We start from the raw sequence: 72,089 nt of genomic DNA, 5'->3' as shown, positions 1-72,089 counted from the left end.
AACCCACTTCTACCCCGAGAAAATTTCTCACATTTCCCTCCACCACAATTGCACCGTTTTCCACCACCATGGGCTTTGAAAAAGTCGGTGCTCCCTTGGGCATTCTTCTCACAGTTTCCCTCCACCATGTCCTTTACACAATGGTGTGCTCCCTTCAGCACCCTTTGTATACCCTGCAAACACGCATCTTTTCCATCACCATGTGCTTTACAAAACAAGGTACTACCTTGAGCACCCTTTGAACAATTCTGGTACTTGCAACACCTACCGCACCCATGAGATATACAAAGACCTGCACGCCCTTTGGCACTCTTTGTGCATTCTTCCACCTTACATCCCTTACCTCCGCCATGCCAAATACAAAGCCCCGATTTTCCATGTGCTTCTTTAGAGCAACCTCCGGCATACCCACATCGTCGACCTCCACCATGTGAAATGCAACTATCAGTTTTTCCCTCAGCACTTTTAGTGCATCCTATGTGTTGGCACCTCCTTCCGCCACCATGAGCCTTGAAGTAAGCAGTACAATTGATTAACAATTCAAATAAAAAATCACAAATCAACAAAAACCCTAAATTAATTAGAACTCACTATAACCTCCAGATTTTGCATCAATAAGACCACTAAAAGGATCCTCATATCCAATAGGGACCCTAAGAACGTCGTGTAAACCAATAACCATCGTATAAATTACAATCGACATCAACAAATTCATCCACCACGAGAAAAAACAAGGCTAAAATCATAATTACATAGCACACACTGACAATGCTTCGTTAGTCGACGAGGAACCCAAGGATTTCTAGAGGCGGAGGGTGGGAAGCAAAGGATCTGCCATGGAGGTAGGAGTTGAGAAAAATCTGTTGTGGGGAAAGGACAAGAAAAAGGGTATAGAGGAAAAAAAGAAAAGGGGAAAAAAACGTTAACGTCAAACAGAGTTGTGGAAAATGGCCATTAAGGGTATATTGTGCACGTTTACAAAGGCGCAAGGGTATATGGTGAATAACTGAAACTACGAAAGTATTTGGTGAATAAAGTCAAACCTCATTAAATAGACAATCATGAACCAATGATAAAGTTGTAAATAGATTTGGAGGATGAAATTGGCATGGTTCGACAAGACGATGGATCATGGACACCGTGCATTGACATCATTTTAGAAATTTGGGACGATCCAACACGAGCTGACAGGTCGTCACACGCATTAATTACTTTTTAAAAATACTCCCTCCGTATTTAATTAAAAGATACAATTTAACTGTCATGTAGTTTTAGGAGGGTGTGTGAGTTTAATTTATTAAAATAAGATGAAAGTGGGGTATTGAGTTATTATTTTTATTGTAAGAAATTGATAGCGGGTTATTTATTTATTATAGTAAAAAGAGGATGTGAGGAAGTGTGAGGACCACAAGAGGGAGAGAAATATTAATATAATTGAAAGTGGGGACCATGACATGCCAAATAGAAAGTGTATCTTTTAATTAAATATGGCCGATTATGGAAAGTGTGTCTTTTAATTATATTATTCCTTCCGTATTTTAAAAAGAGATACACTTTATTTAAACGGCCGTATTTTAAAAAGAGATACATTTTCCTTTTTTGACTTGTTTTGGTCCCTACTTTCAATTATATTAATTTTTCTCTCTTACTTGTGGTCCTACACTTATTCACATCATCCTTTCACTAATCAATAATTCACCCACTACCCCACTTTTATCTTATTTTAATAAATTCAACTTACTCTCCTAAAACTATGTGCCGGTCAAAGTGTATCTCTTTTAATGAGGGGGTCGAAAAAGCACGAGGCTAATGCATGACCTCGTCCCTCGTGGGTGTGACGCTTCTTTTTGTCAAATCAAGTGTAATTGGATTTCCTGTGATTTTACACCCAATTGACTAGTAATATAGGAGTCGCCATTCAGTTTTTAACGACAATGAGAAAAACTTACAAAACCCGGTTATCGTGACATAAAAGGAGTGCAATTATGTTTGACCACTATGGTCGTAGGTTCCCTTGTGATCCCTGGTGGTGGGGATCGCTCAACGTACACCCGCAGGGTAGAGATTGAGGGTTCGGGGGACTGTAACTACCGAGAGGAGTACTCGCTCTTCGATAACTCCAGAGGCAGGATATCCTTACTAGCTCAGCATAAATAATTGAAGGGACATGCGTTAACTATTAAACTAATCTGAGTTGATTTTAATAATATGCAACATATAGTACTAGATCGAGCGCGATTATCTGATTTAGATTGTTTTAAGGGACCTAGCATGATAATCCAATTTCCCAAAAATAACATATTTATTAAGCGTGATCGAACAATCAGATTTTAGTTAGTTTAACAGTTCATAAAAGGGCGAAGAAAGCAATTAAAGCATGGAAAAGGGACACATTACGACGCACCCTTGAGAGGTGCGTCACGGTTCTCAGAAAACTAACCACTTTGACTTTGCTATTTCTCCTTTTATTTAACGAATCTCAAATTATGGGACGGGATACGTTCTGTTCGATTTATGGATCGATTGCGACAGAACGCGTGATCAGTTTTGCAGCGTGAGGCTTAGGCTTAGGGGTTTAGAGTCAATACTCAGAATATAATTGTGTATTGTTGTTGTTCTTTTCACGTCGAACTTAAGGGTCTATTTATAGGAAAGAGTTCGTGGAAAGATAGAATTGCAGAACTCTAATCCACGAGGAATTAGGAAAAAACACGTACCAGGTATTTTCAGCGCCCAGGCCTGGGCGCCGATGATTTCGGCGCCTAGAGCCAGGCGTTGAAAATAGGGTCTGGGCTGTTTTTCTTAGTCAGATTCGGATTCCTAGAATCCGGAGTATTTGAGATTTAATTGAGTCCTTTAGTGCGTATTAACCTTGTGACGGGATGCGTCTGGGCCCGTTACGAACTCTAGGCTCGTTAGGATTTTAATTAATACGTGACTCTTACTTTCGAATCATATTAGGAATAGGATTCTCTCGCAATTTCTATCTCATTTAGGATTTATGTTGGAGTGCAACACCTAATTCTGACAGGTTTCTATCTTTTATGACTTGCCACTTTTAACAACTACCTATTACGGCAGTTACTATTTTTAGCAGGTTTCCATAAATAGCAGGTTTCTATAAATAGCAGGTTTCGGGTGAAATGAAAAGGGGATTTGAGATTCATTATTTTATAGGAGATGCGTTGTAAAGTGGAGATTTACGTTTTCATCATCGAACCTTTCCCTTTCGGGAATGGGGACAAAAGTAGGTGTCTACAGTTAGCCCCCACTTTGACTGAGTCTCGGGATGAGACGATGGTCAAAGTACTGGACGGAGTGCGCCACACAAGCCATGGTGTATGTGATCTGTTTTGCAAGGGTCTCACGAGCCCCCGAGTGATAACATTTTACTTAAGGGTCATCACTTGAAATGTCGACATATCCCTCACGTGTCATTGGGATTTATCAACGGATAGTATAGAAACTTCCTCACTTTGTCATTGAAAGGATCTAAAGAAGTGTAGAAACTCCCTCACTTTGTCATTGGGAGTCGCTACAGATGTTTTCGAAATCAAAGCTATAAAGTGTAATTGGGCCTGGCCAAGCCCAACCACGAGGTAAAAATGTTTTTTTTTAAGATTCTCATTTTCAAGGCTAGTTAAACGAGAAAACCCCCTTGTTTTTATGGGACGTAAAATGAAGGAAAATCCAGCACATCGTTCTTTTTTGGAAAAACGGAAAACCAATCACATCGTTCTTTTTTGGAAAAACGGAAAACCAATCACATCGATCTTTTTTTGGAAAAACGGAAAACCAATCCTTTAATTTTTGGAAAAAGGGAAAACCAATTTCATCGTTCTTTTTTGGAAAAACGGAAAACCAATCCTTTAATTTTTGGAAAAAGGGAAAACCGATCCTTTAATTTTTGGAAAAAGTGAAAACCGATCCTTTAATTTTTGGAAAAAGGGAAAACCGATAAAGGTTATCGCTGCAGCGACTAAGGACCTGCGCGGTTAGTGACGCAGACCCCGCCGGCTAAAGATGGCGAGCCTGTCCGCTAAGGGTGGACACCCCGTCCGATAGAAGTGGACGAATCTATTTTTGAAATTTGAAGATAAGGACCTACGCGGTTTGTGACGCAGACCCCGCCGGCTAAAGATGGCGAGCCTATTTTGAATTTGAAGACTTCATTTTTCGAAAACTGAGGACCTGCGCGGCTAGTGACGCAGACCCTGCCCGTTGAAGGTGGGCGAGCCCATTTTGAATTTCTTTCTTTCTTTTCATTTTGCCTATGTAGAAGGGCTTTTGTGATTGCAACCTGTTGGTGGGTCGCAATATTTCCTGATTAGGTGTGTCCTATAAGTGGGCCCACACTGAGTATATTTCTGTTAGCGATATTTTTAAAATACCGTTTTTTTTTCTTTTCTTTTTTGAGATTATCCACACACGGGACTTGTGTATAGCGCAGCCCGGGAATGTGATTTTGATCGCGCGCTCTCTGTTAGAGTATACTTTTCGCGAGCCCCCAAGCACTCGGGCTTTGGTGGTCATTTTTTGCATACTTCACAACGTTTTTTAATCATGTTTGGGGTCGAGCTCGTATGTGCGAGCGACCTTTCATAGTGATGTGCTACTTTGGCGAAGTCATGGGGTGCGACTTCAGTCTTCGGGCGACGAAGTTTAATATTATTCGGTTCAGCTTGGCCCGATTTAACCCTTTGACAGAAAGACATTTTTTATTTGAGAAACCAACGACTTAACAACATTTTTGGTGTTTCGAAGAATGACCTTGATATTTTTTGTTTTGAAAAGTGTACATATATGTTTCTTGAGACAAGTCTAAGTTTCGACCAAGTTTTACCATTCACTTTTGCTATTTGGGAACTTAAAGGTGCTTTTGGGCTTGATCTTAATTGTACATAGGGCCTCGTGTCTAGCAACACGGTTTTATGTCTGTTCCTGTTCTGCGTTTTGTGAAATCTGGGCCTTGGGCTGCATTTTCGGCACCCAAGGCTGGGCGTTAAATATTTCGGCGCCCAGCTTCGGGCGCTGAAAGTCTTTTCCTGGCGAATTTTGACTTTCGGATTTCTTAACGCGTTTCCGAATTGGATCAGGATGTCACTTGATGCGCTCAGCTATATATAGGGGCTAGATACGTCCCTTATTTTCCATCACTCTCAATTTCCTTCTCTCTTTGTTGTGTTTTAATTACTCCCTGCTTTTGTCATGTCAATTCCCACTTTCTCACTCCAACGGGCTGTTAGGCGTTGGCTACGGGCCCTTAATCCTACAGAAAAGGCTTTATTGAAAGAATACCACTTAGAGGCACTTTTAGGCTTACAACAAATTAACATTGACTATAATTTTCTGCACGCAGCCCTAAGCTTTTGGGATTCTGATCATCATGTTTTTGTCTTTCGGGGCAACGAAATATGTCCTTTGCCAGATGAATTTGCTGCGATCCTTGGTTATCCTACTAATGCTACCCCTGCCACTCCTGGCACTATTGAAGAGAGTAAAACAACCATAGGGGCTTTCCTAGGACTAGATGCTAACATGCTTGCTGAAGTTGTTGTAGGTGATGAAGTTAATTTGGCAAAACTTGTAAAACACCATTTTAGGCCTAGTAAGAATATGACCGAACAGAAATTGAATATTCGAGCCCTTGTATTTTGCTTGTTGAATCATTATTTGCTGTCGAATAACAATGGCGAGTTCGGTGACATAAGGTTGATCCCCTTGATTAGCCAGATGGAAAGTTGTTATTCTATTATGCCGTTAGTTATTGCCGAGACTTTGCTGAGTGCGGATGAGCTGAAGAAGGATGCCAAATCTGAACATTTTAAGGGAAGCCCCCTATTACTGCAGGTAATCGATTTTTTCTTGGCACGTATACACGTTTTTTTTTTGCGTACAAATTTTTTATTCGTCCTGCCTTGGGGCTGAGTTTCAGCGCCCAGGGCTGGGCGCTGGAATTTTCGGCGCCTGGTCCTGGGCGTTGAAACTGCGCCCCAGGAACCATTTTCTTTTATTATTATTTTTTGATCGTGCCCGTTTTTGTAGATTTGGCTCGTGGAACGGCTTAGACTCTTGGAAGCTCCTGCCGATCCTAAACATTATCGCCCTATAGCCTTGGGTAATCGAAAATACTTGCACCAACGCCAGGACGAGGCCGAATGGACCTCCTTTTTTACTTATGGCATTTGTTCTATTAAGTGGGTGGTACCATGGTGGGGTTTGACTACTATGACGGGGGGTTCTGATGTATCGGTTTATGTTTCTTTGTTGGGGCTATCTCGTCCCATTTATATTTTCCCTTACCGAGTCATGCGTCAATATGGTTTAAGGCAGACTATCCCCTTTTCTGATACGGTACCACCTAAGGTAGCGGCCTTTTCACAAGCACGGGTTCTAGCGTGGGCTAAGTATTATGATGGTCTCCCGCGTTGGGCCGTAGCTACAAATGGCTTTGTGGGTCTTTCTGAAAACTACAAGTTGTGGATGAGCTCCGATGATAAAGCTGTGAGGACCGAGGCTCGAAATGGGGAGCCGGCTGAGCTTTTGATACCTCGTATTCGTGTTAAGTATGAGGGTCCTGATTCTGCCAAACCTCGTACCTATAGTATTAAGACTGTGAAAGCTCGTCCTGATCGAAAGCGAAAGGAAGTTCCTCCCCGTTCCAGTTTCAGGCCTAAAAAGATGCCTAACATGAAGGGGCCTGCTGTTGTTAAAAGAAATGCAAGCTCTCGCGGAGATCGTCGCCGGAACAATGTATGGGTTAGGAAGGCTCAGCCGCCTGTAGAAACAGTGGCTAGTCTAGTTGATGATAATAATCCTTCTCCCACCATTGTCTGTGCCCTTGAGGCTGAGCGGGCTATAACTGAGGATGTTTCTGAAGCCTTGGCATCTTTGGAGGTTAGTGTCCAGGAGCCGGTTCTTATGGAGATTGATATTGGGGCAGCGCAGAAGACTGTGGGGGTGGATCCTGCGAACATTGCCCTCTACAAGACTTTATTTGATGATCCGGAAGAACTAGAGTAGTGTAGTTCTTGCTAGGGTGTAGGTGCCCTTTATTTATTTCAGTTGTGTTTGTTTTTTCATTCCTTAGCACTTTGTTTTCCTTTTTATTATTTTTCAATAAAGGCGTATTTTATTTTTTCATTTTAATTTCTTGTTTCTCCTCCTTTTTTCATGTTTTTATATGTCTAACACTTTTTGCATAATTTATGTATGTTTGTTTTTTGATTGGACCGAATCCTTGGTAAGGATTGCCTATTATCTTGTCAGAATCAGGTCGCGCGGATTTCTGGCTAGAATAAGTTCTAGGATGCCAGATTTTAATAGATATGCCCTGAGGTGGTAGCATATTACTTAATCGGTCAAACGAGTGAAGTATTATCATTATTTTCGTCTGCCATTTTTTGTTTGCCGTAAGTCGCGTAAAAAAAATGAAATTCGACTACTTTTTGTATGGCTATATTTTTTGGTGAGCCTATTTGGATACATGTTGTACCCCCCAAGTGTTCGTTATTTTTCCGTTATGTGCGGATAAAATGACGAGCACTTCTAAAAAAATTTAGGCAGGCAGAGAGTTTCAACGCCCAGGCTGGGGCGTCAAAGATTTCGGCGCCCAGCCCTGGGCGCTGAAAATGACTTGGGCGGTCAATTTTGACGCTTTGCTTCACGTGTTCTTGCATTTATTTCTTCTTTTTCCTTTTTTAGTGCTTTGATTTTGCTCGTATTTAAAATCAATTTTGAGGCTAATTCGGGGGCTTTTTTGACTGTTAGCGTGAGATGCATTTTTGTCCGGATTAATTTTTTCTATCTGTGACTCGAGACGTCTTTGAAAATGGAGTTAAGGTGTGGAAGATATGAAAATCTTTGTGTAGGCTTTTTGGGTGGATTGAGGTGTGCGTTGTTAGTGAAGGGTATGATGGAATTATGTTTTATGAATCTGTTTTTTTGGTAATATTTGCATTGTTTTGGATTTTGATTTCCTTTGATTTTTTTGGGTTTCATGGATTGACTCTTGTGATAACACCGGTTGACTTTTTAGGTTTTTGGGGATATGAAGGGGATGGTGCGGTTTATTTTGTGGGTTTCGGGAACTGGTTCCCATAGCACTATTTCAAGACCGAATGGGCCTTGTTTGTTGGACCTAGAGTGGGCCGTCTCTTTATTTTTGCAAGTACATTTGGTGTTTACTTAGTGTTAGAATAAAATTTTACGAGAAATATTACGCCTTTATTAATTTGGAAAGTAAGGAAAACACACTGAAACAAACTTGACCTGTATTCTAAGGGGTCTTAGGACCATCTAAAGTCTTTATTATTTTTCTACCAATCTAAAGAACTACTAGGCGCTTTTTACTACGGTGCTCTATGTGGCTCAAGCCTTGGGTTTAGTCTCGTAAAACTTTGGTCCTTCACCGGTACTCATCTTGAATTCTATTCCTTTTGCATTGACCCACTGATATGTCTTCACCCATCCGTTCTCGATCTCTTCTAGTGTTGATGCAGGAGCGATTAACCGGGTTGGATCGAAACCTTCATCTTGTAGAGCTAGGGTAGTCGTCACAATCTCGTCCTCCATAGGCCTCGATTCGTTAAACAATGTCCATAGAGCCTGGTCGTCCAATATTTCAGTTGTTTTAGTCTTGGTGAGGTGGGGTGCCTCATCCAAGGTGTGGCAGTCATGGAAGATTTCAAATCCTAGTTTTAGCAAGCCATCCTGAACGAAGGGTTCAGGGAAATCACAGCATGGGTGTCCTTCTCCTTCCCGAACGAACATCCCGTTAAGGGTTCTTTGATATGGGGAAAGGAGGGTGGTTTGTTTGGCCTTGTTAAGGCGTAGCCTAGACAGGCGGTCAGCAATATCTTCCTCCGTTGGTTCATAGCCTAAGCCAAAGGGAGTAGATTTTTTGGGTAAAGGATGGAATGTGCATTCCTTCTTTCTTATGCCCAATGGGGTTCCAGGGAAATAACCTTGAGCTAACAGCATTCTAGGGATGACTCGAGATGCATGCGGGTCTAGGAATGCTGGATCATAATCTTCGATGAACTGGATTGTTTCTTCCATTTGAAACCCATAAAGGTCGTCTGCAGTTTTGGCCGTTCCATCCATAGTACAACTGACGTTGAGAGGAGGGGCGCGGATTTCTAGTATTACCCCGTTATGGTTAAGTTTAACCATTTGGTGCAAGGTAGAAGCCACACCTCCTAAGTCATGGAGCCAAGGTCGCCCCAAGAGGAGGTTGAAAGTGGGCTTGATGTCAATTATTTGAAACTCCGTGGTGCGTGCCACAGGCCCGGTTTGTATGGTGAGGTTGATTTTTCCCAACACAGGCCTTCGGGAGTTATCATAAGCTCGTACCCCTTGCGTGGAGGTTTGGAAGTCATCATTTCCTAGTCCCAAGCAATGGGCGGTTCGCAATGGGCAGACATTGACCGCCGAACCGTTATCTACGAGCGCTAGGGGGATGTTTTGTCCTTTGCATCCAACCACTAGATAAAGGGCTTTGTTGTGAGCACCCCCCTCTTTGGGCAAGTCTTTGTCAGTGAAAACTATGGCCTTTTCTCCGGCATCTCTCGTGACATGGCTAACCAGTGAGTCAGGTGTGATATATGTAGGTACTGAGATGAGGTCGAGTGAGCAAATAAGCTTTTCGCGATGTTCCTTTGAAGTACACATGAGATCCCAGATGGTAATTTCGGCTTTGGTTTTTTTTAGTTGTTTCAAGACAGGATTTTCAATGACTTCCGCGACGGTCGTGTGCCGTCCATTCTCAGGATTTTGCCTAACTGGGATATCGCCCATAGGAGGTGGGTGAATATCCGGTTGGTATATCCTTCCGGACCGGGTGAGGTTGTCGACCTCGGGCTCCTGAGGGGTGGTGTCAATGAGGGCATACCCGGGCCAAGTTTCAGTAAAGAGGTCCTGGCCCGACACTTGAGATAGGTAAATATCTTCAGCATCATCATTCCACACACCACATACTTCTCTCTCGATTCGATCCATAGGCACCACAGCGGGTGGTGCACCTTGGGGTTTAATGTACACCGTAGGGTCGAAGTTCTCATTTTCTGGTTGGTCGAGAGAGATGTGACAAGAGCCGAGTGGGCTCTTGTTGTTGTTGGGCTTGCCAACGTTAGGGAGAGGTATCACTTCATCCTCTATCATGTCCTGGATCGTATGTTTTAGATTCCAGCAGTTTTCGGTGTCATGCCCATTTCCTTGATGGAATTTGCAGTAAGTACCTTCGACCCAATATTTGTTCTTGACAGGAGGGTCACGGGTGGGGCCTATAGGTCTCAACTTTCCTTGATTGGTTAGCCTTTCAAAGGCTTGTACCAAAGTCGACCCGAGTGGGGCAAACTTTCGGTCTCGGACCCATCTTCTAGGGCTTCTTCGGGCGGGAGTCTCCTCTACGGCATGGACTTCTTGGGCTTGGGATGTGTTGCCCCTGTTGTAGGTATTGCTTTTATATGCGGGTTTACTTTGTATTGTTTTTGCGAGATCATCCTCGATCTTTATTCCCACATCATAAACTCTTTTGAAAGTGTCAAGTCCCAGGTACCTAAGGTGATGTCTGTAGGCCGGGTCCAGGTTGTCAATGAATTTTTGGACCAATTCTGTTTCGGGAGGCCTATTGATTAGCTGGGCCGCCTGATCCCTCCATCTAGAAAAGTAGGTTGTGAAACCCTCATTTTTCTTTTGGAAGAGAACTTCCAGCTCGCGCATGGTGACTTGAAAATCCATGTTCGACGAGTATTGCTTGATGAAGACATTGACAAAGTCTTCCCAAGTGGGGAAGAGCTTAGGGTCCTGGTGATAGTACCATTTGAGCGGCACAGGTTCCAAGGACAAAGGAAAGGCAGGTAAATACATGGACTTGTCCACGCCTTTCAAGTTCATGGCATTCACAAAGCTCAATAGATGATCACGGGGATTGTCCGTGGCTTTAAACTTTGGTAGGTCAGATGAACTAAACTTTTCTGGTAGTTTGCCAGGAAAAGGTTCAGGATCGAGGAGAAGTACTTTCTCCCCTTGGTTTGCTGTAGGACCATTTTTTCAATCCTCTTCTCGTTATCGAGGTCATTTTTGGCTTGTGCAGCCGCTAAGGCTTCGTTTTCCATTTTCAGTTGGCCCATGAGTTGGGTCATTTGAGCCATCTGCTCTTGCAATTCTTCGATGGACATGTTTGAGGGTGCGAATCGAGGTTGGGGAAGCGGAGATCCTTGAAATGAGGGATGACGGACGGAGCTTGGAGTCACTAAACCTGGTGCTGGCGATGTATCTTCGAGGCGCACTAACCGTTGATTTCCTGATCGGCACCAAGTGGCAGGACCAGTCCTATGCATAAGATAAGCTAAAGTTTAGGTCCCAAAGTTTCAAGTGTTACTTATTCTAGACTTCGACTCTCTCTATTGGTTTTTCACTCTTTCTTTTGTTGGTACACTTTTTAGTTTTTTCTTTTGGTCATTCTTTGGATTTTCGAAACACTTGCCCGTGTGACATTCATAATTATTAGCATGTTCGGTTTTTAGTGCCGAGCATTGTCGTCGTAGGAGGCCTAACAACGACGCAAAGAGTTATTAATTTTTTACGAGTCGCTTTTGAAATCGAGTGCTTTTCTTACACCCCCGTAGTAATTCTTTTTACGAACGTTTTTTTTTTGTGCTACGTATTTTCCTTTTGCGCGGGCACCGAGGCTGCTGCGCCTGACCAGAAGGCCAAGAAGCAACTTCAGCGCCCAGCGTAGGGCGTGAGAAATTCTGACGCCCAGCCAGGGGCGTTGAAAATGCGTTACTGGCTGGTTCTCGTTTTCTGTTTGCGTCTACTTTTGTTTACGCGACTTCGATCTTGCGTGCTTGCCTAATAACGTCCTTTACGCGTTGTGCAGCGTTTTGTGGGATTCGTTACAGGCCATCCCGAGCGTCGCTTATTTTTGTGGCGATCGTTCGGGCTTGCGGAACACGTGTTTCGGTATAACTCTTTGGCAAATTGGTTTATGAATGTTTGGGCAATTTTTAAGGTCGTTGGTTTTTCTAGGACGGTTTGTCACACATAATCATATATTTCGCTACACATAACTAACATTCCATCATGCGGCAATAATAATATGTCACGTAGTTTATGATAGGCTTCTATGGGTAGTTATTTGCGCCTGGCTTGGTACCGCTTCTATCGTAGATCCAACACATGCCCCGGTCGAGGTAGTGTCTTCAGCAGACGAATTTCGCTCAAGAGGCCAACCCGCAAGTGCAAGCCAAGGGGGCATGCAGGCGAGAGGGACCTAATGGGCGAGCGATTGGGTTTGGGACGGGTGTACTACTAGCGAAAGTGCCGAGTGGACAACATTCGAAGCGTAAGCACCCCCCGGTTGGCGATGGGTATCCTTAGTCCCAACTCCCAAGATGAAACACCAAGGGAGCCAAGATTCGTTATGCGGTTCTGTCCGTTCACATTAATATGCTGATTTTCAGGTCGTCCCAACTTTATTGGGAAATAAACGCGGGGTAGTATCGTTTCACCCTTCGGCTATTTTGATTACCTACAAGCACGAGTATTTCCTTCACTATCCCCGGCGGAGTCGCCACTGTGAGGGGGTCGAAAAAGCACGAGGCTAATGCGTGACCTCGTCCCTCGTGGGTGTGACGCTTCTTTTTGTCAAATCAAGTGTAATTGGATTTCCTGTGAGTTTACACCCAATTGACTAGTAATATAGGAGTCCCCATTCAGTTTTTAACGACAATGAGAAAAACTGACAAAACCCGGTTATCGTGACATAAAGGGAGTGCAATTATGTTTGACCACAATGGCCGTAGGTTCCCTTGTGATCCCTGGTGGTGGGGATCGCTCAACGTACACCCGCAGGGTAGAGATTGAGGGTTCGGGGGACTGTAACTACCGAGAGGAGTACTCGCTCTTCGATAACTCCAGAGGCAGGATATCCATACTAGCTCAGCATAAATAATTGAAGGGACATGCGTTAACTATTAAACTAATCTGAGTTGATTTTAATAATATGCAACATATAGTACTAGATCGAGCGCGATTATCTGATTTAGATTGTTTTAAGGGACCTAGCATGATAATCCAATTTCCCAAAAATAACATATTTATTAAGCGTGATCGAACAATCAGATTTTAGTTAGTTTAACAGTTCATAAAAGGGCGAAGAAAGCAATTAAATCATGGAAAAGGGACACATTACGACGCACCCTTGAGAGGTGCGTCACGGTTCTCAGAAAACTAACCACTTTGACTTTGCTATTTCTCCTTTTATTTAACGAATCTCAAATTATGGGACGGGATACGTTCTGTTCGATTTATGGATCGATTGCGACAGAACGCGTGATCAGTTTTGCAGCGTGAGGCTTAGGCTTAGGGGTTTAGAGTCAATACTCAGAATATAATTGTGTATTGTTGTTGTTCTTTTCACGTCGAACTTAAGGGTGTTTTTATAGGAAAGAGTTCGTGGAAAGATAGAATTGCAAAACTCTAATCCACGAGGAATTAGGAAAAAACACGTACCAGGTATTTTCAGCGCCCAGGCCTGGGCGCTGATGATTTCGGCGCCCAGAGCCAGGCGTTGAAAATAGGGTCTGGGCTGTTTTTCTTAGTCAGATTCGGATTCCTAGAATCCGGAGTATTTGAGATTTAATTGAGTCCTTTAGTGCGTATTAACCTTGTGACGGGATGCGTCTGGGCCCGTTACGAACTCTAGGCTCGTTAAGATTTTAATTAATACGTGACTCTTACTTTCGAATCATATTAGGAATAGGATTCTCTCGCAATTTCTATCTCATTTAGGATTTATGTTGGAGTGCAACACCTAATTCTGACAGGTTTCTATCTTTTATGACTTGCCACTTTTAACAACTACCTATTACGGAAGTTACTATTTTTAGCAGATTTTGTAGGATCTAAACTTAGATTAAACATCTTATATTGACTGAGTTGAACTTGTAGAAGGATGTTTTCATTTCTAATTTTTTCGAATGACTCATTAATAGAGGTATTTCTATCTAGTAATTCAAAGAACCTGCCTTGGACATCAGATCGAATATTGTTCAGATAATTTATGTGGTCTTTACTGAGTTCCAAGGCTCTATCACTTTGTGCTTTTAATATACTTAGCTTTTTGTAATCATCTAGAGTTTCTAGCAACAGTTCAATCAGTTTTGACTTTGAGAGACACTGAAGAGTGGAGGAACTTACTTCTTCTGATGGAACTTGATCAGTTCCTTCTGTTCTAGCCATAAGGCAAAGATTTGCAGTTTCTTCATTTGGTTGTTCCTCATCGTCTTCTGAGTCTGTTGCTTCGCCCCATGCAGCTATCATGGCCTTCTTGAAGTTTGGTCTGTTGAAGGTAGACTTGTTAAAGCGATCTTTGACCTGTTCCTTCCCTTTTCCTCTGGTCTTGTCGTTCTCCCACAGAGGGCATTCACGAATTTGATGATCAGTTTCTCCACATTTGAAGCAACCTTGCTCAGTTTTGGAACTAGTGATTTTCTTGGCAAAGTTCCTTCCTTTCTGGTTTCCTGGTTTGAAGTTCCTATAGAGCTTTCTCATTCTTCTGACCAGCATGGCAGCCTCTTCTTCATCTGGTTCAGATTCATCGAGTTCCTCAGCCTTTAGAGCAAGTCCTCGACTTCTTGAGCTCTCAGGAACAGCAGCTCCAAGATGCAATTCGTGTGTCATCAAGGAACCAGCAAGTTGTTCAATGTTGAACTTGGTGAAGTCCTTGGTCTCAAACAGTGCAGTGACCTTTGTTCTCCAACGATCATCTTGTGGCATGCTTCTTAGTATTTTTCTTACCTGTTCATCTGTGGGAATGATTCTACCAAGAGAAACTAATTCATTGGTTATGTTAGTAAATCTAGTGAACATTTCTTGAATAGTTTCTTTTGGAAGCATTTCAAATCTTTCATATTTAGACATCAAAAGGTCAATTTTGGAACGCTTAACTTCATTAGTTCCTTCGTGGGTTACTTGAAGTAGTTCCCAAATCTGTTTTGCGTTCTTGCACCCCATGACTCTGTTGTGTTCATGAGGTCCAAGCCCACAATGCAAGATTTTGACAGCCTTGGCATTCATCTCATATTTATCAAAGTCTTCTTTAGAAAATTCAGACATTGGTTTAGGAACTACCTCGTTTTCAGCATTGGTCTTTGTTACCTCGAAGTCTCCAACTTCAATTACACGCCAAACTTGGTAATTTTCAGCTTTGATGAATATCTCCATTCTATTCTTCCAGTATGAGTAGAACTTGCCATTGAACATAGGTGGCCTTTGTGTCGAGTAACCTTCTTCCAGTTTCTCTTGTGAGTTCATACTTTCAGGAACTTGACTCAAACAGGGTTTCCTGTGTTTTAGTGAGTACTGGCTCTGATACCAACTGTTATTCCAGTAGGAACACGCACAAGAGGGGGGGGTGAATTGTAATTAGAACTTTGATAAAGTTTCTTGCGGAACTTAAGAAACAATCAAGGAACTGAGAATAGAGAAGACAATAACAACAATTGTGAAAACTTCTTGACACTAATCAAGAAGAGAATTCTTTTATTATAGTAATGCCTCGATTACAATAATCTCTCCAACACAAGTTCCTCTCAAACTTGTGTTCCTCACAGTAATCTACTCTGATTACAGCTCTTTCACTTCTCTCTCTCAGACTTAAACTCTAAGTCTCAACAAGATAACTCTATCCTTACTAATACCAAATACAATTCGTGTTTGGATAACTCTAGATATTAATGATGCTTTTGTGTATATATGTCACTTAGGAACTTAGGATTAACTAGGACACAAACTGTTTTTAGAAAAATCTTTGACAATGCGTTTTTAGGAAAGCAAGAACTCTTAGAAAGTTTGTGTGTTTTTTTTCAGAAAACTTCTTGGCCTTATATAGAGTTTTGTCCTTAGGGTTTGTTCCCTTCAAAAACTCAACTGCCAACAACTGACACTTTGATTTTCACGTCCCTAGACTTGAGGAACAAGGGGAGACCACTTCCCACACAACTTCCTCAACTGCTGGACGTGTTTAAGACTATGTCAATCACTGAAAAATGTTTATTTATTTTGTTAAAATAAATAGGAGAAGTTTTAGGAAGATAAAAACTGTTTTTATTTAAGTAACAGAATGTGATGAAAATCTTATTCTTATTAAATAGGAAAAGATATTTTATTTAAAAGTGTTTTCCTTAAAACTGTGTGTTGCTTGATATTTTTGACAAAAACACACGAGTAATCCAAGTTCTTCTAGTTCCTTATATACTACTTAGCATATTAATATATTACATATAGTCTAAGCAAGATAAACTACCTAGACATATATGTCTTTCCTTTGGTGAGGCATTCAACTCTGAAGCTTCACTTGTTCCAGCTCAGGAACAATAATGAGTTCCTCTTTTGTTTAAATAGGAACTCGTTGCCATGAGTCTGTAATAGTTCTTGTGGATATTCGGAACTCTTGATATGTAACTGTGTTGCTCCTCTTGTGACTTCAAACTGGAACAAATACAACTTCCAGCTCTGGAACTCCAGTGACTGTTCCAAGTGTACATCAGGAACTTCACCAGCTTATTCAAGTTCCTATCCTAATAGAAACTTGGGCATTTACCTGTTCAAAGTCATTTAGCAACCATAATCAGGAAGTTTGCAATATGTGTGTGTGTCATCAACCAAAACTTAGGAACAACAGACCCCCATTTATAAATTCCTGGATCCGCCCTGCATGAACCATACCCCTGTATCATAAGTAACAAATACTGTATTATTTAGTGCATCTTTCTTATTCGTAATTGTAATATATTAGCATTAAATTATCTTGTTTTGTGACAATTAAATAAGCATGAAATTAAATGATCTTCATGAAAATGATTGCTTCATATATAAGAACTGTATTGCTTTATAGTAAATCTTAGGTTAATGTTGACACTTGTTTTAGTTGTCATAGAGTTACTTTGTCCATTAATAGTTGGTCAATATTATTAATAATTTGTCAAAAACTACCTTATAAAATTTTATGTTATAAGATATTACATTTTCTCGAATTATAAACATTAACTCAAAATTGCGTTATTGACTTTACCATAAGCATTTTACTGTCATTTAATTACTCAATCTCGTGAGATGTCACATGAGATACGCCTAATAAAGTCAACCCCATAATCTTGAATCAATGTTCATAATCCGACCAAAAAAAATTCTTACAACATAAAAATATTATAAGGTAGTCATTTGCAGCAATTTTTTATGAAGCAGTTTCTCACAAACTCAATTTCATAAAGTAGTTTTTTGACGATTTGATTAACAGCAAACACAATTCTTATTTACATAGGGTGTACGATAAATATTGTACACCGGAGTTAAAAGTTGACGTAAAATGCTTAAAAATTACCCTTATATATGTAAAAGTTATCTACTTTTTAGTAATAAAAAATTTCATTTTAATAAAAAAATATTTCTTCAAAATCACTAATAATGTATAAAGTTAATCATTTAACACTTTAAAATGTTTATCTATTACTACTTTTTTAATAACATAAAAGTTAGAGAAAACTGGGTAAAAATTAGAGAAAACTGGGTAAAAATTATGTTGGTGCACAATAAATTTATTGTGCACCTTGTGCATGCAAGACCTTTTGAACAACAAATTATGGTTATATTAAAAGGATTTTGTAATAAAATGGTTTGGGATGAACCATGGCCTTGGCAGGACCCCTATATCCGCCCGGGCATGAAATAAGGACGTGCGTATATAGACTGAGCATAAAGTATTTTCTGGCTTTTAATTTACTCACTAAAACTAATGCTAAAAATAATCACTTATTAGTTCTTTCTCTAATTAGTCCATATCCATATCAAATCACTTTTTAGTTCTTTCTCTAATTAGTCCATATCCATATCAAATTTGATTAGAGACGGAAATAGAGCATCCCTATACAAATGGGTTAAATTTGAAATGCAATTTTGGAAACTACTCTGTATATTAATTATTTGAGATGGAATTTTGGCATGTCATATCCATATACAAGTTAGAGACAAAATTTTAGTGATGAATCTCATGTTTGAAATGCTTATAATGTCCATCTCTAATAATTATATAATTTTATAATGAAAACTATCTACGAGACTAGGACTGAATGTAATTACTTATACTAACCTGGATTATCAGCTGTGAATCGAACAGCGACCCAACCACCGGAAGGCACAGCAACAGTGTTTCGTTCAACAGGGTCAAGAAGATTGTAGTTGGCAGGATCTTTGTTAGGGTTAAAGTTACCAAAACCTTGGCCAACAACATAGACATTGTAGCCATGGAGGTGAAGAGGGTGACTTTCAGCACTAATAATGCTAGTGTCCTGCATAACAAGCTCTAGATTTGTGTTATATGGGATCACAAAAGTCTTAGTACCATTCATCACATTGGTGTTGTTAGGGGGTGTGCCTGTGTAGTTAAACTGTTTTAGAGGGATTTGAGGGAAATCAGTTGAGAAAACACCATTATTTTGTCCAAAGAATTGAAGTAGGATTGAAGTAGAGCAGTTGATGGAAGAGCCATAGAAATGTTGTTCACAGAGGCAGAGAATTTGGTACGGTTATTAGGCCCCTGACATGTTTGGTTGTTAGGGCAAGGAGTGGTTCCAACTTCCAAGTCCTACTGTGAAGAAGAAATGCTTATCAACCTTTTTTGGGACATTAACAGGATATCGAGCATTGTTCAAACACGGGAACTTGCTACTGAAGTTGGCAACAAACGAAGTGTCATTGATGGAAGGAAGCTGAGGGAGATAATTGGATGTAACATTAATGGTGTTGATGTTGTGAATGGATGACCTTTCGTAGTCTAAAATAGCTGATGCGGTGGTGTTGTCAAAGGTGCCACTACCAGTGAAGTAGGGGCTCACCGCCATACATAAGGTAAGTGGAATGACTTGGAATAGGCTTGGTTTTAAGGAGTACATTGGTGGTTTGGCCAGGTGTTATGAGAAGAATGTCAGTTTCAAATGGCTTTACATAAAGAGCATCTGCTTCAACCACTGTCATACTGTGGTTTGCTATACTGAAGAACAAGTCGTCATTGAGTGCAGCATTGATCAAACGCAACAGATATGTTTTTCCTGGCTTCACCTTTAACTTGTATGTATCTGCCAAACCTAATATATAGTAATATAGCCAAATGAAAATCAGTAACTTCTCATAAGAAATTAAAAATGTACGTACGTTCTGCTTTTTATGTAAATAACCAATTAATCCTCTGTAGGCTGTAGCTGTATATATATAGTGCACCTTTAGCTTTGATGCATGAATTGTATAACGGCCCTGGAAATCCATTGAAAGTGTAGGCATCAGACACGTTAGGGCCTCCTCCGCTTTCACGGATAACAGCTTCAGTGTCGTTGTTCCACCATTCTCCTACACATTTGATTAATTAGTATCATATATTTTACTTAATTAATTAAAGATTAAGGGGTAACAAAAAATAAAAGAATTGAATACCAAAGATGATGGTTTTCTGCCCATGAGGCTTCATTTCTCCTAGGGAGGATGATAAGAGGTCCATAAACAGTAGCTCTTAGCCATGAGATATGAGATATGAGATATGAGATATGTGCATGCCAGAAAAGAGTCCCTCTTTGTCCTTTCACTGTGAAGTTGTACACATATTTGTGGTTACTCTGAATTGGACATTGTGTTATGTATGCCGGACCATCTGCCCATTGACTCCCTATCTGTCGGATTCCATGCCTGTATATTATGTTTCATCATTAATTAGGAAATTAGTCAAAATTATTAACTTACATAATTGTAATCAATAATGGTTAATTGTTCAAATTTACCAGTGGATGGAAACGTTACGTTGTTTTGGACATGGTTTACAACTTTGACAACAACTTGATCGCCCTCTCTAGCAACAACTGGAGGCCCAGGGAACTTGCCGTTGACAGTGATGGCGGTCTTTGTCTTGCACAAGTGTGTCACATTTTGCAACTTTATCTACAAATTAACATCGTACCGAGTAATTATAAAACATTTTACCTTTATACTTGCTATAAGGTATTCAATTATGCAATATCAAACATAATAATTAAGATAACTTAATCATATATATAAATGATGATCATGTCAATAACTTAGTCATACATACATCAAACGTATAGTGCCTAGTTACTCCATGACAATGCCAAACGTTGGCAAGGAAAATAAAAATGGATGCAGCAATTGCTGCTGAGATAATACTAAAAGCACTCATCTTCTCGACTGATGATAGATTTATGATACTATTAGTTTTGTAAGGTGTGCTTAAGTGGGAGTTTAGGACAGTTGTTTATATACAAGTAACAAGATTAGGAGTTGGGTTGAGTAAAATTAGGTGTTTGGAATTCTAGATAAGGTCTCTTTCACCATATGTATTGATCGAGTGCTATTCAAGTCAATAATAATAATAATAATAATAATAATAATAAACGTTTAGAGTGAAAAAAGGGGCGATTAGGGTGCGCTAATGGCCGTTTAGGGCATTTTCCACGGCCATCTCCGACGGCTTTTCCGGCACGGCGAAGTTTCGCAGCGGCGCGCAGGGCTCAGGCAAGGTTTATGCTGCGGTTACTGGCGGTTTTTCAGGCGGTTAACACGACGTTTGGGTGCAGTTTCGGTGATATTCTGGTGCAGTTTCTGGTGCGGTGTTTCTGGGTTGTGGTTACAGCGAAGACCGAGGCTGTTTATAAGGCAATTACCGGCGAGTTTGGCAGGCGGTTTTGGGCGTTTCTTGATCAATTCAGGCGAGTTGTTGGTTTCTTAGTCGTTTCAGGCGAGTTTCCGGAGACATTCAAGCTGTTACGTGGAGTGTGTTTGGTGTTTGGGTTCGCTGCTATTACGTGGGTTTCTGAACGGCTGCTTCCTTTGTCCGACGACCTTGGAAGAGCTTCCAGTTGGGTGATCGTCGCATCCTCATTTTTGAATATATATCATATCTCAGATTAGTGAGAATTCGCTGGAGTATTGTGCATTGCGCATTGTGTAGTGCGAATTCGCTGATTGTCTTGTGAATTCAGTATTTTGTGTGTCGTGATTTTGTGGCTGGAGAATTGTGGTTCGTTCCTTTGTGAATTGGGGTTGGTAGGGTGCTGGGGTTCTTGTTATTTGTTCGTTGACAAGCAGGTTGCAGAAGGGTGTAGCTTTCTTTAAAGTCAAAAGTTGTGTTGCGGTGGTGGAGACTAGTTTTCTCGGCGTTGTGTTGAGGTTAGTGGGGCAGTTCACCGGCAGTTTTTGGTGCAGTTTTTGGTGCAGTTTCCGGCAGTTTTTGGTGCAGTTTACCGGCAGTTGTTTTGGTGCATTTCCGTTCGACGTTCGACGGGGAATTTTGGTGAGTTCCGTTTCAGATTCAGTGCGGTTGAAGTGCTTTGATATGGCGGCTTCCGTGGAGAAGTTTCATTGCCCTTTTGTGGGTCTTAGCGGGTGCCAGGATGGAGGTGGGCGTGGTTTGGTGAGGAGTTCTCTGATCACTCACTTACGGGATCGTCATTGTTGCACTGGTGTGCGGGATGTAACCCGTCATTCCCTTACCACCAATTTGCAGGTTTTTACTACGGCTGAGGTGACCTTTCGTCGTATGGGAATTTGGCTATGTGGAGATTGTTTTAGGACGCATACTCATCGTATTAGGTGTCGACATGGCAGTGGTTCTAGTACGGTTTTTGTGGACCCACCTGATTCTGGGGATGGTACTATTCGTTTTACTCTCTACGGTATTCAAAAACCACAAGCTCCTGCTTCCGAGCTGTCTACTTCTGAGGCGCCTCGAGAACATCATTTTTCTTTTGATGTTGCTCTTCTAAACACTTTATGGTCTAAGCGGCTGCGTTCTGTGAAATCCATCCCTCCCAAATGTCGTTTGGGTTTTTCGCGAGTTCTGAAAGGGGCGCTTGATAAGCTGATTTGCAGACCAGATGACATCGCTTGTTGGGTTCAGTTGCTCGTGTTACCTCTTTGTGTCCTCAAGACTTTTTCTCCACGAAGTAATCGTGAGTGTTCCTCCGGTGTTAGGCGGCGACAGCAGGAAGAGAGTATCACCTCTGCTATTCGTTCTTGGGGTGTGTCTGGTGGTTCTGAGCAACTTGTCATAGACACATTGGCTAGCGTGTCTCCCCCTCTATTGGATGTTGACGAAGACCATGATTTAGCAGAGCGTAATATTATGCAATGCAAGAGAAAGATTTCTGACGGTCACTACACTGCTGCCGTTAGGGTTCTTTCTTCCTCAGGTCTTGCCCCTTACAATGATGCTACTCTTGCAGATTTGCAAGCAAAGCATCCTTCCGTTCCGGTCCCTACCTTACCGGATATCCTTGTTGATCATCACCTTACTGCTTCCTCCGCTGTTGTTTTGGAGCAGATTAAGGGCTTTCCGCGTGGTACTTCGTGCGGTAGAGATGGCTTGCGTGCTCAACACCTTTTGGATTGCTTGGGTGGTGCTGCTATAGCTGTTTCTGATGAATTGGTGGATGCTATCACTCAGGTAGTTAATCTCTTTCTTGCTGGAAAGTGTCCTGCTGAGCTTGGAGGATACATTGCAAGTGCTCCTCTTACGCCACTTGTTAAGCCTGGTGGGGGTATTCGGCCTATTGCTGTGGGCACTATTTGGAGGCGCCTTGTTTCTAAGGTCGGGGCTGCTTTGATTGGTCCGCGTTTAGGAAACTACTTTGGAGGTCTTCAGTTTGGAGTTGGAGTTCCAGCAGGTGGTGAGGCCATTCTCCATGCTGTCAATCGGTTGGTTGAGGCTCGTGGGGCCGATGTTGGCCTCTCTATGTTATTGGTGGATTTTCAGAATGCGTTCAATTTAGTTGATCGATCGGCTTTGTTGCGTGAGGTTCGGCTACATTGTCCTTCTCTTTCGCGTTGGGTTGAATTCTGCTACTCTTCTCCAGCGCGGCTGTATTATGGGGAGCATACCTTGTGGTCTTGTCAGGGTGTGCAGCAAGGGGATCCTCTCGGCCCTTTGCTTTTTTCTCTGGTTCTACATCCATTGGTGTGTCGAATAAGAGACTCATTTGATCTATCTCTTCAGGCTTGGTACTTGGACGATGGCACTATCGTTGGTGACACTTTGGTGGTTGGACAGGTCTTGGAGTTGATTTTGGAGGAGGGTCCTCATTTAGGTCTCCATGTTAATGTTGAGAAGACGGAGGTTTTCTGGCCTTCGGAGGACCCACGCCGTCGTCTAGAGGGTGTCTTTCCTACGGATATTGCTCGTCCTGCGCTTGGTGTTAAGTTGCTTGGTGGCCCAGTCAGTTCGGATTCCTCTTTTTGTAAGGAGTTGGTTTCGCAGCGTGTGTCGAAGACTGTTGTATTGATGGATGCTGTAGCCAAGCTTAATGATCCCCAGTGTGAGTTGTTGCTTCTTCGTGCGTGTACTGGAGTTTCTAAACTCTACTTTGCTATGCGCACTTGTCCGCCTCATCTTTTCGAAGCGGCCCAATTATCTTTTGATGTGGCTCTGCGGGCTTCTTTAGAGCGCATCGTGGCTGCTTCGGGACCTGGGTTCGGTGACTGGCAATGGCGCCTTTCCACCTTGCCTTATTCTTATGGAGGATTGGGTGTTTATTCAGCTGGTGATGTTCGGCATTATGCTTTTCTTGCATCCCGTTTGCAGTCTTCTGGTTTGCAGGATTCGCTTCTTCGGCTTTCAGGTGTTGATGGTCCGGGACCGGCCTTTGACGATGCTCTTGGTCTTTTCAATAGGACCGTGGAGACCGACCTTATGCGTAGCCCTAGTGAGATCGCTGCCCCCAGACTCATGAAGAAATTGGCAGACATATATTTCACGAAGGTTACTGCTGATGCGGAATCCGCCTACTCCTTATCTTCGCGTCTTGTTGCCCTATGGAAATCACAGCAGGGGGATCACTCCTCGGCTTGGTTGCGGGCAGTCCCCATCTCGGGGTTAGGCCAGACTATGAACGGTAAGACTTATCGTTCGGTTCTTTGCTATCGGTTGGGTATTCCGTTGTTCTCTTATTCGACGCCGTGTTCCGCTTGCTCTCGGGTTTTCGACGGGGACATTTATGGGGATCATGCCGTGTCTTGTGCTGGGATTGTGGGTATCAAACATCGGCATAATGTTGTTCGTGATACCCTTTTGGATATTTGCTATCGGTCGGGAATTTCTGCTCGCAAGGAGGTTGATGTTGGGCTGACTAGTGAGAGTGATGGAGCTCTTCGTCCTGCAGATATACTGCTTTACTCATGGGATGGCGGTTTGGATGTGTGTGTTGACTTGACTGGGTCTTCCCCTATGACGCAATCTGGGTTGTCAGGCTTCGTTCCGGGTCGGGTTGTGGCGGTTGCAGCGCAGCGGAAGCAGGATAAGTATGGGGCACGTTGTAGAGCTTTGGGTTACGGTTTCTTTCCTTTTTCCTTCTCTTCTTTTGGGGAATTAGAGAAAGGGGCTGTTTCTTTGCTGAAGCGGGTCCAGACGTACTCTAGGGCTCAAGACATTGGGGCACGGGCAGCTGCCCACATTTTCAGCAGGATCGGGTTCGCCATAGCTAGAGGAGTGGGGGCCCAGATTGTATCTCGGCTCCCCTCCAACTTCTTGTAGTTCATTTGATCTTTGTAGCTTGTTAAGCTTGTAACGTTTTATAATAATAATAATAATAATAATAATAATAATATTATGGAGTAATTCATTACAAAGATAATTGACCTAGCTCCTTCCATTTTAAACATGGTATTTTACATGTTTTGGCAATTGCAAATACATCTTAATTAATGTACGACTTATTCAACTTAAACATGAGCTAGGTAAGTGTTTCGGTGTAGCAAGGTTGGACTATGCCAATGCCAGACCTAGTACAACCGTGAACCGGCCATACTCAAGACATAACCCGACACGAGGTCCCCTTGGTGTACTGTGGGCCTTACATGGGTTTGGGTTGTGCAAATTATGATAACACAAACTTTTCATAAAGGCTGATCTACGATAATATACTGTCTGGCGGTCCAAAATAGTAAGGTTATCCGCACATGTTCTGTTCTTTTAGTTACCCTTATTTATGTTATTAGTTTTCTTTATTGTAGTTATAAATTACCTTATTTTCAAGACTATTAGCTCAAATGGTAGATTAGTACTTCCTCTGTCCCGGAATACTTGACCTGTTTTCCTTATCGGGCCGTCCCTTAATACTTGACCTGTTTCTAAAAATGGAAATATTCTAACAATATTATATTATTTCTCACTCCACCCCTATTAACTCACCTACCCCCTACTCCATACAAAAAACAATTAAAAATCCAACCCCTACTCTCCCCCAACCCCACCTCTTAACACACCTCCCGCTAACTACATTAAAATAATACCCCACTATCAACTACTACCTATTAAATTAAATAAGTCAATTCAAGTCCCTTAAACTCTGTGCCGGTCAAACCGGGTCGAGTATTCCGGGACGGAGGGAGTATACAATATTGTATATGGTGGGGGTTGAAGCCCCACATAGTCTACTACGTACCTATATTACACTTGTGTATTGGTGTATTCTCATTGTTTGAGTTGCATTGGTCATAGTTAACTTGTAACAACTAACAACCATATCCACTCTTGATTAGAGGCACTTCATTATTTAAAGGTCACATTTTTCATGTGTTAGGGTCACATTTATCCTTGAGTAAGATAACTTTAGTCCTCGACTAAGGTTCACTTATATCTTTGATTCTTTGGTCGGGTTTACTTTTATCTTCGGGCTAGGTAATTTTTTACCTTGAGTGAGTTTTGTTTTTCACTTTTTACGCGCTAGGTTAGATGAATATATAGTAGATCGGGGGCACATAAAAGTTTTTGTTATTATAATTATGATGTAGCTCAGCTCAAGGACAACTCGTATAGTCGTATATGTGACCATTAATTCGGACTTGTATATTCATTGTTTGAACCTCAATGTTGTAGCAATAACGAAGCAAAAAGAAAAGTGTAAACATCCAATTAAGAGCATTATCAATCAAGGCATTTGTAGGTCATAATATGTGTGAATTTGGTAGGCGTTGAAGGTCTTTGTTACCCAAACAAGCTTCAAGGAGGAGTTAAAAGTTGGAAGACATATCATGACACACCAAGAGAAGGACACTGTATCCGCCTTTCTTTTAAGCAACATAAACGAATGCTCTAGTTTAACATCATCGCTAATTGGGGCTCACGAGGAGAAACAATGTTGTTAAAAGAAGAGCCTTTATTGGACGAGTTATCAAAAATGACCACAATTCTCATTTTAATAACTCTATTCAAATGCTTTTTTCCTCTACACTACAAGAAAGTGTACCATTAACGACGGGAAATCTCGTCGCTAATGTTCGATAATCGTTGATTAATGACGGGATTTCCTGTCGTGAACCCGTCAAAAAGGGGGCCGTCATTAATGGAAAATCTCATCGCTAACCCGTCGTAAAAGACATTTGCGATGGTACGTTGTTCTCGTCTTTGTTTGGTTGTTAGCCCTGTCGCAAAAGGCTTTTGCGACAAGGTTTTGAGGCGCTGTAATTAGGTTCTCATTAAAGATACAAATTCTTGTAGTGCTGCAAAGGAAAGTTTGTGAAACCAAAAAAAATGAAAAAAAATACTTCATTAGTAAATGAAAAATTACTTTTAAACGTCCCACCATTAGATATTTGATTTTCAAAATGGGTTAAAAAATAAGGATCGACTTGCCACTGTAGGGTAAAAAACAATTATGCAAGAGCCTCGATGAAGGCTCGCCAATGATGATGCTTTTAATAATGCTTTTTAAAAAAGTCTTGCTCTATTCAGTGTACAATAAATTTTTTATACGGGTTAACTTTTATCCAGCTTTAGTCACTTAAAAAAATTTCAAAAACTTTTTATATTATGAACTTTTTTTATGGATAAACTTTTCAAAGGGTTACATGATTACCTTTGTACATTATTAGTTATTGGATGGATAATTGTAATAAATAGAAAAAATTTATCACTAAAAATTAAAAAACTTTTATATTACATAGGCCTTAAGTAAGAGTTTGAAAATATACTTTCTATTCATTTTATCAATTCAAAAGTTTTTGCACGCATCCGGTAGTGTAAAATAAATTTATCGTACATCGTGATAACGTTTACACAGTTTCTTGTAACTTTGAACATGTCTTAATTATATTGTATATTATGGAGAAAAAATTGATAGATAAACATTTTAGATGGTGAAATGATTACCTTAATTTATACGGAGTACATTATTAGTGATTTTTACTACAAGAATTTGTATCTTTAACGACAACCTAATTACGACGGGTTAAAAATTCCGTTGCAAAAGCCTTTTGCGACGGGGCTAACAACCAAACAAAGACGGGAACAACCATCGCAAATGTCTTTTACGACGGTTTAACGACGGGATTTTCCATTAACGACGGCCCCTTTTATGATGGGTTCACGACAGGAAATCCCAGCATTAATCAAGGATTATTGACTTTTAGCGATGGGATTTCCCGTCGTTAATGGTACCATTTTTTGTAGTGTAATTTGAAGGAATATTTTTTGTGAAAATGAAATATTATATTACTGAGAAATAGATAACTTTTACATTATACTTTGTATTGGGTAATTTTTAAGCATTTTCTATTAACTTTTAATCTGATTTACAATATTATTGTATATCACCTTTAAATAAGAATTTTGTTATCATTTTTAAACAATTTAATTATCCGGTAAAATGGACTCAGCTAATAGGTAAATAGTTTTTTTTTTTTTGACATTGGCTTAATTTGCATAAATAAAACAAACTATTACAAACTACAACTACAAACTATCAGGGTTATTAAAACCCCTTACATAACCTACACAAAACACTAACAACAAGCTTCTAAAAGCCATAAGGGTAGCATGTTCTTCGCTTGTAGCCTCGTGGTCGTTGTCGTGACTTTGTTTACAACGTCGTATTATGCATAGCGTGCCAAAGCTAATTTCGCTTCTGATTTCCTTATTTGAAATTGAGTCGTAGCTGGGTTGGTAAACCTTGAGAGATTCCCTTGAACACCTGTGAAACTTGGATAGCCAAGAAAGGAAAGGAAGAGAAGTAATGACATGAATTGGTTGCATATAACTTGTGAATTGCTCACAAGCCTCATGAATCACTAAAAGTGATTCGGGAAGCATACTATCAACCTCCGAAAGGAGAGCAACGAAATTATTAATGACTTAATGTTATATTTGGCAACATACTTTAACGGGATGAAGTAGAACTAATAAAAACTGGCCATTAATTAGGTTAGTTGAAATTGAAAAAGTAGGAGCCGGAACTGATAATGTACTGAAATTGAAAATGCATGAGCTGAAACTGACTGGATGAGTTTTTTGGGTAAGCTGGTAGCTTAGAATTAATTGTTTAAGGATACGAAACTTTTAATACGGATTAATAGTTTTAAATAATAAGTTAAAGATACGTTGCATGAAAATTTAAGAATCTTAAATTGAGGGAAATTTTGGTAATATTAATTCAATTTTTGGCCGATTCTCTTTTATTGTTCCACCTACGACATATTTTTTTGATAATCCCACATTTTACTACCCAATGACTTTTATTGGGCCCAACAGGTCATAAACATGTTGTATGCGGTAATATGTCCCTACGTGACAGCATACTTTCTCTCTCCTTCCTCGATATATTCAGTCATCATCATTAATTCATCAGCATCTGGTTGACTTTTTCACCAGTTATCGATCATTTAAGACCAATAAAAGTCGTTCGGTAGTAAAGGTGTGATTATTAAAAAAATATGACGTAGATGAAATTAATAAAAGAAAATCGGTCAAATATTGGATTAATATTACCAAATTTTCCTAAATTCAGATGGTAATCGGCTTAGAATCTAATATACATATATAAAGGAGGCATATTTGCTGAACTATTAGAGCGCCACCTAGGATTACTAATGGTTTCGGCCAATGAAAAATAATATTTCTAATTTATTTTTGAATTAAAAAAATCGAGTGCTACGTAGATAATTAATTAGGTGCCACGTAGATATTTAAATTAATTAATTAATTACTAATATATACAATTCCATCCAAATTCAAACGCTCTAATAATTAAAAAATAAATCTAAATAAAATTCATCCAAAATCAAACACTAATCTAAAATAAAATTCAATCCAAAATCAAACATTAATCCAATATTAGAGCGCCACGTAGGAAATCTAATTGTTTCATCCAATAAAAAATAGGACTTCAAAATTATTTTTGAATTAAAAAGTCGAATGCCACGTGGATAAATAATTAGGTGCCACATAAATATTTTTATTAAATAATTATTAATATTTATTATATACAATTTCATCCAAAATCAAACACTATAATAATTAAAAAATAAATCTAAAATGAAATTCAATCCAAAAAAAATAAAAAATCAAGTTAATCCAATATATAAAATATAGCAGTTGATATATACGTAGGAGTTTTATTTTAACGTAACAATTTAATAGAAACCGTGCATCGCACGGGGCTAAAGTCTAGTATGAAATATATGGCAATGTTAAACATTCATTAAAATTCCTAAATGCATCCGTACGAAAGTTTAGTTAGTAGTTGCACCAACTTATATGCAGCTTGTTTGGCACACTGCTTAAATTACACTTGCTTTGTACTGTACTCAAAGGGCTGGGGATTACGTACTCGTGTTATTTTATATGCATGCATGCATTCACACGGGACGTGAAAAATGACAACTAGTATAATTTAATCAAGTTGTCACAATAAGATCATTAGGTTGCAAGTATATGTATGCCTTTATTTGTCAATTAAGGTAACTTACGGTAACTACCTACAGTGGCGGTTCTAGTAAGGGTTCAGCGGGTTCAACTGAACCCTTACTAGCTAAAATAAAAATCTAATAGGTTTTATAAAAACAGAGCACACTGTCTAATACTCCGTACAAGTAAATGCGAAATTTGACACATACAAAACAGGCGCTGCAGTGGTTATTGCTGTTCTAATCAAACCGAAGTAGGGATGGCAATCACATCCGAATTCGAACCGAGTCCGACCCGATCCGAAGGAATATATCCGATCCGAATCCGAGAAAAAAAGTCCGAATCCGAATCTGATTAAAAATATCCGAATACGAATGGATATGGATCGGATATGGAGTCTGCAGAGACTCCGACCCGAATCCGACCCGAGTCCGAGTGCAAATTCGACCTGAAATTAATTCAAAGTGTATTGTTTTTTCGTAAATAACTTTTTTATATAAGAAAGTTCCCAATATAATCTAATATATTTGATTAAAACGCATATATTTGTAATTTATTTATTTATTAGAAACTCATTAGATTTTGGTAAATGAGAAATATGATTTCTAAATCCGCCTTATATAAAAGTGTATTTCTAATAGTTTAAAATTAAAAAAATACAAGTTCTATGTAAGTAAAGTTAACGCATGATTCGGATTTAGATATGGATATGGATTCGGATTAGGATATGGATGCAATTTTGGAGTCCGAATTTTAAATGGACATGGATATGGATATGGATATGGATACACTAGTAGAAAAATCGTCATGTACTTCCCTTCAAGTGCGGCTCATTTAGTAAATTGGCAGCACTTGAGAGCACTAAAAAAAAATTAAAAAATACATTTTCACAAGTGCGGCTCATTTTAGAAAATTGGCAACACTTGAGTTTAAGTGCGGGCTTTAAACTCAAGTGCGGGCTCTTTCAAAAACGAGCCGCACAAAATATTTCTAAAAAGTTATCCCAATTTTTTTTCATTTCCCGCTTCCAGTCCTTCCCCTTCTCTTGTTCTCTACTTCTCCTTCATTTTGTTTTCATTTTCCACTTCTCCTCCCATTCTCTGGTTCTATACTTCTATGCTCCTTCCCTTTCTTTGGTTTCTAACAAGGCTGTTGTTCCCCCACCGCCGTGGCGCCGTCGAACCTGCCTCCTCACGATCTGGTAATCTCCTTAACCCACTTCATTATTTAGATTGAATTACATTAAAATCCCCAATAGGGCAAACCCTAGCAATTTCAATTGATTTTCTCCCTTCTTTTGTTGTTGTACGACGAGAACTCCACCGCCGAAGTCGTTGTTGACATGGTGGTGCTATTCTTTTGCTGGTTTTGGTTGTCGGTCTCCCTTGCTCCTCTCCTCGTCCTTATCTCTTTGCTCCCCTGAGCCACTGCAACCCTGTCACCCTATCCTCGGCCACCGTTTTCGATCTGTTCCTCTAACGCCGTTTCCCGTTGAGCTTGCTATGAGTGACTGTCAATTTTTCAGCGAGTCACTAAGCACTTTTCTCTAATACCTCTTCTTGATTTTGCTGATTTAGATTGATGTGCATTGTTAGAGTATAAAGTTATTTGTTAGGGAATTATTTAACAGTGGGGATGAGTATGAAAGTCAAGTGTTGAAAAAAAATTGGACAGAAATTCCATCATATTGTAAACTATACTCATTTAACAAGCTTTTGTGTCTTTGTATTCAAAATTATTGTTATGGCTGAATTGTGATGGAAGCTATGTTTTGAAGCTCCTGTAATTAGTTTGTGTTGACTGTGTAATGGCCCAAGCATTAGTTGTTGAGCATTGTTTATGATTTGATGTGGATGTATAGAAGAAGATTTTTGTGTCTCAGATTGATGTTTCATTCTCGTTTTGTATGTTTTGCAAGTTGTTATCTGCCTCTATTTTCTGTCTGTTCTGGGAAGGATCGTCTCAGGGGTGACAATTGGTTATGCTGGTACCTTCTTTTACCTATTCCCTTCTGTTATTCTGTATATTACGTTCTTCAGTTGGTTGCGTATGAGAGCTAATGGTGGTTCTTTATGGTCATTTAAGAGTGCTTGTGCCTTATTTTGTGGTTTTCCATCAAAATGTAATAAGTTTCTTAATGCATTGATATTGCTGTTTAAATTGATTAGATCATGGTTGTACTTTTCAACTTCGTTATGAAAGTTGATCATGGTAATTGAGAAACATTTTTGCAGACCATGGTGTATTTGTGGTCTCTTTCATCATGCATTCTTAATTCTCGATTGAAGTTTCACTCCCCAGTCCCTAGGATCTGCATTTACTTGGACTCCATACTTCTTTAGTTCTTTAACAGTCAAATCTCTAGGTTCATGTTGTAGACTTTAAGAGGTTTTTTAGGACTAGAATGTATGCTTGTTTGTTTATTTGAACATGATTTCGAGCCATACTAGCCATTAGAAAGTGTGCTTTGTTCTGGTCAACAGTAGAAGGTTGTTGATGATTTTCTTTCTTTTTTTTCCCTAATAAATGTAGGAATTTTATATTTGCAGGTTTCGATGCCTAGAATGATGGACATTGTCCTCAATCTTGGTCTGGATGATGAATTGGTTGTAGGCCTAGCAGCAAAAAGCAGAGAACGCTTTTCCTATCACTCATTTAGCCAGCTATTCCATGATATATGTACACAAGTTGATGCAGGAAGCTGGTCTCTTTATTCTACTCTCAAGTTTACTTTCTAACAGATAACAAACATTCGTGTTTAAGTCTTTAATTTTTGTCTGTTTTTAACTGATCATGTTCTCATAATTATATGATGTTCGCAGTCTATTGGATTTATGGGGCATGGACTGTCGTTACTTTGCTTGAACTATGCCAAGTCTCCAGGAGTTGCATCTGTAAGATTGGGTTGAGCTTGAGTTCTTTCGGTCAAGTTGGGTATTTACTCAATATAAAAGTAATGTTCCCTTCTCTTCCCTTACACATAATCTCTTTCCTTCTTGACTGCTGCTGTTGTTCACTGCTTTGCTTATTGTTGCTGTTGTTTACAGCTGCTGCATACTGCTCTGCACTCTGATTTGAACTGTTGCTGCTGCTGTTGTGCGTCACTTATGCGTCACCAATATTGGTGCTTCTTTCATTGATGATGTATGTCTCAGATCAGCAGGTTTTGTTTTTTACCTTATGTTTATTTCTTCTACACATGAAGATGTTCACAGGGGAATCACTTTCGTATAACTTAACATTCTACATGAACCATTGTACCATACCTATTAGCAATAAAATTCAATGTGTAAATTGTTCTTAAATAGTCTGCATAGACATTAGACCTTTGATTAACTATGAAGTGTTAAAAGGTACATTTTAACTCAATAACTAGTATTTTTGTATTATAATTCTTTCATGATTTGAAGAATTCTAGAAACAGGAACTTGTAGTTAGATATATAGGACTTTCTTACATATTGTTTCTCAAAGTCAACTTTGGTAATGTACAAATAACAACTTTGCCAAAGTGACAAAAAATAGGAAGAAAGTGTGTTAAAGCAACTCAAATAGACAAGAGCCCAAATAAGCATAACTAGAAAAAAAAACTATAATGAACAAACTAGCCTTAAATGTTCATAACTTGACCAAAGTATGTCAGAATGAGTCTTAGAAATACAAAAATAAGTATATTAAACTTGTAAATGGTTTAAAATGCTTAAATAGCTTCATTAGTTGAAAGTTGTGAGCAAAATAAGCCATATTAGTCATATATAACCTATAACGATCAAACATTCCTTAAATATACATAATTTGACCAAAGTAGGTGAGGATAAGTCTTAGAAACATTAAAATTAAGTATATAAAACATGTAAAGGGTTTAAAATACTCATTAGCGTTCATTAGTTGAAATTTAGGACCGAAATAAGCCATTTTAGTTAGAATGTGACCTATAATGATCAAACAAGCTTTAAATGTACATACTTTGACCAAAATAGGTGAGTATGAGTCTTAGAAAAATAAATCTAAGTATAATAAACATCTAACGCGTTTAAAATACTTATTTAAGTTAATTAATTGAAAGTTGGGGCGAATTAAGTTATTTTAGTCAAAACGTGACATATAATGATCAAACGAACCTTAAATGTACATAACTTGACCAAAGTAGGCGATAATGAATCTTTGGAACATAAAACGAAGTGTATTAAACATTTAAAGCATTTTAAATACTTATTTAAGTTCATTAACTGAAATTTAAGAGCAAAATATGCCATTTTAGTCAAAATATGAACTATATTGAACTTACGAGCCTTAAATGTGCATCATTTGACCAAAGTGGGTGATAATAAGTCTTTTAAACATAAATTTAAGTGTATTAAACATGTAAAGGATTTCAAATAATCATTTAGGTTCATTAGTTGAATGCTAGGAGCGAAATAAGCCATTTTAGTCAAAATGTGACCTATGATGATCAAACGAGCCTAAATGTGAATAACTTGACCAAAGTAGGTGATAGTGAGTCTTTTAAACATTAAACTAAGTCTAATGAATATGTAAAGGGCTAAAAATACTTATATGAAGTTCATTAGTTGAAAGTTGGGAGCGAAATAAGCAATTTTAGTTGGAATGTGACCTATAACGATCAAAGAAGCCTTATATGTGCATAACTTGAACAGAGTAAGTGATAATGAGTCTTTTAAACATAAAACTAAGTTTATTAAACACGTAAAGCATTTTAAATACTTATGTAAGTTCATTAATTGAAAGTTAGGAGCGAAATAAGCCATTTTAGTCAAAATATGAACTATATTGAACTAACGAGCCTTAAATGTGCATAACTTGACCAAAATAGGTGATAATGAGTCTTTAAAACATAAATATAATTGTATTAAAAATGTAAAGGTTTAAAATACTCATTTAGGTTCATTATTTGAAAGATCGGATCGAAATAAGTCATTTTAGTCAAAATGTGACCTATAAAGATCAAACGAGCCTTAAATGTGCATAACTTGACCAAAGAAGATGATAATTAATCTTTGGAACATAAAAATAAGTGTATTAAACATGTAAAGCGTTTTAAGTACTTATTTAAGTCCATTAATTGAAAGTTGGGAGCGAAATATGCCATTTTAGTCAAAATATGAACTATATTGAACTAACGAGCCTTAAATGTGCATAACTTGACCAAAGTGGATGATAATGAGTCTTTGAAACATAAATCTAAATGTATTAAACATGTAAAGGGTTTAAAATACTTATTTAGGTTCATTGGTTAAAAGTTGAAATCAAAGTAGTCATATTAGTCAAAATGTGGCCTATAATGATCAAACGAGCCTTAAATGTGCATAATTTTACTAAAGTAGGTTAGAATGAGTATTTGAAACATAAAACTAAGTATGTTAAACATGTAAAGGGTTCAAAATACTCATTTAGGTTCATTAGTTGAAAGTTCGGACTGAAATAAGTCATTTTTGTTATTATACGGTTCATTATTTCATTGTTAGGAGCAAATTAAGTCTTATTTTATTATGCGATACACTATTTATAATATAACTAAAGTATTTATATTTTCTTTGATGGTCGATTCTGTTAAGGTATTCAACAATCCGGGGGAGCAGCCTTTCACCACCGTGGGGGATAAATGAAGTTCGAGACAAGTTGACAAACTTCATTACTAGTGATTATCTTTGATATTTTCTTGTAATGAATCTTAGATTATGGATGCTAGTTTTTCATATGATTGAAATGTAATCTACTTTTAGAGTTACAATTATATACTATTTAATTTAATTATCTATATAATTGGATACTTTTTATGTGATGTATGGAGGTTAATCAGTGGCGTGGTCCAATTGTATAATATATGTAGCAGGGAAATCGGTTATATAACAAATCTTGATCAAGTGCAGCTCATTTATAAGCCAAGTGCGGCTCATTTATAGGCCAAGTGCGGCTCATTTATATATCAAGTGTGGCTCATTTTTATGCTTGTGCTGCCCATTTCTATGCCAAGTGCTGGCTCATTTTCAAATTTGGCAGCACCAAATATGTCAAGTGCGGGCTCATTTTCAAAATTGGCAGCACCAAGTTTGTCAAGTGCGGGCTCATATTCTAAAATTGGCAGCACCAAATTAGTCAAGTGCGGGCTCATTTTTCAAATTGGCAGCACTTGAGAAACATCAAGTGCGGGCATGCCATGTGCTGCACATGTAAAACCCCGCACTTGAGCTTTTTTCCTCTAGTGATATGGATGCAATTTAATTTAGAGTCCGAATTGTAAATGGTTGGATATGGATGCAATTTTGGAGTCCGAATTTTAAATGGATCGGATATGGATTTTACTACATCCATCCCGAGTCCGATCCATTGCCATTCCTAAACCGAAGGTCAGGGGATAGAATCTCACTTCCCTTTTTTTCCGGCTTTTCCTCCATTTTGGTTTATTTGGTTTTCTAGAATAGTAAGCCCATGACTCTAAAAAGCAGAGAAAACCCCCAAAATCTCCAATTTGCTAAATCCTACTATATCATCTTCTGTTTTTTGTTGTGAATAAACAGGAGGAGTAAGAGAGAGAATAGTGTTGTCTGTATTATTCCATATAGTACCGGGTATATATAGGATACAATAGTTAGGGTTTTACTGAACCCTAGAATATTCCGGAAACATTGATGGGGGTATAATTGACATCCATATTATATTTCATAACACTCTCCCTTGGATGTCCATTATACAAAAATAAAATTTCTCTCTTAAAATAAAATATTTCCTAATGCGCGAACGATGCTGCCTCGTTATAAACCTTACCAGGAAAACCCAGTGGGAAAAACCATGGTTAAGGGAAAAAGAGTGCAGCGCGCATCTACTCCCCCTCATGATTACATAACTTGAGGTCTTTGAGACGATGCAATCCAATCTTGTAAACTAATTTCTTGAAAGTAGCAGCTAGAAGCGCCTTGGTAAATAGGTCTGCTAAATTTTCACTTGAACGAATCTGCAGAACCTGTACATCACCATTCTTCTGCAGGTCATGGGTGAAGAAGAATTTTGGTAAAATGTGCTTTGTTCTATCACCTTTGATATATCCATCCTTGAGATGTGCAATGCATGTTGCATTATCCTCATACATAACCGTTGGAGCTTCTTTCCCTGTGGATATGCCACAATCTTCTCGTATATGTTGAATTACAGACCTTAACCATACACATTCACGACTAGCTTCATGGATAGCTAAAATTTCTGCATGGTTAGAAGAAGTGGCTGCAATAGTTTGCTTCATGGAACGCCAAAGAAATGGCAGTACCACCACATGTGAAAACATATCATGTTTGTGATCGAGGATTATGGGGATCAGACAAATAACCTGCATCTGCAAAACCAATTAAGTTTTCTTTGGTCTGGTTAGAAAAGAATAATCCCATATCTTTCGTTCCTTTGAGGTAACGAAGTACATGTTTTATCCCATTCCAATGCCTTCGAGTTGGACATAAGCTAAACCTTGCTAACAAATTTACTGTAAATGATATGTCGGGTCTCGTATGACTAGCAAGGTACATCAATGCCCTATTGCACTTAAGTATGGTACTTCAAGACCAATGATTTTGTCATCGTTTTCTCGAGGGCGAAATGAGTCTTTATCCACATCTAGTGATCTTACAACCATTGGGCTACTCAGCAGATGTGCTTGATCCAAAGAGAATCTTTTCAGTACCTTTTCTGTGTATGTTGTTTTATGCACAAGGATTCCATTCTTTAGGTGCTCAATTTGTAGCCCTAAGCAAAATTTTGTCTTTCCAAGATCTTTCATCTCAAATTCTTTCTTCAAATATTCCACTGTATGTGATATCTCTTCAGGAGTCCCAACCGTGTTTAAATCATCAACATACACTGCAATTATTACGAATCCTGCTCCAAATCTCTTTATAAAAATGCATGGAATGATGAGGTCATTCTTATATCCTTTCTTTAACAAGTACTCACTTAGGCGATTATACCAAATACGCCCTGATTGTTTCAATCCATAAAGAGATCTATTTAATTTTATGCAGTAATGTTCTCGAGAACTAGAATTTGCTGCTTCTAGCAGTTTATATCCTTCTGGGACTTTCATATAAATGTCATTGTCCAGTGGCCCATATAAGTAGGCCGTGACTACATCCATTAAACATAAATCAAGTCCTTCTCTAATTGCCAGACTGATAAGGAATCTGAAAGTAGTTGCGTCCACCACAGGAGAGTATGTTTCTTCATAATCGATTCAAGGTCTTTGTGAGAATCCTTGTGCAACTAAACGTGCCTTGTATCGCACAATTTCTCCATCTTCATTCTTCTTTCGCACAAAGACCCATTTATGTCCCGCTGGTTTTACACCTTTAGGTGTACGGACTACTGGTCCAAATACTTCTCTCTTTGCAAGAGATTTTAATTCTGCCTCAATTTCTTTCTTCCATTTTGGCCAATTATCACTTTGTGTATACTCTTCAATAGACTTTGGTTCTTGATCCTCATTTTCATCATAACATCAACTGCTACAGTGCATGCAAAAATTTCATCGACGTCGATTTTATTTCGGTTCCATTTTATTCCAGACATGACACAATTAGTTGAGATCTCTTCATTATCAGGTACCTGAATTTCTTCATTCGTCATGTCTAAAGTCTCTTCTAGAGATTCTTCAAAATTCTTTGTTTCCTCGTTCTGGCCATTATCAATCGTCGCTCCTTTTCTTTTACGAGGATTCTTATCTTTGGAATCAATAGGTCTACCACGCTTCAGGCGTGCTGTAGACTCACTAGCAGTTTGATATTGTCCTGCTGGGACATCAATTTTAATTGGAGCATTTACAGCTGGATATGTGACTTGGTCACTCTATTTGGGTTAGTAAATGCGTTTGGCAATTGATTTGCTAAGCTTTGTAAATGAATTATCTTTTGTACTTCTAATTCACATTGTTTAGTACAAGGATCAAGATGAGACACTGATAATTCATTCCAACTGATTTCCTTCTCCAGCTGTTTATTTTCTCCCCCTAATGTTGGGAATACTGACTCATTAAAATGACAGTCTGCAAATCGAGCCTTAAATAGATCCCCTGTTGATGGCTATAGATATTTAATTATTGATGGGGATTTAAATCCAACATATACTCCTAACCTCCTTTGAGGGCCCATCTTAGAACGTTGTGGTGGAGCAATTGGTACATATACAGCACATCCAAAGATTTTCAGATGGGAAATATTTGGTTCCTGACCAAAAACCAATTGTGATGGGGAGAACTTTTGATTACTCGTTGGTCTGATGCGAATTAATGCTGCTGCACGTAATATAGCATGTCCCCAAGCATAGATTGGGAGTTTGGACTTCATAAGTAATGGTCTGGCAAACAACTGGAGACGTTTGATTAATGATTCAGCTAGACCATTTTGTGTATGAACATGTGCTACAGGATGTTCAACACTTAGCCCAATGGACATGCAATAATCATCAAAGGCTTGAGAAGTGAATTCACCAGCATTATCAAGACGAATTCCCTTCATAGGGAAATCCGGAAAATGTGCTCGTAATCTAATCAACTGAGCAAGTAGTCTCGCAAATGTCAGGTTGCGAGTTGATAACAAGGATACATGTGACCATTACTAGATGCATCAATTAAAATCATAAAATATCTAAATGTTCCACACGATGGGTGAATTGGCTCACAAATATCTCCTTGTATACATTCCAGAAAATTGATAGATTCAAAATTTATTTTGCCTGATGAAGGTCGTACTATCAACTTGCCTTGTGAGCAAGCAGCACATGAGAAATCATTAGCAAGAATCTTCTGGTTCTTCAGTGAATGCCCACATGAATTTTTAATTATTTTTCGCATCATTATTGAACCGGGGTGGCCCAACCGGTCATGCCAAACAGTGAAATTATCAGTAAACTTCTGGTTTACTGTAGCATATGTTTCAATTGTATTGATTTTAGAGTAGTACAAACCAGTGGAGAATGCAGGTAATTTCTCCAAAATATGCTTAGTGCCTTAGGTAATACCTGTGATGTGAAGGTATTCAAAATTTCCTTCACTTATTGTCTCAACGTGATATCCATTATGTCGAATATCTTTAAAGCTCAATAAATTTCTTTGAGACTTGGGAGAATATAATGCATCAATGATTTCAAATTTCGTTCCCATATGCAATAATATATTTGCTCTTCCGGAGCCTTCAATTATCTTTGTACTACCTGATATAGTACTCACACTAGTTTCTTTCATTGTCAAATGAGATAAATATCTCTTGCTTTTCAGTATGGTATGAGTAGTTCCACTATCTGCTAAGCATAGATCTTCACCATTCATTGCTAACTGAACTTGAGGGGTATTCATGTTCTTCAAATAAATGAAATAACAATAATATATAAGAATAATTAGATATATATATATATATATATATATATATATATATATATATATATATATATATATATATATATATATATATATATATATATATATATATATATATATATATATATATATATATATATATATCAATGCCACACAAAATCATAGTTCAAACAAATAAAATCAAACATAAAATAACATGAATCCAAGAAAACAAAGTTTTATTCTTAAATGACCATAAACGACTCTAATGATTAATTATTCCCTTCAGGGGTAATGAGGAAATCAGCAACTTCCTGGTGATTTGTATCGCCACAATCAAAGTCACCTTCGCCATCTTCATACACAAGATTTGTTTCTACTTTCTTTCCCTTTTGCTTTAATGATTGTTGATAGAGCTCAACCAGGTGTTTTGGTGTACGACATGTACGAGACCAATGACCTTTTCCTCCACATCGATAACATACATTGGTCACATTCTCGCTTTTATCTTTCTCTTGTTTGTTACCATCTTTATTGTCCCACTTCTGGTGGGGATACGAGTTTTTGAAAGAACCACATCGGCCTCGGCCTCGACCATATCCATATCCACGTCCACGTCCTTGACCACGTCCTCGACCACTATTGTTGGCATGATATTTTTCTTTCCCATTATGGGATGTCACATTCGCTTCAGGGAATGGGGTAGAACCAGTTGGACGTGATTCATGATTTTTCATCGATCAATGGCTCGTTATTTTGCTCAGCCACAAGGAGACAAGATATAAGTTCAGAATATTTCTTAAATCCCTTTTCACGGTATTGTGTATGCAGGATAATGTTATTTGCGTGAAAGGTAGAGTATGTTTTCTCTATCATTTATGCATCAGTGATTTTCTCTCCACATAATTTCAATTGTGAAGTAATTCTGAACATAGCTGAGTTATATTCACTTACAGACTTAAAGTCTAGTAGTCTTAAATGTAACCAGTCATAACGAGCTTTAGGTAATATCACAGTTTTTTGGTGGTCATATCTTTCCTTTAGATTACTCCAAAGGACTTGTGGATCTTTTATAGTCATGTACGGCCCTCATGGAGGTGCTGGCGAAGAAATATCATAGTTTTAGCTTTGTTTTGACTTGTTGCTTTATTTCTTTCTTTGATTGTATCACCAAGGTCTTTTGCATCTAGGTGAATTTCAGCATCTAACACCCAAGATAAATAGTTATTTCCAGTAATATCAAGGGTCGCAAATTCGAGTTTTGTAAGGTTCGACATAGTTCACACTACAATTGAATATTGCAAATTAGGACTTAGATAATATACATACTTTCTCCGTCCCGGAATACTCGATCCGGTTTGACCGGCACAGAGTTTAAGGGACTTGAATTGACTTATTTAATTTAATAGGTAGTAGTTGATAGTGGGGTATTATTTTAATGTAGTTAGTGGGAGGTGGGTTAAGAGGTGCAGTTGGGGGAGAGTAGGGGTTGAATTTTTAATTATTTTTTGTGTGGAGTATGGGGTAGGTGGGTTAATAGGGGTGGAGTGAGAAATAATATAATATTGTTAGAATATTTCCATTTTTAGAAACAGGTCAAGTATTAAGGGACGGCCTGATAAGGAAAACAGGTCAAGTATTCCGGGACGGAGGGGGGGAGTATATATATATATGTATATATATATATATATATATATATATATATATATATATATATATATATATATATATATATATATATATATATATATATCATAATGCAATTCCATACCGTTGTTCAAAAGAACTCATACGTATAAATTATTTAAGGTAGTGATTGCAAAAATATAATTCGGAAACCTAATATTCTTAATATCAATTTACATATACTATAGCATGACACATATGTATTATCGTAGAAACAAACAAAGAAATAAAAAACAGATATAGAACATATGTACAGTTTTTCATATGAAATTAAATCCAACAAAAAGGTAGAACATTAATATGAAATTTAAAATAAATAAAAAACAGATCACATATGTACAGTTTTTCATATGAATTAAGTAATGTTGGAGGGAAGGCAGTGGCAATCACATATGTTTCTACGACAATAATATGTAGTCGATCACATTCAATATGCTGTCACATGCATTCAGAGAAAAAAAAAATGGATTAACCAAAACCAATATCCAAGCTGCAATATGAATTCATGATTTGATATCACATATTACTAATATCGCAGATTTTGTAATTGTCTCGAGAAAGGTAGAAAATTAATACGAATCAATCACTTTACACATAACGCATATCAGTAAATACTTCAACTTGCGAAGAATAATTAATACGAATTATATGGACTTTAAAGAACAGATTGAAATTGCGGCAGTATCTTACGGTAGTTTTCTCTGTTCTCTTCTCGTTCGCTCAGTCGACTAGGGTTTGATGCTGATAATGTATTGTGAATAAACAGGAGGGGTAAGAGACAGAATAGTGTTGTCTGTATTATTCCATATAGTACCGCAGTGCCGGGGCTATAATTACGCCACGATAATGGGCCCTGCGCCATTTCTTAAAATGGGGCACTCGGTTCATTACTGTAATCAAAATTTTTATTTTCATTAAACAAAAAAATTTTAATAGTTAATTAAAATTTCAAAATCAAAAATTTCCCAAAGCTGAGGGGTTTGGATGTTGAAGCAGCCTGGGAGTTAACAATCTGCTATATCTAGCAGTAGCACCCTAGTTGTCACAGTATATCGGTGCTGAATTTGTCCTATTATGGTGCCCGTTAAAATTGATGTTTAAGGTCCAGAAGAAATGGTTTGGAAGGAATCCGTTAAATCTTCTCCACTATATTTTTGCAATTTTGCAGCAAAATTGTTATTCCAGTAGGAACACGCACAAGAGGGGGGGGTGAATTGTAATTAGAACTTTGATAAAGTTTCTTGCGGAACTTAAGAAACAATCAAGGAACTGAGAATAGAGAAGACAATAACAACAATTGTGAAAACTTCTTGACACTAATCAAGAAGAGAATTCTTTTATTATAGTAATGCCTCGATTACAATAATCTCTCCAACACAAGTTCCTCTCAAACTTGTGTTCCTCACAGTAATCTACTCTGATTACAGCTCTTTCACTTCTCTCTCTCAGACTTAAACTCTAAGTCTCAACAAGATAACTCTATCCTTACTAATACCAAATACAATTCGTGTTTGGATAACTCTAGATATTAATGATGCTTTTGTGTATATATGTCACTTAGGAACTTAGGATTAACTAGGACACAAACTGTTTTTAGAAAAATCTTTGACAATGCGTTTTTAGGAAAGCAAGAACTCTTAGAAAGTTTGTGTGTTTTATTCAGAAAACTTCTTGGCCTTATATAGAGTTTTGTCCTTAGGGTTTGTTCCCTTCAAAAACTCAACTGCCAACAACTGACACTTTGATTTTCACGTCCCTAGACTTGAGGAACAAGGGGAGACCACTTCCCACACAACTTCCTCAACTGCTGGACGTGTTTAAGACTATGTCAATCACTGAAAAATGTTTATTTATTTTGTCAAAATAAATAGGAGAAGTTTTAGGAAGATAAAAACTGTTTTTATTTAAGTAACAGAATGTGATGAAAATCTTATTCTTATTAAATAGGAAAAGATATTTTATTTAAAAGTATTTTCCTTAAAACTGTGTTGCTTGATATTTTTGACAAAAACACACGAGTAATCCAAGTTCCTCTAGTTCCTTATATACTACTTAGCATATTAATATATTACATATAGTCTAAGCAAGATAAACTACCTAGACATATATGTCTTTCCTTTGGTGAGGCATTCAACTTTGAAGCTTCACTTGTTCCAGCTCAGGAACAATAATGAGTTCCTCTTATGTTTAAATAGGAACTCGTTGCCATGAGTCTGTAATAGTTCTTGTGGATATTCGGAACTCTTGATATGTAACTGTGTTGCTCCTCTTGTGACTTCAAACTGGAACAAATACAACTTCCAGCTCTGGAACTCCAGTGACTGTTCCAAGTGTACATCAGGAACTTCACCAGCTTATTCAAGTTCCTATCCTAATAGAAACTTGGGCATTTACCTGTTCAAAGTCATTTAGCAACCATAATCAGGAAGTTTGCAATATGTGTGTGTCATCAACCAAAACTTAGGAACAACAATATTCCCCCTTTTTGGTGATGACAACACTTGCAAACTTTTTACAAAGAGAGTAAGTACAAACAGGAACTTATACAGACTATTGTGAAACAGAACATAAAAATTGAAAAACAAAAGAGAAAGATTAAAGAGAAGAAAGAAAGAAAGAAAGATAAACTTACAGAGAGATTCAGAGAGATTGATGCAGGAACTGGGATTGAGTGTGCCTTGGAAGTTTGCACCCTTGACTTCCCCCTGTTGACATCAACAAAAAGCATAGCACGAAATATAGCCATTCCAAACACAGTGCCCCACGATCAACGTTTGGCAAGTTAAGCTAGCCTCAAAGTATTAAACCAACTCATACAATAAATTGAAAGCAAGCAGTAATGATCAAAACTAGAAAGCACAGATATGTGTAACCAAGCAAGTCAAAATAAGATGGAACAAATACCCAAGTTTGAAAATTATACAAACCGAAAGCAAATTAAAAAGATTGTTCCATGGCAAAAGATAAAAGAAACATGGGATAGGGTGATTTAGGCTTGGGATGGGGAACCAGAACCAGCAGTTTCTTCTATCACAGTCTCCTCAAAAGATTCCAGATTGTTGATCTTGGTGAGGATTGTGGCACGAGTTGCATTGGCTTGTTCTGAGTAGTGGTGAAGATTGTTTTGGAGAGTCTTGACACTTGTAACCAATGCACCTATGTGGGCCTGCATTGAGCTAATCCTGTGATCTGTTCCCTCCTGTAGTTCCACCAGACGAGCAACTGTTGCCTTCAGCTCCAATATCTGATCATCCTTTGTGTTCCAGGCACCCCCATGATCTTGAACATGTTCCTGTTCAGATGGAACACGACGAGCTTTGGACTTTTTGGAGGATCTGGGTGTCCTTTTTCTTGGCCCAACAGTTTCAGGCAGTTCCTCTTGATTCAGTGGAACAGCATCCTCCTCTATGGGCATCTCCTTGACATCCCCTTCCTCATTTATTTCCATGAAGACAGGCCCTCTTTTCTTGTTCTCCTTCATTGCCACCCTCAAGCTCTTTCTTTTTCCTACACTCTTCCTGTTCCCTCGAGATAAAGGGACCTCTATTTGTTCGAGTTCCTCCTCCTCCTCCACTTCTTCTTTAACTACAGTTCCTTCCTGATCTTCCTCATCTTGTTTCTCTTCCTTTCCATCCCTAATGACTTTACCCTGAACCACTTTAAGATTTAATAGATGGAGCATTTCAAGTTGAAGGATTTGGGTGGATTTTAAGGGAATCACAAAGTATGGGCTAAGGTCAACTGAGAAGCTTTTGAAGATTTCTGTAAGAAGGGAGGAGTATGGAATTTTGAATTTGGGGATACAGGTGGATAAGTGTTTGATCATGATTGCAGGAAAGTTTATGGGAATTTTCCTTTCAAGACAATACATGAGACATGCATCAAACAGACTTGCTATGTTCCTTTTCTGAGTTCGAGGAACTACACCTCTCCACACAATATTAAACAGTAATTTTTGAAGAGGTGAAAAGCAGTTGTGTGAGGTGGAGGTGGATACTTTAGAATCTCCTCCAATGGAACCAACTATATCTTTCTCATCTACATTATCTATGGTCACTGTGATTTGACCTTTGAGCCACATATCAAAACCCCTATTGGGTGTACCAAACAGCTGTTCCAGATAAGAGGCATCAAATTCGATGCGAGTTCCATTCACTTTACTTGAACATACATTATCAACACATGCAAAGTTCTTGCAGAATTCTTTCATAGCTTCAGGAATTAAGGGGGATTTGGCATAGGTACTCAACAGACTTACCCATTTTTGTTGTTCAAGGATTTCCATCAACTCTTTAAATTTCGTGGCTTCACACCATGTTGAGTTGATTGCGAACCCCTCGACCAGGTTGTTTTCCTTTGCAGTGAGTTTCTTGGACCCTTTTGCTTCCCCCTGAGTTTGAGCATTCTCCTCTGTTTCCTCGATGTTTTCACCAGAAGCTTCCACTCGTCGTTTTTTGGATTTTCTTGTGGAGGATCTAGGGTTTGAGATTGGGGATTTCATTTCGATGTCAGTGTCGGTTTGTTCCTCCTGAGTGATTGCGAGCATTGGATTGTGGGATCGAAGAGGAATTGGCGATTGAATGGGTGAGGTATCCATGGGAACTGGAGATGAAGGGTTTCTCTTTCGTTTGAGGGATGTGAGATCAGTGTTGTTGCTTGTGAGAACCATGGTGGAGGTTTTTATAGGTGAAAGGAGAGGTGATGTCAGTGGAGAAGGCGTGTGGGAGAGAGAGAAAGGGGGTTGCATGGATTGAATGTGGAAAGGGAAGAGTTTCTCCTATTTATTGCCAATGGAACCGTTCCAAACATTCTTTGAATATGGGTATTCGGTTTTGAATTTTAAAAAATAAATAGATAAAAATAAAAGGAAAATGAAAAAAAATTGTGTTTGACTTTGACTTGCTTAATTTCGTATCTCTGACTTAACTAGTTTGAAAGGAACTTCTTACCTTGCTCATTTGGAGTGTGAGTGAATTTGCCACGATGGTAAGCTTCAACTATGTTTGCACACAAGATTTTGTGTTTGTAATAGTCTATATGTACCATGATTTTTGCTTTTGCCTTAGAGGAACTTCAATTTGGCAATTACCTTAGCTTGATCATTCCGAGTTCCATTCTCATTTTCTCATGTTTCTCTCTGTTCAAAGGCTTAGTTAAAATATCAGCAATTTGGTGATCAGTTTGGCAAAAATCTAATTTGATCAAACCTTTCTCAACATTATCTTTAAGGAAATGGTGTCTAATGTGGATGTGTTTGACTCGGGAATGATGAACTGGATCTTTTGAAATACAAATAGCACTAGTGTTATCACAATAGATAGGAACACAATCATAGATAATACCAAAATCTCTTAGCTGTTGTTTTATCCATAGAATTTGTGAGCAACAAGCTGCAGCAGCTACATACTCAGCTTCAGCTGTGGATAGAGCAACAGTGTTCTGTTTCTTGGAACCCCAAGAAACCATGCATGGACCTAGGAACTGTACCATACCTGATGTGCTTTTTCTATTCACTAAGTCACCTGCATAATCAGCATCCGCATATCCTCTTAGCTCGAAAGATCCACTTCTTGGATAGTATAGGCATAGGTCATCAGTTCCTTTGAGATATATTAGTATTCTTTTCACCGCAGTTAGATGGGACTCCTTTGGATTCGATTGAAATCTTGCACATAGTCCTACACTAAAAGAAATGTCAGGTCTACTGGCCGTTAAATATAATAGTGATCCAATCATACCTCTGTATTTCGTTTGATTCACACTTTTCCCATTTGGATCAGTGTCTAATCTGGTAGCAGTTCCCATGGGAGTGTGATTTACTTTGGCTGATTCTAGCTCATATTTCTTTAGGAGTTCCTTCACATACTTTTGTTGGTGTATCATGATTCCCTCCTCGGTTTGCTTGATTTGTAAACCAAGGAAGAAATTGAGTTCCCCCATCATACTCATTTCAAATTCACTGCTCATCAAGCTTGCAAAATCCTTGCACAAATTTTCATTAGTTGCTCCAAATAATATATCATCAACATAAATTTGAACTACTAACAAGTCAGTTCCTCTAGATTTTAAGAATAAGGTTTTGTCTATTCTACCTCTTTTAAAATCATTTTGAAGGAGGAACTTTGATAATCTCTCGTACCAAGATCTAGGGGCTTGTTTTAGTCCATAGAGAGCCTTATCTAATTTGTAAATATGATTTGGAAATTCGGAAGTTTCAAATCCAGGGGGCTGTTCCACATAAACATCTTCCTCTAAGAAACCGTTTAAGAAAGCACATTTAACATCCATTTGATAAAGTTTAAAACCCATGAAAGCAGCAAAAGCAATTAAGATTCTAATGGCTTCTAATCTAGCAACAGGTGCAAACGTTTCTTCAAAGTCAATACCTTCCTGTTGGTTATAACCTTTGACCACTAACCTTGCTTTGTTCCTTATGATTGTTGCATGTTCATCTTTCTTGTTCCGGAACACCCATTTCAGCCCTATCACCTTCTGGTGCTTTGGTTTGGGTTCCAAGTGCCATACCTTGTTTCTTTTGAATTCATTTAATTCTTCTTGCATGGCAATGATCCAGTCAGCGTCTTCCAGAGCCTCAGTGTGATTTCTTGGCTCAAATATGGAGAGGAACGCGTGGAATGCGCAAAAGTTCCTTAGTTGTGACCTTGTCTGAGTTCCTTTTCTGATGTCACTCACAATGAGTTTCATTGGGTGGGACTTTTGATGCTTCCAAGGTTTAGGTTGAAATTGAGCTACTGGTGTTGTGGCATTTTCGTCAGTTCCTTCTATGACCTGAGTTCCCTGTTGGTCATTGTGGGGTTCCTCTGGTGTTGTTTCTGGATCTTCTTGGTTTTCTGCTTGTTCCTCTAGTACGGGAACTTCTTGATTTTGTTGAGCAGTTCCTCTGGCTGTGTGTTTGCTTGGTTGGAATTCCTCATCATTTTCTGCAGCACGAGATAAACCAATCTCGAAAAATTCTTGTTCCTGTACTATGTCAGTTTTGTTAGATTCATCAAATATTATATGTACACTTTCCTCAACACACATAGATCTTTTGTTATAAACTCTATAAGCCTTGCTATTTAAGGCATATCCTAGGAACACTGCCTCATCGCTTCTTTCATCAAACTTCCCCAAGTTCCTTTTTCCATTGTTGTGGACAAAACATTTGCTGCCAAAGGCTCTAAAGTAAGAGATGTTGGGTTTTATACCTTTTAGTAGCTCATAGGGGGTTTTGTTTAGGATTGCTCGAATCATAACTCTATTTATAATGTGACAAGCAGTATTGACTGCTTCAGCCCAGAAGTTCCTAGGCAGGGAACTGGCTATTAGCATGGTTCTTGCCATGTCCTCTAAGGTTCTATTTTTCCTCTCAACAACTCCATTTTGTTGTGGAGTTCTGGGAGCTGAGAAATTGTGGTCCATACCTTGTTCCTTGCAGTATTCATCGAATTTGTAATTTTCAAATTCTGTTCCATGATCTGATCTTATATGGATCAGTTGGTGACCTGTGGTTTTCTGGATTTTCTTTGAAAATGTAACAAACTCATCAAACGTTTCATCCTTGCTTGTTAGAAATATGACCCAAGTAAAGCGAGAGTAATCATCAACAATAACTAATACATATTTTTTTTCCCACTTCTGCTTTGAATTCTCATTGGTCCACATAAGTCCATATGGATGAGTTCCAATGGTTTTGTGGTGCTTACCAATTTCTTAGATTTAAAGGAACTTCGGACATGCTTGCCTTTTGCACATGCATCACACACTTTATCAGTTAGGAACTTGATTGAGGGGAGTCCTCGAACCAGTTCCTTTGATCTTAGTTTGTCAAGCAGAGAGAAACTAGCATGTCCAAACCTCCTGTGCCATAGTAGGGAATTTTCTTCAAGGGCACTGAGGCAGGTTAGATTGTTCCTGGGAACTGTATTGAGATCCACAGAATATGTGTTCCCTTTACGAGTTCCTTCCAAAATAACCTTCCCAGTGTTATTGTTTATGATTTGACAGTTTTCAGAAGTAAAACTTACAGAGTTTCCTTTGTCACAGAATTGAGAGATGCTTAGTAGACTGTGCATCAAACCCTCGACTAAAAATACATTTTCAATGGCGTAGGAACTTGACCTTCCAACTTTTCCAATTCCAACAATTTCTCCTTTCATGTTGTCTCCAAAGGTCACAGTTCCTCCATTGTAGGCTTCTAGTGAGAGGAATTTAGATTTGTCTCCTGTCATGTGTTTGGAACACCCGCTGTCGAGATACCACGAGCTGTTCCCCTTCACTAGAATCTGTAAAGAGATCAAAGGTTAGTTACAGGAACTCGGGTTTCCTCGAGTTCCTTTTCAACTATAACTTCAGACTTCTTGACCCATTTTTGCTTTACATAATTTATGTTTCTTTGATCCTGTTCCTTCATCTTGGAACACTCAGTATTTATATGACTTCCACTTCCACATGAGAAACAGACTTTTACACTAGGAAGATCCACATACTTTTTCTTATGACTAGTTTTATGGTTAAAGCCCAATCCTTCTGTTCTCTTAGATTGAGCATTCTCAATCCATTTGGGAGGAACTTTAGGTGGTTGTCTCTGTGCCCTGGCCATGGATAGTTCCCTTTCCAGTTTCTCTTTTTGTTCCTTTGTGGTGATCAGATCTTTGTTTAAATTTTCTAAGTCGATGTTAAAAACTCCCATGTTGATCTCCAAGGATTTTGTAGGATCTAAACTTAGATTAAACATCTTATATTGACTGAGTTGAACTTGTAGAAGGATGTTTTCATTTCTAATTTTTTCGAATGACTCATTAATAGAGGTATTTCTATCTAGTAATTCAAAGAACCTGCCTTGGACATCAGATCGAATATTGTTCAGATAATTTATGTGGTCTTTACTGAGTTCCAAGGCTCTATCACTTTGTGCTTTTAATATACTTAGCTTTTTGTAATCATCTAGAGTTTCTAGCAACAGTTCAATTAGTTTTGACTTTGAGAGACACTGAAGAGTGGAGGAACTTACTTCTTCTGATGGAACTTGATCAGTTCCTTCTGTTCTAGCCATAAGGCAGAGATTTGCAGTTTCTTCATTTGGTTGTTCCTCATCGTCTTCTGAGTCTGTTGCTTCGCCCCATGCAGCTATCATGGCCTTCTTGAAGTTTGGTCTGTTGAAGGTAGACTTGTTAAAGCGATCTTTGACATGTTCCTTCCCTTTTCCTCTGGTCTTGTCGTTCTCCCACAGAGGGCATTCACGAATTTGATGATCAGTTTCTCCACATTTGAAGCAACCTTGCTCAGTTTTGGAACTAGTGATTTTCTTGGCAAAGTTCCTTCCTTTCTGGTTTCCTGGTTTGAAGTTCCTATAGAGCTTTCTCATTCTTCTGACCAGCATGGCAGCTTCTTCTTCATCTGGTTCAGATTCATCGAGTTCCTCAGCCTTTAGAGCAAGTCCTCGACTTCTTGAGCTCTCAGGAACAGCAGCTCCAAGATGCAATTCGTGTGTCATCAAGGAACCAGCAAGTTGTTCAATGTTGAACTTGGTGAAGTCCTTGGTCTCAAACAGTGCAGTGACCTTTGTTCTCCAACGATCATCTTGTGGCATGCTTCTTAGTATTTTTCTTACCTGTTCATCTGTGGGAATGATTCTACCAAGAGAAACTAATTCATTGGTTATGTTAGTAAATCTAGTGAACATTTCTTGAATAGTTTCTTTTGGAAGCATTTCAAATCTTTCATATTTAGACATCAAAAGGTCAATTTTGGAAAGCTTAACTTCATTAGTTCCTTCGTGGGTTACTTGAAGTAGTTCCCAAATCTGTTTTGCGTTCTTGCACCCCATGACTCTGTTGTGTTCATGAGGTCCAAGCCCACAATGCAAGATTTTGACAGCCATGGCATTCATCTCATATTTATCAAAGTCTTCTTTAGAAAATTCAGACATTGGTTTAGGAACTACCTCGTTTTCAGCATTGGTCTTTGTTACCTCGAAGTCTCCAACTTCAATTACACGCCAAACTTGGTAATTTTCAGCTTTGATGAATATCTCCATTCTATTCTTCCAGTATGAGTAGAACTTGCCATTGAACATAGGTGGCCTTTGTGTCGAGTAACCTTCTTCCAGTTTCTCTTGTGAGTTCATACTTTCAGGAACTTGACTCAAACAGGGTTTCCTGTGTTTTAGTGAGTACTGGCTCTGATACCAACTGTTATTCCAGTAGGAACACGCACAAGAGGGGGGGGGGGTGAATTGTAATTAGAACTTTGATAAAGTTTCTTGCGGAACTTAAGAAACAATCAAGGAACTGAGAATAGAGAAGACAATAACAACAATTGTGAAAACTTCTTGACACTAATCAAGAAGAGAATTCTTTTATTATAGTAATGCCTCGATTACAATAATCTCTCCAACACAAGTTCCTCTCAAACTTGTGTTCCTCACAGTAATCTACTCTGATTACAGCTCTTTCACTTCTCTCTCTCAGACTTAAACTCTAAGTCTCAACAAGATAACTCTATCCTTACTAATACCAAATACAATTCGTGTTTGGATAACTCTAGATATTAATGATGCTTTTGTGTATATATGTCACTTAGGAACTTAGGATTAACTAGGACACAAACTGTTTTTAGAAAAATCTTTGACAATGCGTTTTTAGGAAAGCAAGAACTCTTAGAAAGTTTGTGTGTTTTTTTCAGAAAACTTCTTGGCCTTATATAGAGTTTTGTCCTTAGGGTTTGTTCCCTTCAAAAACTCAACTGCCAACAACTGACACTTTGATTTTCACGTCCCTAGACTTGAGGAACAAGGGGAGACCACTTCCCACACAACTTCCTCAACTGCTGGACGTGTTTAAGACTATGTCAATCACTGAAAAATGTTTATTTATTTTGTCAAAATAAATAGGAGAAGTTTTAGGAAGATAAAAACTGTTTTTATTTAAGTAACAGAATGTGATGAAAATCTTATTCTTATTAAATAGGAAAAGATATTTTATTTAAAAGTATTTTCCTTAAAACTGTGTTGCTTGATATTTTTGACAAAAACACACGAGTAATCCAAGTTCCTCTAGTTCCTTATATACTACTTAGCATATTAATATATTACATATAGTCTAAGCAAGATAAACTACCTAGACATATATGTCTTTCCTTTGGTGAGGCATTCAACTCTGAAGCTTCACTTGTTCCAGCTCAGGAACAATAATGAGTTCCTCTTATGTTTAAATAGGAACTCGTTGCCATGAGTCTGTAATAGTTCTTGTGGATATTCGGAACTCTTGATATGTAACTGTGTTGCTCCTCTTGTGACTTCAAACTGGAACAAATACAACTTCCAGCTCTGGAACTCCAGTGACTGTTCCAAGTGTACATCAGGAACTTCACCAGCTTATTCAAGTTCCTATCCTAATAGAAACTTGGGCATTTACCTGTTCAAAGTCATTTAGCAACCATAATCAGGAAGTTTGCAATATGTGTGTGTCATCAACCAAAACTTAGGAACAACAAAAATTAACACAAACAACGCATGTTACATACTCGATAATTCAATCAAACATTTGTAATAAAACGCAATTATGCATGTGCAATACTCAACGCAGATATAAAATTATAATTGGCAAAATCAATAATTTAATTAAAATTATCGGCAAAATCAAATTGGAAAACAATGAGACTATCAAAACATACCAAAAATTAGTAGATTTCGTACTCCTTAGCTTTGTGTGTTTTTCCCAATTATTGTATCCAAAAAATAGAGTGAATTTCTAACAATCAAGCTTGTATTTTTATTTGTGAAAATGGAAGAATTTGTAAATTGCATATGTAGGGAAATTAGGGTGAAAAAATAATAGTTTAATTATCAATTTCATTGGAACATTGAAGATTTATTTGTTTGAAAACGATTTGAAGGAAAGAAATTAAATGAGAGATGAAAAGTTTTTTTGAAAGTTGGATGAGAATGGGGAAGAAGAGATGAATTTGTGTTTCCAGTAATTGGTAATCCCAACTGCTAGCAGCCTAGTAATCACCGCGTAAGTTTTTATTAAAAACTTAAAAAAATTAAAGGAAAATCTTGATGAGAAGGGGAATTGAACCCAGGCTATTTTCATATTAGCATGTTATCTTAACCAATGCTCCACATTAGTCTTTATGTACATTTAGGAAACTGTTTACACTATATTTAAAATTAAAATTTGGGGGCCCTGTTCCGTCGCTCACCCCGTGCCGCCCCAAAACCGGCCCTGTAGTACCGGGTATATATATGATTTAATAGTTAGGGTTTTGCTGAACCCTAAAATATTCCGGAAACATTGACGGAGGTATAATTGACATCCATATTATATTTCCTAACACTTTTAACTTTTTGCGTTAAAAAAAAAGTACGTAGTAACATTAGTTTATCATATATATATTTTTATACTCATTCCTATATAAAGTTACTTTTAAAATATGAAAATTGTTAAATGCAACTATAGCATCGTTTCTTTCCATTATTTTGCGTTTTAATTAGATTTTAGACTATAAACTGTGTTGCTAAAATTTTAATGTATTTTATGTACGATCTCAAAAGTATTGATCAATATTTTGTATAAAAAGATGACTTGAGTTTAAATTTCGAACACGTAGTACGAATTTTCTGGCACCACCACTGCCTACCTATAAGTCATAGAATAGATAATTAAAATGAATTGAAATTGGGTAACGTCCGGCAACACTGTTTTTACTAGCTACAGGCCTACAACCCAAACTTTCTAAATTAAGTAGCTTCACTTGTATTAGAGACTCCAGAGAGGGGCTAGCGGATAATTGTTAATCGTGCATGGAGTAACTCAGGGCATCTCTCATGCCCAAAAAAAATTAGTTAAAAATAGGCAAATTTGTCAAAAATGATATTTTATAACCCAATTTTTGCGAGAAATGACCTTATATATTTTTTTATGTGAAATCACAACTTAATGTAATTTTTTTTTGCGAAAGACAACCAAGGGCATGTTTCCGGCATTGACTGAGCATTTCCGGCCATTGACTTGCACGTGAGCAGCACGTGTGACTTTATTTTGTTATAAAATGACCTTTTATAACCTAAATTTTGCGAGAAATGACCTTATATAATTTTTTTTGTAAAATCACACCTTAATGTAAATTTTTTTTTTTTGCGAAAGACAACCAAAGGCAAGTTTTCAGCATTGATTGATTTTTCCGACCATTGACTTGCACGTGAGCAGCACGTGTGACTTTATTGCGAACCACACCCAAAAACTCTTCGTCTTCGTCTAAAGCTAAGCGAATCTAGAAACTGCATTTTTTTATTGAAACTACGTCTTCTTCAGAAACTTATTGTAATCTAGAAATTGCATCTTTCATCGAGGTTGTGTCATTTTTAACAAGTGATTTCAAGAAATTTTCTAGTATTTTGACCGTTGAGCTCATGATAAACGAATTGGAATAAGTCCCACCTACAAATTTCACACAGTGATGCATATAAGCAAATGAGAGTGAAATAATTGTGGAAATGAGAATGAATTAATATCTATTCAATCTCCAGATAATTAGGGGTCGATTTCATCAATTCTTAAATCAAACACCATTTTGATTGATCAAGCAACAAATAAATTTCCAGAAGTTTTGACAATTGGGAAATTTTCAATTTATCTTCACCCAATGTTAGCTCGGATGTGTTCTATTCTTCTTCCCCTAATATCTTTTGGTTTGAGAAAAAGGGAACTCTTCGGTCCAGAGTTTGAAAAGAGGGAAATTTCCGAGATTTGTCTTTCTAGGGATTTCAATCGGTCGACGACCATAGAGAGTGAATGAGTAGGTTGTTGGTGGTAAAGGTTGGGGTGGTGGCGAGATTGGTTTAGGGTCGAGCACCATGGTTGATGCCGCCATTGTTGAAAACTTTTTGTGATGGATTTGGGAGGAGAGAGAATTCGGAACTATGAGGGTTTGGAGTACCGTCCAAGAAATTGGGTGTGGTTAGAAAAATAAACCCAAACGTGCTTCTCACATGCAAGTCAATGGCCAGAAAAGCTCAATTAATGCCGAAAATTAACTTGCCTTTAAATTTGGTTGTCTAACGCAAAAAAAATAATTACATTAAGGTGCTATTTCACAAAAAAATATATATGTAATGTCCTTTCTCGTAAATTTTGGGTTAAAAAAGGTTCTTTTATAACAAAATAAAACCACACGTGTTGCTCACGTGCAAGTCAATGGCCGCAAAAGCTCAGTCAATACCGAAAACTTGCATTTGGTTGTCTTTCGCAAAAAAAATTACATTAAGGTGTGATTTCAAAAACAAATTATAAAGGTCATTTGCCTTAAAAATATATCATATTTTTTTATTATGTTGTTGAAACTATTTTATTGTCTACATGTAAACCTACTGAAAAAACATAAGATATAAAACTTTATCGCCTTAATCATAAGAGAACTCCTCTGCAAGAACTTTAAGATTACTAGCAAGAGGTACGTGCGTTGCACGATAATGCGCATATTTGTGAAATTCTTTGTCGCCATTTTTTGAACGTGTACACTATCATCTACAATAGGAAATTAGTTTTATTACTCCATGTTATAATTTACAGAAGAGAATTAAAAAGTAAAATAAAGAAGCTTCTGTCAAACTGCTAAGGTAATTATCTTCTATCTGATCTTATGCATATGATTGCATTCTTTGATACTCCATACTACCAAGACTTAACATTATTATGAAGTAATTTAGAAAAAAGAAAGTAGAACTTGTCTGCTTAGGAGGTATCCTTTTGCGCGCTAATTAGCACATGGAGGTGGTCTATTTTAACCAGCAAATGCAATATCAAGGAAAATAGGCTTAATATATACGGCTCACAAAATACTACAATTGAAGTACGATTTAAGTAGCCAGAAATAGCCTTAAAAAAACAAGTAGCCAGAATAAAAAAGAACACAAGTCTATGTTACATCATATTCATTCACTTAAAACATAAGATGTCACCAGGCTACTCCTTAATAAAAACACTCATTAATTGTTGGTCGCTAGCCACTTAATGACCATTGGAACAAGAAATTACACAACCATTTTACTTTTCATTTTTGGGGTAAGTAAGCATAGTTGATATAATCGAAACCTAAACAAATTTACAATCTAATTCAAAATTTTTCCGTCACAACCATTATACCTAAAAGTGTATAAAACCAAAATGTAGCCTTTGCATGTAGGAAGTTGATAACTTCTCTGAATCACTCAACAATGCCACTTCTCATCAACCAAATGAATACCAACTTCAAGTAACCAACAAACTATAATGGATCGCTTCCTAATAAATCTATTACTTTACTATATACTAAAAGAGACACCAGGAATGACACGTGTCAATTCCTGGTGCGATTTTTTCCCGTCAAAAATCATTTTCCTAAAAAAGTGTATATATTTTATTTTATACCTTTTTTTTATTAACTATTTATGTATGGAAACAAAATTAAGTTTATAAATTATGGAAATAATAGCTACGACGTAATAATAATTATTCTAAATTAGTAATATTTTAGTCAAATCGCTATATTAATAATAGAAAATATATCACTCATTATTTTGATCAAATTACCATATTAGCATTTTAAATATGCATATTAGATGAATAAATATAAACGAGTATGTTAAAAATGTTATAAGTATGCAGTAGTTTGGAAGATATTCAGTTAAACATTTTGTGAAAAAAATGTCAAAATCCGTGCGTGCACGGTATCTAATCTAGTTGTATGTATACATATCATCATGTAAAAGTATATTGACAAAGCTAAAAATGGAAATTCATTACATCAACAAAAGAAAAACCGGCTCTGTTTGAACTTCATAAAATTAATTACAATACAACATTATTCAACTTTCAACTTAAAATAAAAACATACGCTTCCCTCAAAAGTAAATATAAGCTAAAAAAACTCACATTAGAGTAGCTTGAGCATATCCTATGCTCAACTCCGCTTAAATTAAAAGCGTCGTCTTTCTAACAAAACACAGGAATTGAACATAATAGCAAAATTGGAATTAAAAGAAATCAATAAAACCTTGATAATAAGCCGGTAATTATATTAGCACAAGATATGAATATGAAAATAAAGAGCAGTACTCACCATATTGTAGCAACTTTAACAATCAATAAAACTTTGCGCTTGTATTCTTATAACAGGCCACTTAATTTGACATCTTTCATGTGGCGTCCTACAAATCATAAGAAATTATACAATTAATCTACTACCTAAAGTCCTAAAGTTGTTTCTTAAGTTAAATAACTAAAAAAATTGAAATTAAGAATCAAGTAAATAGAAATTACAAAGTATCAAAAATTAGAGGGGTATAGAAGCACAAACCTCGACAATGAGTTTCCGTATTGATTGTTGGTTTTGCTAAAGAAACCAAAGCAAATGACTATCAAGAATGGAGTAAGAAGGAAGGAGAGGGAGATGAGGGACTGTTTTGTTCCAATTTCCTTTGTGGAACATGCAAATGCTATCTCATTTTACTATGAGAAAGCTAAAGCCTACTTTGTGATACAAATGTTGGTTCTATGTGTACATGTGTCAAAAAAAGAAAATAATAATAATAATAATAATATAAAATGAATTGGGTGGCATGATTGTAATAACAAATTGATATAAGGGATACATTGGGAAAAAAAATTACGCAAAATAAAAGCATTGTTGGGCCTTTTTTAAGTAGTTATTATTATTATGATTATGATACCTCATTTAATTTGAATTTGTAAGTTGGTCAAACTAACATGCACCATTTGCATTACTGATATAATTATATTAACTAACTATTTAGCACAAGCAGATAGTGAGACTCGAAAGTTTCACGCCATCCCCACCAAGGTACCAAGTTTGCATGGTTTCAATTTTTAAAATCTAGACTGCATACTTATTGTTTTAATATAGTTACTCAATCGTCTTCATGAGATGGTCTGGCACAATCGCATTAGAATTTATCTTGTTGGAAGTAAAGCTTAATTAGGAAAGGGCTTCGCCTGATAGTACCAGGCAAAGTGGCCTAACCGAGTGCAAGAACAAAGAAATCTAGAATGGTTAAATCCCCCATCCGGGTCGGGGGATTATACTTGTTGTTTTGCGTTTGTGCACGTGTCCGACCGAATGGGCTCACCCGCTCTGTCAGGACAGAGGCTTGTGGCGGTTTATTGATTCATGTAATCAAGGTGATTCCCTTTTATATGATTTAGGGTTACATGATTTTTATTAAAGTTAAACATCTCATTAGTCTCTCTTAATGACATTGGTTATTATGAACTTTTGTCTTCCTTTGATTGGTACAACTTGATTCTTTCCCTTCTTCTTTTCTGATTTTGGTGAGTTAATTAGTGTTCTTTCTTGGATGCAAGCAATGTCTAGGCCATGCGTTGTGCCTTATGGGCGTGTGGTGGCCTCGGTTGGCTGCTGCTATGCTCGTTCGTTGGTGCGATCTAGGGCTTTCCTAAAGACAAGCTTCCCCAGCTGGAGCCTCTTCTTCTTGGGGTTTCCATCTTCTTAACAGGCAGATGAGGATTCGAACATAAAATGTATGGTGTATAGGAGTATCGAAATTGTGAGTTACAAACTTCATGTTTCTAAACTCTAAATCATACTTAGTACTCCCTCTGTTCCTTTATGTTCTTCCCATTTGGAAAATGGTGTGGAAATTAAGAAAATGAAATATTGTAATGATTGGGTGTAAAAGTAATGATTAAATGTAAGAGAAAGGAATAAAGTAGTAAAGGAAAGTAATAAAGAAATGAAGGAGAGAGGAGATATTTTTAATAAAATAATAAAAAATTATAAAAGTGGAATTGGGTGGGTGAATAGGAAAATGTGAATGAATTAAATAAAGGGTGGTGGGGAATTTTATGGTAAAAAGGTATGTCCAAAAAAGGAAATGGGAAGAACATATAGGAACGCCCGAAATAGAAACGGGAAGAACAAAAAGGAATGGAGGGAGTACAAGATACTATATGCTATCACAGACCGTCACCCTTCCAAACAAATTATGTTTCGCAATGCGTAAAGTCGACTAATGAACAAACATGTAATAGTTTAAAGCATCTAAACAACAAAACAAAGTTTTTAACGTGAAATTTGCTTTGATTAGCTCAACAATGAAGAAAGTTTAGATGAAAAATATTTACTGCTGTACGTGGTGGTATGACTTCTGCGAATACTTAATCCCAAATCATGACAACTGCAATGACAGTAACCCCGAGAAGAACAGCAAAGAACCTATAAAACGGTGTGTCAAAGTAACAAGAGGAATGTGGCTTATACCCTTTAGAAATGAGATGATTAATAGCAACATAGATGAATATCCCAGTTGCAAATCCCATAGAAATGGCGTAAGTCCAATCAGCTACCCGACCCTCAGTTGTTGCATCAATGGCTATGCCAATCCCTATACCAATAGGGCTCGATATCGCAAAGGCGAAAGAGTAGGCCACAGTTGCCACAAATGGCCGCTTTGGAATCATTCTTAAGAGGGCAATCCCCATTGCAATTGCCGCGAAAACTTTGTGTAGTGTTATTGTCCATAAATTCTTCCATGCATCTCCTTCATTATCTGGGCCAAAGATCAATAACAAAGAATTCAGTATAAGAATGATAATAAGAAAATCAAACCCCTGGTCGTGCTTCTCCATCTGATTTGATTGGGTTAACGAAGAAATTGATGAATTAAAAATTACATAAAAAACTTAAAACATCATGGGAAAATCAGGAAATGTGATTACTGATTAGGTTACCTGCAATACCAACAGCAATGCCCTCAAAAATTGAATGAAAACAAAGAGCGACTATGAGAAGAACGGTGTTCCCAACTGATGCAGTGCTTATGAAGATTGGGCTATGCTCCACCTCTTCATCTTTCTCTGGCTGCTCCTCATCTCTATTTCCTTCTACACCCACCCTTTTCTTCCCGGCGCTTTTCTTGGCAACATACATAACTATGCAATCCCCAAACATGGTAAGGACGTATCCAGCACAAGCTAACATGAAAGCAAATGGGTATTCAAGGGATGTGAGATTCTTAAAAACAGAAGAGGCATCGCTTAAGAAATGTATCATTGATGTTCCAAGGAAGACTCCTCCTGCAAACTGAGTCCCAAGAACGAGAAAGTTCTCATTCCATCGTAAGAAATAAGGGGAGACTCCAAATGCAAAAGTACTAACTAAGAATATCACTAGACACCATATTTTTACTATGATGAGATTCCTCGAATCGTTCTTCTTACTGGAGTCGTCGTGACTGACTGGGCCATCATCGTGATCATTATGACTAATGCCTCCATGGCCGTCGATCAAGATGAATTGGAGAGAAAGAATGAGTGTAAGGATTATAACAAAACAAGTTGACTTGAGAGATATGAGAGAACAGATCAAAGTCATTGTATCTCCTTATTCCACTTCTACCTCTGTCCCCTCTCAATGTCTACAAGTCTATAAAACATGGATATCATATGCCTGTTTGCATGAATGAATGTCTTCATCAGTTGATATTACATTTATATTATTTTATTCATTAATTTAACTCCAGTTTAATTTGTGTGGCGATCATACAATCTCCAGATTTGTAGTACAACTTTGACTTTAAAAACCCATTGTACATTTGTACTACACAGTTAGGAGATTAACAATAAGTCAATATTATAAATTGGCTGGGCTGGGCTGGGCTGGGCTTCGGTGATACAAGGACGGTCTATATTAAATTTATTATTATAAATTGCTAAATGGGGGAGAGGCACACACAAACTAAGGACACCGTGTGTGAACAGGAGAGAAATAAAAAGAGGGACTCATGTAATGAGCTAATTATAGAAATTAGAAAGAACATGTTATCAAAAATGGGTAAGTAGCAATTAATATGAAACTTCCAAATTAGGAAAATGTAGCAATTAATATAGAACGGAGGAACCACAATTTACATGGTGGACAATGGTGCGCAGTGAGCATCGTGCACCTAAAGAACACAAGTGTGCGTAAAAGAACATGACATTATGTTAAAGAAAGGAAGTACAAAAAGGAAGACTTAATCAAACCAGTCAACAAGGCATGAAGCATGCTGTTTTCATCCCCATGATTCCTATGCTAGTCCACCATCAGCTATCTGGGGGAAGACTCGTCTAATCTGAAACATAATTTCAATTCCAAAGATAAAAAATAAAAATGCTAGAAATAAAAATAAAAAAATGTAGCCATACAGTAACCTCAATCTTTCAAACATGGTTGATGGAAGCAATGATGGATAAAGAGTTCAGACGCAGTTGCCCTGACCGAACTGGTTTCCACCTTCATGTATCTCATCTAGTTCTGCAGATCCTTCATTAGCACAACTTAACGCGTAATAATATGGGTGCCTTTACATAATATATGACGCCAGAGAAGATCATCTTCAGCAGAGCATCAGTCAAGTTTCCAACATACGAAGAGTGAAAAACATTCCGATGCTAACAAGCTATTGACCCTCGTATGTGATTGCAGGGATCACAATTTTTACTCTATTATGAAGAGCTGAAGCAAGTCGAGCACTAATTGCAAGTTCTACCACTTCATACAACAGTTTATACACATGACGAGGAAGGAGAGCCCTTGAGTTGTACAGGTAATATCACATCTAATATAATATACTGGAATATATAGAAGTTTAGACCATATCGGCAATACCCGGAGCACTGTCCAAGACATCTTGCGTTCCAGACCCCACTATTAGTTTGCATATCGGACATGTGCCTTGTTGTCTCAGCCATGGATCAATGCAATTGGCATGGAACTGCAAAATATAGAACATGAAAGCAATCAACTATTATCCATATAGCATTTGGCAACCTAGATAACAAGGAATAGTCCAAACTTTGTAATATAGAAAATTTATAACATATTTCTGGTGAAAAGTGATTGTAGAAGTTTCTGAAATGAGGGTAAAGAGGACATCATGTAGTGACTGTGATCTAGCCCTCTATCAGCCGGCACTCCGACCCTCAAGCCAAGGGTACGATTCTAGGTGTGGGGCTTGGCATCTTACATTCGTTCGCACAATTTGGTTTTCCTGCTCTGCTCGCGCCGAACTACCAACTCCTCCCGGAATTGCATTATCGGAGCCGAGCCAGGCACATTAGTTTTAGAAAACAAAATCATGGTAGCACTTAAGGTCATGCCCTTAAGATTACAGCCTTACAGGTTTTGTATCCTGCCCCCGCCTACGAACTCTTTTTTTCATTTTAGGGTGGGAAAGAAAAGCTGTCACGACAGAAAGATCTTGACAACTTTGTGCATGAATCATTCAAATGGATCAATATTCGATCAGCAGGTCACACACCTGATGTAAACATGGTAAGGTACGCAGGAGTTCTCCTCTCTTCACTTGCTCCAAGCATACGGTACAAGCAAGATCATCTTCTGAATCCTTTGCACCATTAGCATCTTGCTTAAGCTGTTCAAGAAACAGACATGATATTGTTAAAGGAACACCACAGCATTTTACTCTGCCGATCACAATCAAAACAAATACTAACAATCTGTTTGGATAAGACTCGTAAGAGGATTTGAAGAGAAGGAAGGGGGGGGAGCGCAATTGATCCATTTTCCTTTATTTGGATATGGATTCGGGAAAGAAGGGAGGAAATGGCCAAATTGCCAAATGGGTAATTTTATACAACCCCCTATTACCAGATGAGTAGTTTTTGAAAATAACGGCAATTGGTATTCTAGAAAAGCTTTGTTTGCTATATGATCCATAATTTCACCGAAATTCATTTCAGGGCATGTCTTTTGCACTAGGCATTTATCCTTTCGTTTCCGGGTTTTCCTCCTCTTTTATTCCGTCCTCAGTTTTTTTTCCGCTATATCGTTATTTCAGCCTATTACAGTTCATTATCTTCCTGCTCCCTTCCAATTGGAAATTAAGCTTCCATTACAAAATGTAAAAAATCGCATTGAATATAAATAAACCTTCAAGGTGAGGATTGAAGTACATTTATCATACTTTTAAGCCATGCAAGTATATTACGCACAGTAAATTTACATTTTTACTCAAGGGGAGGGGGTCATTAGTAATGTAAATCATCACATGCATGATTATGATGGCACGCACACTCACATAAGGGGGGGGGGGGGGGGTTATCACAATGTCCCTGCAATCGTCGTTAGATCACATTACAGGACAAAACAGAACTACAGGAGAACCAAGAAGAATGAGATAACAGAAGGCAACCATTTTTGCATGAATACAGCATTACACCAGCCAATGGTAGATAAAATACCTCAGTAGAAGTTGACGAAGGGGAAGCCTCTTGTGATTGTGAAACCTCGCTAATAAGAATGTGAAGAAATTACGTGAGATGGTGGAAATACAATGAGCCAAAACCAAATGCTACTTATGTACAAATAAATTTTGAATCATTCACGATCTCAGATAATACTATCTTTTATTAAAAATGCAACTTCAGGCTACTATATGAAGCATTTAACTTTCTGGATGTAGACATTTGCAAGTTCAGTACTGGAAATATGCATACACATTCTTTAGTTACCGAGTAAAAACTGAAGATGTAACTACTAACTGCCAAGCGGGAGTCTGATTTCCTGGCAACATACTATCAGGTAATTTTATACTTCGTATTTGTTATCAACATTAGTATAACAGAGCAAAGCAAATTAAACTAGGGCAACAAAAAGTGCAGGCCAACTGCATAACAGAACCTTTATACTTTTTTCACAAACTAAACGAAACTATCAGCACTCTTTGATAATAAAGTGTACCATACCTCTCTGGTCCTGTAACCTTGTACTTGTGGACTGGTAAGACATTTATTTCTTCTTCACTCATTGAAGGAATGTTGGAGACATTGTCAGCATCCAGTGCTCTTAATGCTTCATAATCTACAGAACAATCAATGGAGAACTTAACACCTCCTGTGCATACAATATTAAAAATCAACTAAAAGATCCATGTTCGTCTGTAAGATACTTCCTCCATTTTTGTTTAGTTGACGCATTTCTTTTACCACGTTTGTCAATGCATAATTCAACCTTTAATATCTTTAACTGTCAGAAGTAATGTTTTTGATATTTTGAAAATACACAATGAGACGAATCTTGAACACAAAAGATAGTGAGTTGCGAATAGTGTCAAAAGTCAACACGGGTAAACTGAACAAACAGAGGAAATTCGATGGTAACAGAACTTGTAGCGTGTAATATACCTAGGTCATCAAACTCACGATCCAGAAGTGCAAGCTGAAGCCTCAGCCCTTGTAGTCGCCCTCTGCTTGCTAAAGCTATGGACGATGGCATATGCAAACGGAATTCGGTGTGTCCAAACAAGCCACTAGCTGCTGCAGCACGAGCTTGAGCTTGAACTTGCAACTGTTGACACGTGGCATACATCCTTAAGCTAGTTGCAAACATAAACACACCAAGAACCAGCCAGAGCTGCATATATTCACGTCATACAACTCAAGTAAGCGGAAGAAAACACAAGCAGTGACCTCATAGATAGGTAATAATGATAGGCACGCCTTGTAGATTTTGAAACAATTTACCAGAAAATTAGGTGACATATGATGGGTGTTCAAAATTGTGAACAACAAAAGCACTGCAACACAAATAAACAAAGTGGACGTAAGGTATTAGTCACGTAAAGTACAAATGTGAAATCTCACTTCAGTCTAATGACACAGCATACACCTTAGTACCTTACCAGTGACAAGAAATGCCCAAGAATTTGAAGGTCGACCAGGCTGAATTCTCTGTCGTACGAAAAAAAAATGCAAGCTGAGTCAAACAAATGAACTTCCGACATGATACTAAATGTAACTTTCAATCTCGAAAGAAAAAAAACGTACTACTGAACGCCTTTCTGGAATAAGTCCTGAAAATCCATTTTCGAAATCCCCTCGGCTACCACGGAACACAAAACTCATGTTCGCAAATTGCAAAAGTGTTAAACTACCTATATGCCTAGCACTTAGCAATGCCTGCACAGAGCGGACAATAGATAACGGCTTAATAAGTTTTCAGGTCCAGAACTTGCATATGAAACAGTCTTCAACAACAGCATATACATCAGTGAGAAAAATGTGAGCCAACAACTGAAGAACACACAAATTGAGTTTCAAATGTCACAGAACACACAAATATCTTCCCTTTTTCCTTCTAAAATAAAATGAGAGCCAATGTCAGAGGACAAATAGGGTTACGGAGCAACTAAGACTCAAAATCAGGCACTTAAAATGATACTTATACTGCAAACCTAAAAGCTCCAAAATTCTGCAACAAGATTGAAGGAAAACTTAATGTTTGCACAATCGAAAATTAAGAATATCTCCAAACATACAAATTAAGCACGCAACAGCTTAACCTAATCTACATTTGCCCTTAATTTCTCAATATGGTTAATGTTAATTTTTTTTAGCATAAATTAACTAATTCCGTCATAATCTGCAGAATAAATTGTACCTCTAAATGCAGACATTACTAAGCAGGAAAGTACCCAAAAAAATGAACATAATACAATTTCAAATGCAGACATTACTAAGCAGGAAAGTACGCAAAAAATGCCCCGGTTTCACAAAATGGGGATGCGCCAAAAAAGAAAAGAAAATGAGATTACTAGTCATTCGAAAAACGTTAAGAAATAACATGATAAATCAAATTGGGAAATAAACTTACAGCGATAAAAATTGGTGATTAAAGTTGCAAAATTTCGAGTGTGATGAAGAACACCCCAAAATTTTGAAGTGATTTCAGGAGTATATGCATATTTCTTTTTTTGTTTTTTTATGTTAGGAAGTTCCAAAATTTGCCATGTGGGCATTCTGGAGGTCTCGCAGGTGTTTATCCTGTTAATTTTGACCCTTTGATTGGACTCTACCTGCTACATCAAACCACTGGAGTTGGGACTTGGGAACTACTTGTTGCGGCTCTGTTTAGCAAATAGCGGTTAGTTGTTAGATCTAGCGGATTGTATTAGCAGTTTTGACTAGTTGTTGGTATTAGCTTGGTTAACTAGTCGATTGTATTAGCCGGTTATGTAAAAGTGTTTGGTAAATAGCTGATGGCCCTATTTGGTTAGGAGCTGTTAGCTGATAGCTGATAGCTGGTTTGACTACCTGTTAGCGGTTAGCTGTTTGCATTAGCTGATTTGACTAGCTGATTACATTAGCTGTTTGTGTAAAAGTGTTTGGTAAATTAGCTGATAGTTGTTAGCTGTTTAATATGTAAAATGACCATTAAGGACATTGACATACTTTGTTTTTTATTAATATTAGACAAATAGTTTATTGTGTTAATTTTTTTCTCTTTATATTTTTTTAATAAACAATGACTGAATAAAATAATTTTTTAAAAAAAAAAATTTAATTAATTTTTTTTAATAATATATATTTTTCAAATAGAGAAATATTACTAATGATATTTCAAGCATGATTGCAATATATTTCAATTGCTTCAACGTAGTAATATAAAATTTATTACAACAAAAAACGAATCTAGTAAATAGGGTGAAATGAAAAAGAAAGTGTGAGTAATGTTTTTAGGAGAAAAATAATGTAGGGTGCCAAGGTTGATAATGGTTGTAATTATAGGCAATAGTAGGACAAAATAGTAATTTTCATCCACTTTCTCAAACCTCTAATTGCAAAAAGCTATTGAGCTTTTTCAAAATTAGTTTTTTCACCCCAAAACTCTCTTTCAAACCTCTCCTAACCAAACACTTCCAAATAGCATTTTCTAAAAGTCAAACCTCTAATTCACCCTAAAAATCTCTTTTTCTCTCAAACCTCCCCTAACCAAACACCCCCGATATATAATAGCTGTTTGATTGTGTAAAATTACCAATAAGGACATTAACTTATTTAATTATAGAGAATTAATAATTGCTAAATATATGGATATGTATGGTTAGATTTTTATCGAAATAAAATGTACTAACATGAACATAATTAAACAACATTTATATAAAATTGAAAATTTGTTAATCCCACTAACAACTTTTACGAAAATAAATCATTAAATGTCTAACTTTCAAAATAGGAATAACTAAGAAAAAAAAGTTTACATTACACTCTTCTAAGAAACTCATTTTTTTCATTATTATATTATACATCATCTATTTAAGAAATAAATATCTAGTTAATTAATATAAAAATAAAAGGTAAGAAAAGTAATAAATTTAAGTATTAAAGTGAATAAAGAAAAGGTAAGCCCGTGTTATAATTTTGTGCATGATTTTTTTTTTCTTTCTATAATCACTTATTTAATTTCTCTAAAGTCACACTAAAAGCATTTTGTCTAATATATATGAATTTATTTGAATTTATTTTCACATTAATTTTTTGTCTATAATAAGTCAAAATAAGTTGAGCATTACAAATCATTCATTATTCATCTAACTAAGTTGTTAAACTCAAATAAGTTAAGTTTAACAAATATAAGGACTTACTAAGCGGTAATAGAAGGTTCATTGGACGACCAAGATGTTTAAAAGTTCGAGTCGATCTCAAATATTTTTGACATTTTGTATTGTTCTATCATTGTTTAGCTTCATCTTCTATGTTGTTGCAAGGGTTGTCACCTTCATTGTAATTATTTGATTAATCTAGTGCGAATCGGTGAATCCAATGATAAATGTATGGGCATGATTGATAAGGGTGTAATTTTTGCAACTTGATGACTAAATTGTCTTTTTATCTTACATAATACAATCCTCTAATTGAAAAAGCTCATTGGAGCAACTTTTTTGAAACTAGAGGATTCATCCCAATCCTCTATTTCAATCCTCTTACTTCCAAACACCTAGATTAGAGGATTGAATTGGTCAAATCTCTAAATTGGTCAAATCCTCTAATTTTTTGTCATTCCTCTAACAACCAAACACCACCGCAAACTTGCAAATTTGCAATGAGGGGAGAAGATTAGGCTTAAGCTATTTTCTTAATACCAAAGGCACTAATTCTTGACTGGACCTACCACACACCAACTTTATTGTGGAACATGCTTGAAAATAATCAACAACTTAATTCTAATTTATTTTGATGTGTTTATTAAAATTATTATGAAAAATATCAAATTGGTGCCGTTAATACATGTTATGTTTGAATAATGTGATTTTAAGTCACGATTCGTTTCTAAAAACATAGATTTACTTTGATTCAAAAAACTGTTACTATATATATCTAAGAAAATCGATGTTTAATTTATTATAGTCACTATGTGAAAGGTTACTATTTATGTAAAGGTCCTAGAGTAAATTGTTGGCTTTAAGTTTACAATAATATTATTGTATACCAGGTCCACGTAAGAATAATCCTAGTAAGGGCCACTCTTATTTGTCCATTCTTACACTATAATTGAAAATCAAGTTAATGTGAATAAAAGTAAAACTATAGAAATTTAGAAAAATAAATCTGAAACAATATTTAAAAATCTCTAAGTTTTAAATACTTTTTTTAAAAAATTATTATGGAGAACTATGAAAAATGTAATACTTCGTAATGCATATTTTTGTTTTTCATAGGTTTTCACAATTTTTCCATCACTTTTGAGGGGGGAAGTGTGGAAAATAAAACATGCAAACTATAACTACTCCCTCACTTTGAGTAGTTGACTTCCCATCACTTTCCATTTACAGTACCAAACAGGCTAAAATTAAGGAATTTTCACAATTTTCCACACTTTTTCTCATTAAACTAGAGTTCCCTAATAGATAGCACAAATTCTTATTTACGAGTGGTGTACAAAATATTGTACATGCACCAGAGTAAAAGTTCACTCAAAATGCTTAAAAGTTACATTTATGTAAAAGTTATATTTTTTTAATGATTAAAAATTTCATTTGAATAAAATTTATTTACTCAAAATCACTAATGATGTATAAAATTAATCATTTAACCCTTTAAAATGTTTTTCTATCCTATTTTATTTTAATAATATAAAAGTTAATCAAAATACATTAAAAGTTACAAAAAAAAAAGGTAAACGTTATAAAAACAAAAATAGGGTAAAAGTTATCTTGGTGTACAATAAATTTATCTGAAATTTGATGAAATGCCATCGAGTTTTGCCATAATTCACCAAACGCCCATCAAGTTTCAATAATTCATAAAATACCCATATTTTAATACTTAATACCCCAACTGAAATAAATAATGTCCTTGGTCCAAGTTTGCATTTAATGCATTTAATGTTAAATCTAATAAATGCGATTCAATACTAATAAAACAAGTTAACTATTCAGTGAGACCAAGTGATCCAAATGCCTGCTAGAGGCCGCTTCAGTTCAAGTGGAACTAATTATATTAATGCCACAACTTACTCTTGACTGAACCCATAAGGTCACACAAATAGTAAGTGAACGGATCAAGTATTTAGGTGAATATAATATTCAGTAAATACTCTAATTATGGACATTCGGAAATGATGGATCTTGGTTCCAGTGGGAGCTAAAATCATCAAAAGGCAAAGAAAAAATATTTGCCGGAAATGAAGATATTACCGGAAACGGAAATATGGTTCATGACGGAAATATAAATATTATCGAAGTCGAACATATTGCCGGAAACGGAAATATGGTTATTTTATGAAAATATTAACGAAAATAGAAATATTGAGGAATCGGAAATATTGTCGGAAACGAAAATATTATCGGAATCATAAATATTGTCGGAATAGGAAAATATTGTCGAAATCGAAAATATTACCGGAAACGTAAATATTGTTCAAATCGGAATTAAATTCCCGAATCGGAAAACGAATCGGGAGCACAACGAGTGACAGGCCGGCAAGCAAGCCAGGCCATCGCTCGACGAGCTAGGGCCAAGCACAAGGCCTTGCGCCAACGCCGAGCATGAAGCCCAACACCAGCGCCAGGCCCAGCGCCCAACGCATGGGCTGCAAACTTAGCGTGGGCGGCAAGGATGCGAGCAGCAGCTCCTAGCGTGGGCTGCAAGCCACGCATGGGGCAGCGAGCACCAAGGCCCAGCCCGCATAGGCAAGTCATTGACTTAGGCGCCAAGTTTACTTGCTTGTCAAGTAACTTAGGTCTCAAGTTATTTGTTTTCTTTATCCTACATAACTTAGAGTTTTAGGACCATCCTAATACTTAAGTGTTTGGATTTTTCTAAAGACTAAGTATTTTAGATTAACTAGAATCCTAATCTTAAGGATTTTGGGAAATCTAATCCCAGTAGGATATGACTATCTATTCCCTTATAAATAGATGATCCATGATCATAATTTTATATAATACATCACAAGTTGAATTCAATAAAATTCAATACTTTTGCCTATCACTTATTGTGAGTTTCCGAGTGCATAAAAACCTTAGATTATATTCTAGTTGGTTAAAACTAAGGCGGATCTGAGCGTGTTGTGGACTATCTACGAAGAAGCGACATTTGGAGCTCTATACTTGTTCTTGTTCGGTTCGAGAGCAGCTAGGGAAGGCACGCATCACATAGTATGTATACTAAATTATGTTAATTGATTATGTGGCAATTAATTTGGATTCTGGCTTTATGGTTTTTACGCATGAATTATATTGTTCGTAACCTTATAGTGGTATCACGAGCCTCTGATTAATTGCATATTTAATTTTTGTTAACATGGATTAATTTTTATAAATTTGCAAAGAATTAAAGGGGTGAATTAATTTGGTGTAATTAATTGCAAATTCATGCGATTATTTAATTATATGTTCGCAAGATTTTCGGCAGTTTTCTCAATAACGATGAGAATCTTATGTTTTTATAGTGTACTAGTATAGTACCCGTGCAATTGCACGGTTTAAAAAATTCAAATATTAAGCTCTCACTAACTTAAAATTATAACTATTTTAAATAAGTGATGATACAAAACTCATACATTTGAATTTATATAATTTCGTATTTTAAATACTGAATTTATATAGATATGATATTTTTTTTACACTTTATTGTATAAGGGGATGAATAGGGATGGAAATGAGTGACATTTGAATCGGGTGGAGCATCACCCGCTCCAACCGATCCATCTCGTCCATCCATCACTTGTGGTGAACTAGATGGACCGGTGATATTCGTGTGAAAGCTATTAACCACTAAAAATTCACCACCAAATAATATGCATAATAATTAACCAAAAAAGATCGTATATACCTACGTTTACTTCCGAAACATATAATTGTTTCTCATCACGCATAACTTATAGCCCAAAAAACACTAACTTTAATAAATAATGGATTTACCAACACCTTTTATGTTTAAAATAAAAATAATATATAAAATAAATGGGTGATGGATTAGGTGATAAACAGGTGGTGGATCGGGAAATG

At 37.3% G+C, this 72,089-nt stretch overlaps 3 protein-coding genes, 1 long non-coding RNA gene and 1 pseudogene across 8 annotated transcripts; 1 reads left to right on the top strand and 4 right to left on the bottom strand.

Moving 5' to 3' along the window:
- The window catches only part of LOC110775151 (laccase-17-like), a 20,317-nt pseudogene extending 43 nt beyond the window's left edge, over positions 1 to 20,274 (bottom strand).
- Positions 20,275 to 30,750: 10,476 nt separating this feature from the next.
- Positions 30,751 to 35,514, top strand: LOC110775146 (uncharacterized). 4 transcript variants are annotated; one of them, XR_002529650.2, is made up of 6 exons: positions 30,751 to 30,941; positions 31,659 to 31,727; positions 32,290 to 32,444; positions 32,563 to 32,693; positions 32,788 to 32,884; positions 35,316 to 35,514. It is a non-coding gene; the product is annotated as an uncharacterized lncRNA (long non-coding RNA). The 4 variants fall into 4 exon arrangements; XR_008924118.1 differs by having other exon boundaries at positions 30,751 to 31,727; positions 32,788 to 32,903; XR_008924117.1 differs by having other exon boundaries at positions 30,752 to 31,727.
- A 4,848-nt stretch (positions 35,515 to 40,362) lies between these two features.
- LOC110781291 (uncharacterized) lies at positions 40,363 to 40,827 on the bottom strand. The gene has a single exon (XM_021985507.1). The coding sequence runs from the start codon at positions 40,825 to 40,827 to the stop codon at positions 40,363 to 40,365; it is 465 nt and encodes a 154-aa protein (XP_021841199.1).
- Positions 40,828 to 59,811: 18,984 nt separating this feature from the next.
- LOC110775147 (zinc transporter 1) lies at positions 59,812 to 61,519 on the bottom strand. The gene is made up of 2 exons (XM_021979749.2): positions 60,529 to 61,519; positions 59,812 to 60,347 (listed from the first exon to the last, which is right to left on the bottom strand). Exons 1-2 carry the CDS (start codon positions 61,169 to 61,171, stop codon positions 59,956 to 59,958), a joined length of 1,035 nt encoding a protein of 344 aa, XP_021835441.2. The 5' UTR covers positions 61,172 to 61,519; the 3' UTR covers positions 59,812 to 59,955.
- Positions 61,520 to 61,756: 237 nt separating this feature from the next.
- On the bottom strand, positions 61,757 to 66,625 carry LOC110775149 (E3 ubiquitin-protein ligase SDIR1). 2 transcript variants are annotated; one of them, XM_021979750.2, is made up of 9 exons: positions 66,452 to 66,625; positions 65,626 to 65,757; positions 65,481 to 65,529; positions 65,323 to 65,375; positions 64,984 to 65,212; positions 64,546 to 64,660; positions 64,042 to 64,090; positions 63,099 to 63,212; positions 61,757 to 62,552 (listed from the first exon to the last, which is right to left on the bottom strand). In XM_021979750.2, exons 2-9 carry the CDS (start codon positions 65,701 to 65,703, stop codon positions 62,427 to 62,429), a joined length of 813 nt encoding a protein of 270 aa, XP_021835442.2. In that variant the 5' UTR covers positions 65,704 to 65,757; positions 66,452 to 66,625; the 3' UTR covers positions 61,757 to 62,426. The 2 variants fall into 2 exon arrangements, with proteins under 2 accessions (XP_021835442.2, XP_021835443.1); XM_021979751.2 differs by lacking the exon at positions 66,452 to 66,625 and having other exon boundaries at positions 65,476 to 65,529; positions 65,626 to 65,703.
- Positions 66,626 to 72,089: the final 5,464 nt, after the last annotated feature.

Source organism: Spinacia oleracea, chromosome 6 (genome assembly GCF_020520425.1).
Source record: "Spinacia oleracea cultivar Varoflay chromosome 6, BTI_SOV_V1, whole genome shotgun sequence".
Lineage (NCBI taxonomy): Eukaryota > Viridiplantae > Streptophyta > Magnoliopsida > Caryophyllales > Amaranthaceae > Spinacia > Spinacia oleracea.
This window is presented reverse-complemented; position numbering and strand designations above follow the sequence as displayed.

Excerpts from the sequence above, each read along its gene's own strand:
- LOC110781291 (XM_021985507.1), bottom strand. The coding sequence starts at position 40,827 with ATGAAAAATCATGAATCACGTCCAACTGGTTCTACCCCATTCCCTGAA.
- LOC110775147 (XM_021979749.2), bottom strand. The coding sequence starts at position 61,171 with ATGACTTTGATCTGTTCTCTCATATCTCTCAAGTCAACTTGTTTTGTT. Across the intron at positions 60,348-60,528 it reads CATTGCTGTTGGTATTGCAG|ATAATGAAGGAGATGCATGG; the intron begins GTAACCTAATCA and ends TCTTTGGCCCAG.
- LOC110775149 (XM_021979750.2), bottom strand. The coding sequence starts at position 65,703 with ATGAGTTTTGTGTTCCGTGGTAGCCGAGGGGATTTCGAAAATGGATTT. Across the intron at positions 64,661-64,983 it reads TCGTGAGTTTGATGACCTAG|ATTATGAAGCATTAAGAGCA; the intron begins GTATATTACACG and ends ATTGTTCTGTAG. Across the intron at positions 63,213-64,041 it reads CTTCGTCAACTTCTACTGAG|CTTAAGCAAGATGCTAATGG; the intron begins GTATTTTATCTA and ends TTTCTTGAACAG.